General features: G+C 31.4%; 3 protein-coding genes across 3 annotated transcripts in view; 1 reads left to right on the plus strand and 2 right to left on the minus strand.

Annotated features, from left to right (window-relative positions):
- The first annotated feature begins 7,656 nt into the window (after positions 1-7,656).
- Positions 7,657-37,759, plus strand: LOC132743946 (uncharacterized). Its single transcript, XM_060732547.1, has 34 exons — positions 7,657-7,808; positions 10,890-10,945; positions 12,054-12,214; positions 12,569-12,702; positions 14,187-14,319; positions 14,596-14,664; positions 15,092-15,204; positions 15,725-15,806; positions 16,591-16,758; positions 17,849-17,935; positions 18,503-18,597; positions 19,109-19,216; positions 19,466-19,526; positions 19,899-20,009; positions 20,371-20,441; positions 21,003-21,074; positions 21,552-21,721; positions 22,382-22,498; positions 28,607-28,743; positions 29,201-29,331; positions 29,604-29,739; positions 30,002-30,070; positions 30,417-30,529; positions 31,432-31,513; positions 32,254-32,427; positions 32,940-33,059; positions 33,321-33,415; positions 33,784-33,891; positions 34,537-34,597; positions 35,172-35,276; positions 35,850-35,914; positions 36,337-36,408; positions 36,802-36,971; positions 37,273-37,759. Exons 5-34 carry the CDS (start codon positions 14,293-14,295, stop codon positions 37,497-37,499), a joined length of 3,216 nt encoding a protein of 1,071 aa, XP_060588530.1. The 5' UTR covers positions 7,657-7,808; positions 10,890-10,945; positions 12,054-12,214; positions 12,569-12,702; positions 14,187-14,292; the 3' UTR covers positions 37,500-37,759.
- Positions 37,760-39,070: 1,311 nt separating this feature from the next.
- Positions 39,071-58,830, minus strand: LOC132743947 (uncharacterized). Its single transcript, XM_060732548.1, has 32 exons — positions 58,516-58,830; positions 57,834-57,953; positions 57,307-57,375; positions 57,040-57,091; positions 56,352-56,419; positions 55,491-55,571; positions 55,165-55,238; positions 54,725-54,862; positions 54,098-54,233; positions 53,559-53,647; positions 52,842-52,954; positions 52,383-52,540; positions 51,817-52,055; positions 51,085-51,185; positions 50,631-50,761; positions 49,733-50,127; positions 47,904-48,138; positions 47,423-47,542; positions 46,850-46,918; positions 46,542-46,593; positions 45,926-45,993; positions 45,431-45,511; positions 44,854-44,927; positions 44,388-44,525; positions 43,565-43,700; positions 43,321-43,409; positions 42,483-42,595; positions 41,995-42,152; positions 41,482-41,720; positions 40,806-40,906; positions 40,096-40,226; positions 39,071-39,588 (listed from the first exon to the last, which is right to left on the minus strand). Exons 1-32 carry the CDS (start codon positions 58,738-58,740, stop codon positions 39,166-39,168), a joined length of 4,416 nt encoding a protein of 1,471 aa, XP_060588531.1. The 5' UTR covers positions 58,741-58,830; the 3' UTR covers positions 39,071-39,165.
- Positions 58,831-61,992: 3,162 nt separating this feature from the next.
- The window catches only part of LOC132743948 (sodium-dependent multivitamin transporter-like), a gene marked incomplete at its 5' end in the record, with an annotated part of 12,756 nt that continues 2,659 nt past the window's right edge, over positions 61,993-72,089 (minus strand). Inside the window, 10 exons of the mRNA XM_060732549.1 lie at positions 61,993-62,397; positions 62,994-63,115; positions 63,866-63,966; positions 65,535-65,803; positions 66,018-66,104; positions 66,249-66,319; positions 69,737-69,849; positions 70,342-70,430; positions 71,205-71,340; positions 71,933-72,070. Coding sequence (XP_060588532.1) covers positions 61,993-62,397; positions 62,994-63,115; positions 63,866-63,966; positions 65,535-65,803; positions 66,018-66,104; positions 66,249-66,319; positions 69,737-69,849; positions 70,342-70,430; positions 71,205-71,340; positions 71,933-72,070 — 1,531 coding nt within the window. The remainder of the gene's footprint in view (positions 62,398-62,993; positions 63,116-63,865; positions 63,967-65,534; positions 65,804-66,017; positions 66,105-66,248; positions 66,320-69,736; positions 69,850-70,341; positions 70,431-71,204; positions 71,341-71,932; positions 72,071-72,089) is intronic.

The raw sequence follows: 72,089 nt of genomic DNA on the forward strand, positions 1-72,089 counted from the left end.
TATATATCATTGTTTTAAATTGATAAATGTGCCGCCAAAGGTTTACATAACCTCAATTTATTCAGAAACTGTAAACATTTTAAAACACTTTAAACTATAGAAGAAACTGTAAACATTTTAAAACACTCGAAATTGATAATATATGGTTGAAAAAAAATCATCGTTTCTCTTCAAATTGCAAATATATATTGTACAAATTCTTGATTGTTCAGACAATATTAAAAAGATCGTTTTAACTTCTGAGAATAAACGAACGAATTAATTGTATTTCACTTTAAAAATTGAAGGCTTATTTTATATGTTTTGGCCACTTAAAATGCCTATAGCCTTATGTAGGTCAAGGGAACAACTGGTCTAATATAGGAAAAACACATATGACAACCTTATTTTCTCAAACCAAAATGCCTGAAGCTTGCATAGTTTGCATGTGGTTATGCCGTGTGGACCATAACAAAATGTACATGTATCAAAATCATGTCCCTTGGGTAAAAATGTTCAACGCCCCAAAGGGGGGTCATGGTTTATATTAACCTGCATAGGGAAATATGTTAAAGTCTTATGAAACTTCAATGCCTTGAGCATAAATGTTGGATATGAAGCATTGCTTTATCAATTTAAACAAAACAAATGTTAATCATGACCCAAGAGTCAACATTCACTCAAACCCAAGGGTATTTAATTTATATAGACTTTTATGGGACTTGTGTTTATTGTCACTCATTCCAGTACTTATTAATCTAAAACAATTAAACTTCATATGTGGTCACACCTTGATGATTTCTAGCTACCACACACATTTTCAGGTCTGAAAGTCAAGGTCAATGGGAACTTGTTTAGCAAGCAATTCAACGGGCCATAAAGTGAAATTGCATAGCGAGGATTGGGCGCAAAACTACAGTATTTTATATGACAATAAGAAGGACTTACAACAGTTTTGCGATCAACCCTCGATATATATACATGTACGTAGCCACACCAACTGAAAAAGGCCTTCATGAAATACATTTACCAGCCACAGAATAAAATGTATCAAACAGTAAAATGCAATCTAATATGCATGTGATTATACTGATATGTAGACAATATCAAAATATCCTTTATCCCTCATGTAATGAAACCAAGCTAAAGTAGGTCTCGTACAAGGAAGTGATCGTTCAGGCTTAATTCACTCAGATACCTGCATAATCTTAAACATATAATAACAATGCAATTGATAAACTGAAAACAAGTAAAATCTCACCTTATTCTTGGAAAATTGTACGCTTGTTGAAAACCTCTATCTTCGTCTTGCAAAAATAATGTATGCAGATATATTCATGCGCGATACTGCTGAACTCTCAATTCTCACTTCTTCACGACAAATACTTAATAAACATTTGTAAAATTAAGTAAAATACATAGAAATTATTGACATATATTTATTTGTAAAAGTTAAGCCTAAAACAAATGAAGAAAAAACACTGGCACTTTTTAAAACCTAATCACACGAAACTGCGAAAAAACTATTTTTGTCCGGAATTCGACCCAGCCCATTGTAGAAAGTAGTTCTTTTAAATTTTGAAATGGCCTATTTCAAGTTATCACAATTAATACTGGTTATATTTTAAGTATATCTTTAGTAATTGTGTACATGAAGTTTCATTTCTGAGTACTTTAAAGGTTGTTTTTAATGTATTTTTGCAGGATTTCATTTCTTGGTGGAAGGTTTCAGGAGGTACTATGCACAAGAATACACATCAGTTACTATTTGGAATATTCTATAGTGATTACAGAAATTAAAAGCTGCAGAAAAACTCCAAGGGCTAATGTATTATTTCTTTGTGCTAAATTTACTTGGACTGCGTTGGTGTTTAAAGAAATGGCCATGAAGTTCCTGTACCGGATATGCTTTGTCCAGAATTTAGCCTTAAATGTTATGGACTTACTATAGGATATATAATACGAAAATTCAGTGGGCCGTCTCCGATTGTTCACAAACTTCGTGCAGTGATCTCCCCTTAATTATTCGGCGTAGACTGTACTGATAAAGGGAAGTTTGGATTGTTCACGGAATTAGCGAAGTAACATCGGGCGGACTTATTCAAGCATATGTTTATATTTTCAAAAATGTTTATTCTCACAATCTCATTCGAGTAATCAAAATCACATAAAATTACATTATATAATGGCCCAGCACATGAAAAATCTTCAAACCATTGGTAATTGTTTGTTACATTTTGAGAACTACTTTGTACTGCGCAGCAGCAAATAAGAGTTAGTAATTTGGCTGTTTTCGCTCAAAATGACACATTCATTACGGACAAGTATTGATTTATAACCTACTTACAGTTGCCCATGATCACACTTGCATGAGGCTCCAACCCACCAACGAACCTATTTACTCGGTATAACGAATATTATGGGTGGCAATTTATTTGTTTTTGATCTTGTTTTTTTGGAATTCTTACACAAAGTATAAATAGATAATATAACTTTATACATAGATAACAAATATATATTTGGACAGTAAAGGTATCCAATTAGCTAATTTTACACCTAACCAAAATCAAAGACAAAAAATGGAGAACTGAAGATGCTTCGTCCTTTTGTTGTTGTTGTTTTTTTTTTATTTGTTGTTGTGTTTGTTGTTGTTGTTTTTTGTGGTCAACTTTGGTCGTCCTCTTTGAAATTTCTGGTCTGATTTACTTCCAGTTTGATGATTAACATCTTTGTGACAGTCGGAATGCAATTCATTTTTAGCTCGACTATTCGAAGTATACGAGAGCTATTGTAGTCGTCCCGGCGTCAGAGTCCGCGTCGGCGTCTGCGTTGGTTAAATTTTTTTGTTAATTCAAATATCTCAATTATTGCTTGAGATATTCAATTGAAACTTACAATACTTATTTATAGTTACAATGAACATCAGATCGGCAAGTTGGATAACTCTGCCTACAATATTGACAGAACTATGCCCCTTTATAACTTAGAAATTTTGGTTAAAGTTTTTTGTAAAGTCAAATATCTCAATTATTGCTTTAGATATTCAATTGAAACTTACAATACTTATTTATAGTAACAATGTACATCAGATTGACAAGTTGGATAACTCTGCCTACAATATTTATAGAATTATGCCCCTTTTTAACTTAGAAATTTTGGTTAAAGTTTTTTTGTAAAGTCAAATATCTCAATTATTGCTTGAGATATTCAATTGAAACTTACAATACTTATTTATAGTAACAATGTACATCAGATTGACAAGTTGGATAACTCTGCCTATAATATTTACAGAATTATGCCCCTTTATAACTTAGAAATTTTGGTTAAAGTTTTTTTTGTAAAGTCATATATCTCAATTATTGCTTGAGATATTCAATTGAAATTTACAATACTTTTTTATAGTAACAATGTACATCAGTTTGCAAAATTGCATAACTCTGCCTGCAATAGTTGCAGAATTATTTGCCCCTTTGAAACTTAGAAAATTTGGTTAAAGGTTAAAGGTCTTCAAAGATATTTACTTGAAACTTTACACATGTACTTAGAGTAATAATTGGAGAGTCATAATTGTATTTTACTGACCAAGTTCCATAACTCTACTTGCATTTAGGCTGATTCATCTCCCCGTTTCTTCTTAGTCTCTTGGTTAATGTTTACATGCAAGTTTTACATATCTCAATAACTATTAAAGATATTTATCTAAAACTTCACATATGCATTTAGAATCATAATTGTAGGTCACTGACCAAGATCCATAATTCTATCTTGCATTAAGGCTGATTTTTCTCCCCCTTTTCAACTTAGAAATTCATGGTAAAGTTTTGATTGTAAGCTGTTATCTCCATAACAACTGAAGAGTTTGTGCCTTTTTTGCGACATTTTTATGCATTCATAATAATAAAACAGTTATTTACTTGATAAAACATCTTAATAACAAGCCTTTGTATATTTTCGGTCAATTTTATGTACGTATAGGTAATTAGCATTATTATACTTAATAAAACACCCATGTGAAAATTTTTTTAATAGTCGAGCCAATACTGTCCTCCGACAGTTCTTGTTGTTATACCTATTATTCACATTTAGGAGTCACCAAAACTATTGAGGACAGTTAAATGCGAAAAAACTGTCGGAATTATTTTCAGATTTAGGCGTTATCATAGTACAAACAAGTAGGACAAAAAATAAATCAGTTAAACCCTTGGAATTTTATAAGCATGTATAAACAGACATAATCAATAATGTGATTTTTTTAAAAAAGAAATACAAAAGAGCGTCGATCAGTTTGCCTCAGTCACTTTTAAGATAATAACAAAACACAAATCATTTCTGTAAACTCTAAACGTGCAAACATCGTAAGTTGATAATGACTAATAAGCATGTGATAAAACATTGTATAAATGTATCTCAAGTCCACTCTAAAATCTACGGAAGCACATTTGAGTCATCATTTATAGATACTTGTACCGAGTATGATGCAAAGCAAAGCTACATTAAAACAGGGGAAAAAATATGATTAATTATGTACGCAAAGGTTCATTCAAAACATGAATTATGTACACAAAGCTACATTAAAACATTAAAAACATAAATATGAACGCAAAGTTAAATTTTCTAAAAAAAAAATAATAAAAAAAATTTAAAGAACATTAATCATGTTCATGAAGCTACATTTATAGAACCAATGAAATATGTACTCAAAGCCACACAAAAACACAAGCTACATCAAAAAGTGAATGCAAAGCTACAGTTTTTGTGCCCCCACTTTAGTTGCGGGCATTTAGATTAACCCTTGTACGTCCGTCCGTCCGTTCTCTTTTGTGTCGCACGTAACTCAAAAAGTATTTGACCTAGAGTCATGAAACTTAACAGGAATGTTGATCAGCATGTGCAGTTGTGCACCTGGGTATTTTCGTGTGGATTTATTTAGTATATTTAGAGTTATTGCCCTTGACTTAGTAAAAATTTGCAATTTTCAACTTGTGTCGCACGTAACTTAAAAAGTATTTGACATAGAGTCATGAAACTTTACAGGAATGTTCATCAGCATGTGTAGTTGTGCACCTGGGTATTTTCGTCTGGATTTATTTAGTATTTTTTTAGTTATTGCCCTTGACTTAGTAAAAACCGTTTCATTATGTTGTGTTATTTGTTCCTTGAGTGCTTTAGTTAGTATCAACCAACTTTAGAATCAACCAACTTTACAGAAATAATGATCAACATCACTGAATTACAAGAATAATGATCAACATCACTGTAAAGCTATGCACCTGGGACTTTGCATGTGGATTTTTTTCAGTTTTGTTAGAGTTATTGCCCTTGACTTACAGTAGTATAAATTTGCACTTTTCAACTTGTCCATGCATAGCTCAAAAAGTAGTTGAATTGTAGGCCTGAAAGTTTACAAGAATGTTGGTCAGCATGTGTACTTATGCACCTTGGGGTTTGCTTGTGGATTTATTCAGTATTTGTAAAGTTCTTGCCCTTTACTTAGTAAAATATTTTTAGTTTTCAACTTGTGGCACATGTTGTCCAACAAATATTTGACCTAGAGTCATAAGATTGACAGAACAGTGGCGTTAGGGGGCACATGGCACTATGGACACATTTCTAGTTTCTTTCTTTTTTTCTCTCTCTCTTTATGGAAACTATATAACAGGATGTAAAAAAAGCTTTAGATAAATAAAAGTAAAAGCATTTCTTGGTCATAATGATCTAAAGAAAATATAAATTACATATACGTGCGCAAATCTCCATTATAAAAAATATTATGTATTATATACGCTGGATTTCAAGACTTATGATTTCCCGTTTTAACTATTTGAGCCGCGTCACGACAAAACCAACATAATGCGTTTGCGACCATCATGGATCCAGACCAGCCTGCGCATCCGCGCAGTCGGATCAGGATCCATGCTGTTCGCTTACAAACCCTATAACAAGTAAAGAAACTGATAACAAACTGCATGGATCCTGATCAGACTGCACGGAATTGCAGGCTGGTCTGGATCCATGCTGGTCGCAAACGCATTACGTTGGTTTTGTCGTGACGCGGCTCATTTGTGTCGATTACTATATATCTAGTTATTGTTTTACAAGTAACCTTTGCATATTTTAGCATTATCTTCTGTTCTCTTATCTATATGGTAACGTTTGTAATGTAGATCATTGAATAAATTAATTGAAAAATGTTATCATAATTACCGGCAATATTTAAGTTCATGCTTATTGTTATACAAGCACTAAATCAAGTTCGGACGGGCGTAAAGTCACTTTACAACGCATGTCAGTGAATAAATGTCGATTCAATTTTATCTGTTTTAAACGACTATATACTTCTTTGTTTGAAACTGATAAATATGCCGCCAAAGATTTACATAACATCAATTTATTCGTCCTTACTGACATATTTGATAACAAGAAGCAAAATTTAAAGGGTTCAAATTTAATTGGACAGGCTTTAGAAAAACATGGCATACAATAAGCAGAAAATACAATACAAACGTCGACACACATAATTGCGTTTAAAAATCACTTCAAATTGAAAATATGCTATATCGTATGGTTCAGACATCTTGATTGGTCAGACATGACAAAAACGATCGTTTTAATTTTCGAGTATTATAATTATTCACTTTTTTTTATTCATTCCTTTATTTCTTTTTACTTCATTCCTCTATATTTTTTTTCAATATTAAATTTTGTTCTTACTTTCTTATATATAAATATTTATTTATTTATTAAATTGATAGATAAATGAATTAATTAATTGTATTTCATTCTAGAAATTGAAGGCTTACGTTTATATATTTTGGCCACTTAAAATTGCTAAAGCTGTTTTAGGCTAAATGGCTATAGCGGTTTTAGGCTAAATATGCTAGCTTTTAAAAATTGCTGTAAGTATTTTTTTTTCACAGTGAAATGATTCCTCGGAAATGCAAATAGACATGCGATCTTTGATATTAGACCATATATGAGCCGCGTCACGACAAAACCAACATAATGGGTTTGCGACCGGCATGGATCCAGACCAGTCTGCGCATCCGCGCAATATACAACGTCATTTTAGCGCATTTTATGAATGAACCGAGTTTAAATGACGTCATTTTAGAAGAGGAGGACATCATTTCACCGTTGTTATTAAAGTTGTAAATTCATACGCTAGTGTAAGAAAATAGTTATGGATGAAATGACATGTATTTCCATGAACAAATATCTAATTGAGGTTAACCATTTTAAATATGAAATAATATGGCAGAATATGCGAGAAAAAATATATAACATACATGTATGTTTGCGGTTCGGATCGGAATATCCGTCCCTCGGGAACCCGCCCATGGTTCCCTCGGGACGGATATTCCGATCTGAACAGCAACATTATGACATATATTATTAATCTGTATTAATTCCCAAAACGCAAAAGAAGTAAAAGATGACACAACTGTATGGTCAATGTGGTATTTCATGGAATCTGTAATATTATAACGGCTTTAGAAAATAAAAAGATTAACACTTTTGGGTTAAATTGACCTTAAATTTTAGTTCATCAAATTCGTGCATTAAGTTTGCATGACCTTCCATTTTATATAGGACAGCTTGCGATACAATGTTTTAAAACATTGGCTTCACCTGTACACCGTATTTAAACCAATGGTGATTTACAAGTGTGTCAATGTACCCTTTAGAAATTGTTATCTGTAACTGTTAAAAACTGTTCACTTCCCTTGGAATCAAAGGTATTTAAAGCGTTTTGGATTAGGTAAAAGTCATACTGCCTATTTGATAGTGGCTTTGACAATTTTTTAGGATATCTCGTAATTTTTTAATAGGTAAGAATATATTTGTTGCAGTAAAGAAACAACATAATTTATATTTTTTTGTAAAGATATATTATGCTTTAACTTAAATATATTTAAGAATACCTATATTAATTGCTATCTAGACTTTCTATTTTTAGATTTGAAATAAATATGTTTTGATTATACACAGAGGGTAAAAAAAGTAAAAAAAAGATGAAACGATCATGTAATATGTTAATTTTGGTACAGGAAACTAAGGTTAAATTAGGAACTTGACCTTTTAATGATTCTAGTGACACCAAAGAGATTCTGATAATAAGAAAAAAATAGCCATATAAGAATGTAATTTTCGATAAAAAATCTCGAGGAAATTTGTATAATAACCAAAAGACCAGTTGTCCTCAGGAATGTTTGACAGTTATCTTGGATGGCAGTTTGTTTTAGCAAACAGACAATTAAAAATTCGTCTGTATGTCCCTTTTTTGTGGGGGGGGATTCTTTGTTTGTTTTGTGGGTATTTTGGTTTTTTTTTATTTTAATCAAAATGAAAAAGAACAAACCTGTTCTTTTTTTTTACATAATGAAACTTGAAATATTTTCTACTCATAAAATGTCAAAATGTTTTAAAGACTGAAATTATTATTCAATTTTTGTTGTTCTTAAGTGGTAAAAAAATGTTTTGTAATGTTTGATAACGTATTTAAAGCATATTTACATGCTAATCGGTGTAAGTCAGTAGCGCTGAATGTCAAATATCATGTACGAAAGAACGGTAAGGACATTTCAACTTCACAAATTCTCGATTTCATCTTTGTGAATTCACAATTTTAACTTCGTGAATTCACGTTTTCAACATACGAAATCATGACCCCACCGGTCTTTCGTAAACATGACATAAAGGTTGCTTATTGTAAACAGAGTAATATTTTGACTTATTACATACTAAATTACTAAAACTGCTTCAACTGCCAAAAGCAAAAGAAGTAAAACCTTTATGGTCAAACAGTGATTTTAAGGAAATTGCAAAAGGACACAAAAATGAAAAGTTTTTCAGAAATAAATACACCGTCAGTTGCTTTTGGAGGCTTTATGCGTCTTTAAATGTGAGCATAAGTCATGTGAATATAGGTGCTTTGTACTTCCGTAAGCCTGATTTACATTCAACAAGAGTAACAATGTTATCCCATGCTTAGATATAATAAATTCAACTCGAAACTTAATCATATTTACCTGTATGTGCAGTTTAAATGTAAACTTGAAGTACTTGACTACGTGAAATGAAACAAACTTATCTTTTTATGATAGAGAAGCAATGTTGATAGTTTTCTGATAAGCCGTACTTTATTGGCTCATGAATATTTGAATTTAAAGATTGTGCAGGCACTTCAAATCTTAACGTTTTATACATATCTTTAATTATTCATCAATTATCTTATATGGAAATGAAATTGCAAAACGTATAAGTTAGCCATATATCCATTATAAAATAATTATGATATACACACTGTGATATACGTGTTACAAATTTTACTTTACTTTCGGGTTTAGCACTAAATGTTAAAGGCGAGCATGCCATATCTATGTTCTTTTTAAAATATAATAATGTTCATCCGTTATCTAAGAGTTTAAAGCGAGTTTAAAACCCAACGAAGCGTGATTATTCTCTGATGTATTTGTGCCGTTCTTTTTCGAACTAAAATGTTCGATACATGTACAAACCCAACACAGGACTAAATCAAAATAGGAAATAAAAGGTCATGTCGAACTTTCGATTTTTTGTTGATAAACATTTTTTCCGTAACTTGAATATCGCAAAAGAAACTCATTAAAACCTGAATATTCAAGGCTATAATGCACATAATTTATACGGAACCAAATCTGTGACCACACGTAAAGGTGTGATAAGGTAAACTTTATAGAAGAACAACAGTGTGGTTAAAAACTGTGTAAATCTAAATTTAACTCTGATACTGATTAGCATGTATTCATTTGCTGCACATATTCCTCCTTTTGATTCAAAAGTTATTAATAATCGAAATGATATAGATTTATTTCAGCTGATTGAAATAGGCATTGAAAAATATTGCATTTAATGTAAAGTCTTTGTAATTGGCGACTTAAACTCTAGAACATCTAAATAATCTGATTTTATAGTAAATGATAGATTTATAGATGATAATACTGATCTTATAGATAATGATTATAATATTTCAATAAGAGAAAACAAAAAACAAAATCAGTATTAGATAAATATAGTAAGCGATTGATACAAATGTGTAAAACAACAAATTTATTAACATGTAACGGGCAATTTCATAGCGACTTTACTTTTATCGGTAATAATGGATCTTCAACAGTTAATTATTTATTAACTTATGGGATAAACTTTGATATAATATCCCACTTTGATATTATGAAACCGTCCGAATTTTCAGACTATAACGCTATACATATTCATTTGCGTCGCAAAATACGATTTAGTTCGAAGCGCGATAACGTAGTACTTGTCGTAGATAGAATGGGATAGCGCGCCTGTTGATTTATTTACTAGGAATTGTGTGACGGAGAGAATTTGTTCAAACTGTAATTCTAATACAATCGAAAATGAATATCATGTTTTGCTTAATCGTCCAAAATTTAGAGAACTTCGTAGAAGATGTTTAAAACGTTATTATTATACCTGGCTTAATTGGCATATCTTACAAAATTAAAAACAAAAACTTTTAAACTGAAACTAATCGGAAAACTGTTCAAAATCTATGTAAATTTATATATCATGCTAATCTACTGAGAAACTAATAACCATTCTTCAATGTTTAAGACTCTTCAAAATACCTTTGTCAATTACTGTTGTATAAGCATAAGTAAAATCTATGCATTTTCATTGTTTTTTCATGTATTGTTTTCATGTATTGTTTGCAATAAATGTATTACATGTTTTATGCAATAAAGATATTGAACAGCCAACGTTTGGTTTTTCTAAGCCATTCCGCTAACACACGTTTTTGTTCAGAATAATCGTGTCAAACAGTATGTTGAGCCACCAGCTGAGATACAGGTAGTTTACACTGAATTTCTTTAGAATGATTTATTACTTCGTTACATTAACAGGAGCTGCCACTGTTGTTAAATGGATTACACTGTGCTTCTAGTTATTCTAAGCGCAGGTGAGTAAATTTTTTTTTGTAGTATATTGTTAGTCTATTATATCTGTAATTGTACTACATAATTATTGTAATATAATAAATGTTTAGACATTGTATCTTTATTATGATTCTAAAGAACGTGATGATATATATCGAAAAAGGTAGATTATTAAATTTGGTTCCTTTTTAAATGTGTGTTTCTTCATTCCTATTTTTTCAAAATTTGGCAAGAGGGTGAAGTTTTTAGGTTGTAAGAAATAAGTTCTAAATTCTGAATAACGATGAATATTTCTCAGTCTATTCGTAATGGCTTTTTAAATACTACATATTTACTTATTAACTAAATCGACTATTGTATCAAGGAATGTTTTAGATGTAAATCTTCTTACCAAATGCTTTATGTGTTACAGTTTTAATGTAACCTTCAATAAGAGTCATTAATGACACATTCCATCAGAATATATTATTTTCTTAAATATAAATGCACCAGTTAATTGAAACTTCGGTCCCACCGAAGCCAGTAAGCTAGATGAATATGCGAAATTTGTACCTGACATTATGTCCCCCGCCTACCGGTTTACTTTGTTTGTTTGTTTCATTTTACGCCTTTTTCCAACAGTATTTCAGTCATATAGGCGGGTAGTTTCCTAACCATCGTTCCTGGAGAGTTACACCAGTACTAAACTACCTTCCTCCGCGCTTAACTACCAAAGCATCTCCCGGGGATCGAACCAACGCCAGAGAGGTAACTGGATTAGAAGTAAACGACTCTAACCCCTCGATCACGGAGGCGGTTGGTTCACCTTGGTCTGTGTGTTGTCTCAAACATGTAGATAATGGTATTGGGGGCATGTAGCGGATTTTTTTCAGTCTCTTGGTGTTCCCACGCTATGGTGCCTTTACCAGGACCCTGACAATCCCTATAGCCAGGACTCCCGTTGATCAAAAGGAGTTTGGATGAGGTAGCAATTGACTTTTGCCAACAGTAAAGTAGAAGCGGTTAGTACTTTACACGATGCGAAACAAAAGTATTTACTGTTGATTAAGATTTACAAACTTACAACACTTATGATAATAACACATTTCAAATGGTTCAAGGTTTTGGGTTCTTCATTCAATTTTATTTCAGTCAGTATTCAAGGTACCCCAGATGACGATTTTAAGGTATTTGCTGAAAGGTATTGGCGATGGCGCCTAGAAGATGTACCGGAACTCGCCTCTAGTATTGACGTGCACGATTTCGATGACCGAGTGGAACAGTTCACCCTTGATATATTAGATACTAGGAAGGTTGTTGAATTTCCATTTCTTTAGGAGATCGATAATAACACACGAATATTTTTGAATAAGTACTAACTGAGCATATATGAATGACTTGTTAAGATATACATTCATTGTCTTTTATATGTATGGTCACTCAATACCTTCTCAATAGAGTAAAAATAACTCAACATGATCCCTACACAATGTCACAAGCGGCAATATATAATTGCAAAATTGCTAAATGTTGCTGAGACTCTGCTTCATTGATATATGTATTCTTGAATAGTAGTGGTAAATACAAACGACAAAAGTCAGCCGAACATAACTTATTTCTTATCAATAAATTATTACACAGTGTACAGCTGTACTTATTTTCAACAGGACAAAGTGTCGAGTTTCTTAAAAGAGCTCGGCAGCACCATCGACAGAAATGGTCTAAGTCCAGCAAGGAAAATAAGTTATGACGTCCTTAAAGACACGCTTGAAACGTACCTCGCTGGATATAAATGGAAAAGGTATGTTCAATTGTTTGTATATTACTTGCATTTTATTATTTTAGTTAGATTTTACGTCCAACCGACACAGTGCTGGTAAAAGGGCGTTTTTCGATATTAAAAAGTTCCCAGGTTCTCCTCCGTCTATTATTTATGGCACAAACGTGCACATGAGTAGAAACACTGACATTCCTTAAGTTAGTTTGATAGCTTCCTTTCATGAATAATCCAAAATCCATGGCGGATTCGAACTACTAGCGTTTTTTAAATGTCCAAAACCTTCAATTATAATACAAGTAAAGGACATATTTGACAACGATCATCATGCAAACACATTAAACAACAAATATGAATGTAAATATACAAATCTGTCATGTAAGACGAACACTTAGCACATCTTACAAGCAAATGATTAAGTTATAATTGCTCTTACTAGAATTTTACCACAATAGCAACAGTAACGCAATCGCAATCGCTGCTCTATAGTATATTTATAAGCTTTTGCTAGTCATTAAAATGGTATGACCTGGCCTTGCATACACATTTTGACTATAGATCATTTGTTTCTCATTGAAGCAATACTCTAGAGACACGTCAAATGAAAAACTGTTAATTTATACTGAAAATAATTATTTTTAGGTATGTAATAAAAAGTATTGTATTCATGATAGGTTTATTAGATTCTACTAGATTAATTAAACTCGTTGAATAAAATAGTATCATACAATATAATTTTATTCAACTCGTTCAAAAGTTTCAGTATCGAACCTTAGGACGGTTTTATTATTTGCTTTATTTATTTTATTTCCATTTGCTTTAAAATAACAACTGTAATTACTAAAATCTCTATGCAGACATATGTTCAACATGTGAAAAGAATTTGTGATTGTTAGTTTTGTATTATATTTCGCCAATCATCTGTAAGTTTATAAGTTCTAGCATTAAAATTCTTTCAAAGTTATATGTCTTTTGAATCCAAAACCTAGATATAAGGCGATCTCCAAAGTAATGAGCATCTTTATTGCACGTCATCATTTTAGTTTTCTTAGTCATGGTTTAAACGTAATATTTTAGAATACACGAAAGTAATTTATAGTTACATAATGGAACTCCAAGTTGTTGAAGCTACAAAATGTTTGCGGATTTGTTACGCAAATATAAACATTCGCGTCCACCGCGAAAAGCGCGAAATAAGTTTTAGGAATACAGTTGCTATTATATACGGAAGACAATTTGCAAGTAAATGCTATGTCTGTTTCAATGTATTTTTGTATATGACCAAATTGGAATGGATAACTTATTGACTTATTGATAGTAATTTTGTGTTCAACCAAATTTTATTGTATATAGAAATCATAGTGATGTTTTTTTGTTTTCTTATTTTGTTTCGTTTTTTTTTTTTTTTTTTTTTTTTTTTTTTTTTTTTTTTTCATTTTTATGGGCCAAAGTGTATATATAGAAATCGTATATGTAGTACTTTTTTTGTTTGATTAATTTTTTTGTAGTTATGGGCCAATGAACCCTGTCAACTTTTCTTGAAGGACTTTGGACGGATCCGCGTCTGCTGCGCCGACCAACCCGAAGACATATGATGAGTTTTACAACTACATTATGAGGATATATGGCTGGGGTGATCAGGTGAAAAACGTTTAATTCGAATACTAGTTCAACTTAATATACGTTGATTTATACAGTTAAATAATGTGTTAATAACTCCAGTATAGGTGTTAAGAAATTTACATTATTATTTCTTTATGGTCATGTCAACAATGTTTTATGCATACCTCTTGGTTGGATAACATACATCATATCTTTTCAGTTCAAATCAGTTTCAAATTTAACTAGTTTGTCTGACAAGATTATATTAGAGCTAGTAATTTTGATAATTCAATAATGATATACATTGTCTTTCAGGCATTAAACTATATAAAGCGCATGCGCATAGCCATTGATAACGGAACAACCAATCACTGGGTATCAATGGTAAGTATCATTTGAAAAGAAGGCAATCGAAATCATGTGTGTTTTGCTGATCGAGTTTCTTGTAATCTATTGTATTTGTTTACAGAACTGTCACACCGGTTGCATCAAATTAGCAACGGCTTTTTTAAAATAATCATCCGACATCCTTCTTTTAAAAATAAAAACAAGTTTTGAATATTAATTTCTGATAGTAAAACTATTTTATATGCAAGTATTAAAGGTTGATATATATACGATTATTTTTTACAGACTACAAGCCTTTATATCGAAATATTAGAAGAATTATAAACTTTTTTTTTATTAAATCTTATTCAAACAATTGAAGAGAAAACTTTTGATAACTCAAGATTTTGTTTAATGTCCGTATGACACATAGTATTGCATCATGTTCATTTGTTCCTTTGCGTTTTTTTTTATATCTTGACAGGACGGTACTCTTAATTCAATAGATAAGCTTGTAGGCTCAAGTGTCATGGACAGTCCAATGTATGAACCATTGAATGAAACTCTGGAAAATACAAACCTTCCAGAAGCTAACAAGTATGTATCAGATATGAACCCTTTTAATTTGATTAAAAAACTTACTTCCCTGCGTACTGAATCCATCGGTAGGCCAATGCAAAGAGTTGTTTGACTGCACCCCTTCAGTAAATACAGCTATAACGCTAAAATATCTTCGATTCCAACTTTCAAATTAATTACAATTCGATTACAATGGCTGGTTCTCTTTAAGTGATCAACACAACCCAATGTATGATGTATTTATTTCACTTGCAGTTTCAATATAATACCTTTTTGATTACTGCTGAAGTTGTAATACATGCCAAAAATAATTATATGTGAAGTTAATATCACATTGCATTGACATTTCTGTCCATTAAACGTTATGTACTACTAGGCTTTTATCGTTTGATACCACGATTGCGAAATGTCTTACAGTTTGTTTAGATTATGTCTTTTTTGGCTCATTCATACATTGAATACGCCTATAGATAATCAAACAATAAGTTATAATTCATACCAGTATCTAAATGTTGGTAAAATGGCTATATATTTTCAGGACCGCTCTTAAACAAACTGCTAATTTAACCATGCCGTCATTCCGTGAAAGTTTTAAAACACTACACAGATTTATTTTAGAGGTAAGTATTTTAGAAGTAAAACATTTGTAAGCGAAATAATGAGCTTATATTGAATACTTTTTGCTGAAACTATATGTTACGGTTTTCTACAACGTGTCATTGCTATGTATGCATTGAAAAGGAAAATAATATATTAGAGTAAATGCATTTAATTTCCAAACCTTGCGATTTGCCAGTGTTGGTAGATACGCAAACTGTATGCTGAATGAGGTACTATCAGTGATGTACATACAGATAATGATAATCGGCGCATTTGGATGGATCTATAAAAGGTTTCATGCTAAATGAAATTGATCTACGATTGACGATAAATGGTTCTGATAATGTTGGTAGTAATGATGACTATTATGATTAATATTAATCATGGTGATGTTGATCATGATGTTAATTAATCATGATAATGATTATGATAATAGCGTTAAAGGAGATGATGTTGATGATATTGATGACATTGACGATGATAACAGTAGTAATGGTGATGGTGATGATGAATTACTATCGTTGTTCTTTTTTAAAACGAACACTGAAACAAACTAAATCGCATTTAAAGGGAGTGATTGCGTAGTGGTAAAGGTGTCTGCCTCTCAACCCAGGGTTCACGGGTTCGAGCCCTAATCGGGTCACGACCATGTTTTCTCACATGACAACAGTACTGGTTGGTTCCAGGAAGCGGACTCGAAAGTGATTTAGTTGCAAGAATATTTTTCGCAGTCGAGCTTAAATAAATATGTTTAAGCCAAACCACTAAAATCAACTATAACTGAAAATATCTTCTTTTTTTCAGGAGTACAAGAATGCGACAAGGAATGGGTATGGTGTTAATTCCTTGCCTAACGGAGTAGAGTATTATAAGGCATGTTTAAAATGGCATCTCTCTATAGACATCAGCCCCGAAGAAATACACCAGAAAGGACTTCAGGAGGTGGCACGAATCAACAAAGAGATGCAGCAGGTAATAGTGTGCTGACGTATCTTGTTTTTATTATATTCATAATCCGTTGCTGGGCATTAAATTAAATGCTGTACAATCATTTTCATTGGCTGTATTGCTATGAAAAAAGTTTTGAAAGTGCAGAATTTGGTCAAGTAGAGTTGTGTTTAGTAAATTTTTATATTTTTCCCGGTCCTTCGAAAAGCAAATTTAAATTTCCCTTTGTATATCGCTTAAGGCCGGGTGCAAAGGGGCGGGGAGGGGAATTTTTTCACTTTTTTTAAAATTTCCCCGGGGTACAAATTTTAAAAGGGTTTGAGATAAAAGTTTTAAACCAAAACCCACAAATTTGAGGGTAAAATAAAGTAAGTGATTCAGATTTAGGTACAGGTTAAGGTACAGGTTTTGCATAATAAGTTATTGTTTTCCACTTGTAGAAGGTTGTTTATTATCTTAATGTTTGTTCATTCCTTTTTTAACATGTCTTATATATCAGCTGTTTTGTATGATATAAAAAGTCAAATTTGCATTTCATAATGTTTATGACACTGTTTTGGTGAATAAATCCTGAATCGATTCAAACTTCAATATAGCAGTTTAAAATATATATTATGATCAAATTTGATATTTGAATATATTGATTATGGCTACACTTTTTTCTGTAAATATGAAATAAATAATGTTTCCACTTAACACAAAGTAGATATGTTATGCTTTTATCCCTACACACTGCGCGTTTAAATCGACACACTATGAATATATATGTCTAGTGTCATTAAAAAAGCAGTTTTTTTTATTGAACGGACAAGCTTTACTTGACCCGTAATATGGAATTCAGATTTCCATACAGAGTCTGTACCTTCTTTTATTTTAAAAAGAAGACAGAAAATTGTTTATACTTTTCAATAAATTTCTGCAATAAAACTATTTTACTCAAAGATGAGCATAGTATATCTTTAATATAAACATGATAATAATTTTAGATTTGTGTGCCTTAACCGGACAAATGGACCCTCGTTACACATATACTACATACATAACGCATTTTAGTGTGTACCTGAATCTTATCATTTCTTTGCAGACATAAAATTGTCTTAATTTACATTATTAGGTTATGACTGGTCTCAATTATACTGGCAGCATCAAAGGGTTTTTCGAGAAGTTGAGCAATGACTCTAGATTTATCATTGATTCACCGGTAAGTTGTCTTGTACCACATCCATGCTCCATTTTACGCTTAATCTAGTCATTGCATAGTTTGAGAGCATTCAAATCTCATTCGAGTAGATTTGAAAGATCTTGCAGTGTCAGTATTATAATTAGTAAATGTTTATTACTTAAGTTTTTTTTCACATATTTGAAAGTAGTTTTTGTAATCACAATAAACAATCAAAAGACGTTTGGAATTGTGACATTATCATTTTCTTAAGGAATCTTAAAATTATATTTGGTATCTGAATAAATAATATGATAAGGGTCAGATGAGACAAAATAAAATTTAATAATTTTTTTCTGTTTACATTACATTTCTTAGTCGGAAAGTAGGCAAAGAAGTTTTTAACAAAAATGCAATTATAAGAGTCTCTATTACATAATCATTTATTTATTTTAATTATATATAATTTATTTTTATTACATATTTTTTATTTATTTATTACATATTATATATTCATTCATTACATATTATTTAATTTTTTTTTTATTTACTTATTGCATATTTTGAATTCATTACATACGATTAATGTATGTGTTTTTCTACTTCCAGGACGAGACCCTGAAACGATTTACATTTATCATCAACGATAGAATAAAACCTAAACTTCCTTTACTCTTTAAGAATATTCCGGATAGTCCGATTGTGTAAGTATACTGTTTTATCCGTACTTACTGTAAGGAACTATTATATTACCTTTGAAGGGATGTGTATGGTCTTTTAAACCTACTTCTCAATAAATACCTTTTAGAGTTTTTAACTAATTTGGCAATTAACTAGGAATAAGAATTTGTTTAAAGATCCAGACGCACAAATTTTTATGGTCTTATATCACAAATACGTATAATGCTCAAATGAAGATTTATTAATATTGTAAGTTCCAAAAAGCATTATTTGTAAAGATATTACCGAATTTACATTTCAATAAAGGGAGGTAATTAGAAATTTATTGTCTATAATCTAAGTCAAATTTTCAATAAAAAATGAATGCATATATATTAATGATTACATATAATGTGGAAAAATATTTGCTGTACATATTTCACATATTCTTCGATGTTTATAAAAAAAAATTTAGAAGCATAATTCTGTACATAATATAATATTTGACGTAAGCATTTGAAAACGTTCTTGTCATTACTACTTGATGTGTTGTAGTGTGAAAGAAATGCCATACGATGGTCCAGGAGGAACGTATTCATTTGGCTCACCAGATGGTTCCAGACCTGGAGTATTTTATGCTAATGTACGACGACCAAAAGATAAGTACGTTTAGACGTTTAAGCACTTTACATTTAAGATTAATAGCATCAACTAGTTTCTTGTTGTCTTCAACAATAAGTGTTTCCAGAATGCCTACATGCACATTAAGTGTTTTATATTAATAAATTAATCATTATATTTGCTTTGACAATAATAAAACAATGCTATATCATAAGAACTCCAATTAAAAAGAAAAACAACAAATATTTATCATAAGATTGTAAAGCTTTATCATGTAGACTTTATTTACAGCCCAACTTACAACATGGTGGCATTAGCTTTGCACGAAGCAGATCCTGGTCATCATTTACAGGTTTCTATTTCTGTTTTTTATGCTCTTGTTACCTTGTAATGCAATATATAAAGCATGCTAGTCCGGGAGAGCTCGGTATTCTGTTAATTAAACTGTCTGATTACAAAACCAAGGATCCCGCGTTTGACCTCAAATATTTGTTAAGCTTCACTATGTTTGTTGCAATTCGTCCTCTATAACTCTAAAAGGGAGGTTTGGATCACATTTACGTTAAATTACTTTTTCTGATTCGCCGTTTTTCAATTGTATCACTTCTTGACACTAAGGTACTGCTACCACAAAGCGACTCTTTAAGAAAATCAAAACTCGGTACAGAACAAATTTAGTCATCATTCATTCATGTTGTTCAAATCATATGCATCGTCATTTCAGGATATATATGCCCAGCATTCTGTCGGGACACCTACTTTTCAGAAAGTGATCGACTACACCAAGTATTTCTCTGTTCCCTACCATTTTCCCTTTTACACATCGTTCACTGAGGTAAATGCTTCACATATACATAAACTTTGTTAAAAATTGTGCAAAATTGACTTTGTTGGCGTTTTTTATCCTTTTCCTCACGTTGACTTATTTTCAACTTTAAAATTATTTCTGAAATAAATTCTCAATTATGTAATGTCGATGGAGGTAATTTTTGTTCTTTCTGTGTAAATAATATTATTTCGCTATCTATAATAGGATAGGAAATCTGTTATTTGGTCCTGTTTTGGTAATAATGCCTATGGTTACGGTCTATTAAGATTTCTTCTGTTTTTCTTACTTTCTTTTTTGAGCCGTTCTTATATATTCAGAAATTTTAACGACTGAATAGCTTGTGAATGATAGTTTACATTTTACATAGGGCTGGGGATTATATGCAGAGTCTTTGGGAGAAAAAGATCAGCTTGACATTTACAAAGATGATTATGAAATGTAAGAATTTTTTTCATATTCTATATGTTCAAACAAGCAGCTGGTGTCCCGCCCAGTAACATCTATTTGTCTCACACCGCCGATTCTGAAATTATATAAATTCAGTATCCGGCCATTTAATGAGAAATCAATAACTGCTAGTTTGTTACCCGGGAAAGCATGTTACGTGGATGTGACAAAACAATGTGTTGAATCGTCTTAAAAACAAAAAAGCAAACAAAATCTTTCCAACTTAGCCTACTTTTGGTCATTGTGACTGCTGCTTTCTATAGTTTAGACAGTGGGGATTGATCAGTTTAAGACGTTACCTGAGCTGGTATGAGAAATATAGTGACTTCACAGCTTTACCGGTGACCTAAATATGAGTGGGCATCCGAGTACAACCGTATACCTTCCATTTAAAGTTACATAATTCAAAGTCCTTTGTGAGATTTAAGGCCATAGCAATAACCAATAGCCAATAAAAAAACATTCTGTAAAAAGATAGTAACGTTTATTATTTCCATTTTGCCTTAATTTATATTGATATATTTATTTTCATTATAATGTTGCTTTTGTCAGGATGGGACGCTACAGTTTTGAGATTTTCCGGGCGTGTCGTCTAGTAGTAGACACAGGGCTCCATTACTATAAGTAAGTCTGGGTTTTTAACAAATAATGAATTATCTATGCCCTATCCTCTACCAATGCTCGTTTAAGTTTCTGAACATCGAAATAGTAAATCATGGTTTCATCCTCTCTTCTATAAATGCAGTATCCAGATATTATCAATTGTATCACATTACACAGCAACTTTATACAGAAATAGGGTTTCTGCCACTATTAAATTTTACATAAATGTCCTCTGTATCATCAAAATAAAAGAACTATTCTAATAAAATTGATACAATGCCCTTACTGTATTAATTGTACTCGAACAGTATAGATTATCACTGAATACTGATACTTCAAACTATTACACCTTAATAACGTTTCTCTTCAAGTTTGACCACTTGTTTGGGCTCCTTGCCACAGGTTCTTGTGGCTGGTTAGTGTAGGGGTGCGTTCATTGAACGCCGCCTTTCCTTGTTGATCTTGTTTATAATATTTTGTGCATTGTTTACTGTTTAGCTGGAGCAGGGACAGAGCTATAGAGTACATGTTGAATTACACGTCATTTTCCCGCTCCTCAATAGAGATAGAAATTAACCGTTATATAACATGGCCTGGTCAAGCAACAGCCTACAAGATCGGAGAACTGAAAATTAAAGAATTGAGACAAAAAGCGATGGATGCATTAGGTAACTTCAGTTTGGCTTTTATTTGTAGCTTTATATCACTTTTAAGTTTTAACTAAAGCAGTTAGAAACATCAAGACAAAAAATTTATTTATATTTTATTACATCTGATAAAGTCTATATAACATAGTAAAAGGACAAAAGTTGCACGAAACTAGAAATGGCAGATTTTTCCTGAACAAAACTGGAATATCTGATATATGATTTCAAAAGGTGAATATTTAATAGATTTATTAGGAAATAAACAAAGACACTGAAATTGTCACCAAATAATGCCCGTCAAGGTGTATATGGTCAGCGAACAGATAAAAATCAAATTAACTTGACATTTTGCCATAATTGTGTTCATCTTTTTTATATGAAACGAAAATGAAAAATCCACGTAACCAACAGAAATTTCTATAAAATTAATTCTTAATTTATCGGCAAGTAGTGACTGTACAATTCTTTTAACAAGTGGAGCAGTCCTTTTATAATTTAGGTCGTTGTGATATTTTATCATAAAATAATTTCTTTATCAACCATTTGTCAATCACTATTAGATTAGTCAATCTTTAGAAATATATTACTCATTTAACTAAACTTGTCAACGAAAAAAAATGAATATACTGTCATTTTAAGATAAGGCAATAATATAATAGATATTTTCTGTTTTCTTTCCAGGACCAAAATTTGATATAAGAGACTTTCATTCTGTGGTCTTAGACAATGGTGCTATTCCTTTGTCTGTTCTTGAGCGTCTAATTGATGAATGGATTGTTGAAGTAAACACAGAAGCTGGTAAAACAAAAATCTTACGTCATCTATTTCATCCCATGATATCCTTTTTGTATTTTGTTCCTTTCTATATATCGACAAAACAGCATTATCATAAAACATTTTTTGCGTAATCAACTGACTGTTCTTTGAATGATTTGTGCCATTTTAACAATAACGTAATGTAAAGCAAAGGCTTTGTTTTTTTATGCCACCGCAGCATCTGCGATGCGGTGGCATATAGCGATTCACCTATGTGTTTGTGTGTGTGTGTGTGTGTGTGTGTGTGCGTGCGTGCGTGCGTGCGTGCGTGTGTGTGTGTGTGTGTGTGTGTGTGTGTGTGTGTGTGTGTGTGTGTGTGTGTGTGTGTGTGTGTGTGTGTTATATAGATTATATAGTGAACTTAAAAAATCTTCTTGTGAAAAACTACTAGTCCAATTTCAACCAAACTTGGCAGGATTGTTTCTTGGGTGAAGGGCCTGCGAAGTTTTTTCAAAGAATTTGATTTCATGCAGAAATCTGATTGCCAAAAGGAATTACAAAAATGAATTTAAAACATCTTCTTGAAAGACCCACTAGGCCTAGAGCATAGATATTTTGCAAAAGGCTTTTTTGTAGTAGACCTCTAACAAGATTGTTCAAATTATAGCCCTGGGGTCAAAATTGGCCCCGCCCCGGGGGTCATTGATTTTCACTATGTACATATAGTAAAAACTTTAAATACCTTCTTGTAAAAACCCAAAAGGCCTAGAGCTTAGATATTTTGCATAAGGCATTGTCTGGTAGACCTCTAACAAGATTGTTCAAATTATAGCCCTGGGGTCAAAATTGGCCCCGCCCCGGGGGTCATTGATTTTCACTATGTACATATAGTAAAAACTTTAAATACCTTCTTGTAAAAACCCAAAAGGCCTAGAGCTTAGATATTTTGCATAAGGCATCATCTGGTAGACCCTTACCAAGATTGTTCAAATTATAGCCCTTGGGTCAAAATCGGTCCCGCCCTGGGGTCATTGATTTTCACTATATGTACATATAGTAAAAACTTCAAACACCTTCTTGTAAAGACCCAAAAGGCCTAGAGCTTAGATATTTTGCATAAGGCATTGTCTGGTAGACCTCTACCCAGATTGTTCAAATTATAGCCCTGGGGTCAAAATCGGCCCCGCCCCAGGTGTCATTGGTTTTCCTTATATGTATATAGTAAAAACTTAAAAAAATTCTTCTAGCAATTGACAAATGCTAGAGGTTAGATATTTTGCATAAAACATTGTGTTGTAAACCTCTAGCAAGATTGTTCAAATTATAGCCCTGGGGTCAAAATTGCCCCCGCCCTGGGGGTCATTGATTTCAATATATACATATAGTAAAAAATAAAAAAATCTTATTGTCTGAAGGTACAAGGCTTAGAGCTTTAATATTTGTTAAATAATATCATCTAAAGGTACTCTACCAAAGTTGTTCAAATTTTGCCTCTTGTGTCAAAATTAGCCCCGCCCCTGGGAGCCATAGGTTTATCTTATATGTATATAGTTAAAACTTAAAAAATCATCTTCTCTAAATTTACAAAGGATAGAGTTAAGATATTTTGCATGAAACATTGTGTAGTGAACCTCTAGCAAGATTGTTCAATTTATAGCCCTGGGGTCAAAATTGGTTCCGCCCCGGGGGCCATTGATTTTCATTATGTACATATAGTGAAAAAAAAATATATTTTTGTCTGAAGGTTCAAGGCATTGAGCTTTGATGTTTGATATATAATATCATCTATAGGTCCTCTACCAAAGTTGTTCAAATGTCAAAAATTGGCCCTGCCCGGGGGCGGTGATTCTCATTATGTACACGTATTAAAGACAGAAAATAAAACAAATGTTTTCTGAATGGGAGAAAGCTATAGCTTACATATTTGACTTGAAATGTTGTTTGTTGGACCTGTATCAAGATTGTTATTAAACCCTTGGGTCAAAATTATGCCTTGTCCAAGGAGACAGTGACCTACTTTCTTGTCCTTTGATGTACAGCAATGACATTTTGACCATGTGCACAGTTTTAGTTGTAAAATTGAACTTTGACCTAGATTTTGAGGATGTGACCTACTTTCTTGTCCTTTGATGTACAGCTATGAAATTTGAACCATGCGGTGGCATAGCATTTTTCTCAAATGCAATCTTGTTTTAATTGTTATAGTATCAGAGATATGGGCCATTTATTTCAAATTCGTGTCCAAAATTCATGTGGAGGGATATGCATTTCATTTTTTGCAGTAATAAAACAATATGAAATATCAAAATATACACTCAAAAAAATAAATTTTAATATACAGGGTGATTTCTTAAAATTTTAGTGCCATCTTGGATTTCCTGTGATTGTAAAAGAGGATATTTTTTTAAGAAATGGATTTTTGAAATCTATAGAAACTTTGCTTTCAAATGAATCTAATTATTCTTTTAGACACGCATTTGAAATAAATGGTCCCTATCTCTGGTACTATTAGCAATAACTCTAAATATACTGATGATTCCACGTTGCATAAATGTGGAGATGACAAATCAGTTATAGAGGAAAAACTACAATATAGCCTTAATATGATTATTAAGTGGTGTTGGTTTAAACATATTTATTTAAGCTCGATTGCGAAACAAGTTCTTGCAACTTATATTAATCACTTTCGAGTCCGCTTCCTGGAACCAACCAGTACTGGTGTCATATGGAGAAACATGGTCGTGACCCGAGTAGGGCTCGAACCCATGATCTCTTAGTTGAGAGGCAGACACCTTAACCACTAGGCCACCGCTTCCCTTTAAGTGGTGTTAAATTGAATAATATGCTTTTGCACTCTAAACAATCTTAAAGTATGCTAGTAGGTAGAAGACAAAAGCTAAAAATTGCAAAAGCATTAAATTTGAAAATTAAGGACTCAACTCTTGACAATGTATCACAAAAACTGCTTGGTATTTATGTTGAAGATACACTCAATTGGCATTGTCAGGTAAATGATGTGTGTAAAAAAAAATTGAACTCTAAAGTTAATTTGTTTTGGCGTATAAAGTACTTTTTAAATAAGGAATCTCGCATGCTTTTTATAATGAATATCTTCTTCCTATTTTTGATTTTTGTTGTAATATATGGGGAAAGAAAACAAAAAATATAAAGTATTGAGAAAATATAAGATTGAGTTTGAAGATTTATTTGAAACTGAATTAAGTGATAATGAAGAGGAGGAAAGTGATGAGGCAGAAAGTGAAGAAGAAAATGCAGTAGACTTTACCCTGTGACTAATCTTCATTTTTACTTTGGACACTTATCAGTAAACATGGCTCCGTGGCAGGAATATTTAAAGACATATTATGAACCTAAGTATGCTGTGGGTTTTGCTGGACCACAGAAACTGTATAAAGTGGAGAGAAAATTAACATCGGTATGCATAAAATACGAAAATTCAAGAACCCCCTACAGCCTACATAAACCAGTGAGAAGACGGTTTCAAAGAAATCAAGTGATAAACACCGGTAAAGACGATTTATGGATGGCTGATTTAATTGATATGAACGATTTCGCCGACTGGAAGTAAGATTACAAGTACATCCTTCTGGTCATAGATACATCCTCATTGATGTGTGGTTGCAGCCATTACAAAATAAAACTGGCGAAGAGGTGGCAAAAGCTTTCCAGAAAATATTCGACACTACAAACCGATTACCTGCTAAAGTGATTACTGATAAAAGGTATGTTGATGGAGTTCCTTTAAATAAGTTGTTATTTTACTGTTTAGTTTTTGTATTTTTTCTGTAATTAAATGTTCGGTCTATTAGTCCTAATATATACTACACCAACAATTTTATTTCCAGGTCAGGGGTTTAGAGCCAGAGAAGTGCAAACCCTCATGAAGAAAGAGGAAATCCATTACTTTCCCACCCAAATTAAAGGCTTCAACATCTGAGAAGGCCATTTTAACTATAAAGGCCCGACTTATGCGTTATTTATCGTACAAGGATACAGACTCTTTTTTACCGGTTTTACAAAGAGATCGCTGACAATCATAACCACACGTACCATAGAATTATCGGAATGAGACCCGCTGATGTCAAAGAAATCAATCAGGAGGAAGTGAGATTAGCCACATATTTGGCGCAAAACTCTAAATATGGAAAGGCGAACTTAAACCGTTTAAATTCAAAATTGGCGACTACGTTCGAATCAGTCACCTGAAAGACGTGTTTACTCGAGCGTACAACCAAACATACTCCGGCGAAGTGTTTAAAGTAAACAAACGCTATCACCGAGGCACACTGCCTGTCTATAGAATTCGAGATATACAAGACGAGAACGTTAAAGGAACTTTCTATCAAATTGAACTCCGAAACATTAATGCTGATCAAAAGTGGAATGTGGAGAAAGTTTTAAAAAGCTGTCGCAAAGGACGTAATAAACAATATTTTGTGAAATGGAAATATTATCCGCTTACATTAAACTGCTGGATTAATGCTAGTGATATGGGTTAATTGTGCTGTTTACTTAATAAATGTTGTCTTATATGAACATAAAGTGTAGCGTGTTGTTAAGCTATATCGTAATTTGTAAAATAATGTTAATATAGACACAGGCTTGTTTTAATTCTTAAACTCAATCACCTTATCGTCTGCTGTTTAAACTTAAACCCATTGAAAGTACAGTAGGTTAATGTTCCACTCCAGCTGCCAGTGTAGTATTTATTATTAATGTTGACTATCCTGAAAAATGAATCCAATAAACAGTACTGTCTGATTTGGCAATAAATAGTTGATCAGTGTAAAAATTGTGAAATGGTTTACCTTTTCAATACAAGCAGACTTTCTTTGTTAAAACTTAATCGTTTTATCGGTATTAAAATACAGTATAATAATAGTGTACCGATGTGTATCTTTCGATGTCGACAGCTCAAGTGATGTAATAAGGTTAAATATCTCAAAATGTAAAACGGGTTTAAACTTGCTTGCTTATTCAATGATTGGAAATATTATTTTAGCGGACTATCAGAGTAAAACGACGACTCCTTCAATATACTGTCGGTGTTAAAATCTAATTAAAGTAATATCGTCTAATACGCTTTTTAAACATACCAGTAAAGCGTTTGGCGAAAACAATAGATGACGGTTAATCAAAATAAATCAAATCGTCAACTGTCGCGAAGACCCTCACTGCTGACCTGTTAACAATGGTGGTAAAAAACGCTAAAATTGTCGTCTGCAAGACAATGTGGCGACGCCCTGTAAGCTAAAAATGGCGGACCACCAATAATATTAACCATTGACTGTCGTCTGCTAGCGCATTAAATCGTTACGCTCCATAGTGCTCATAAAGCGATTCATTAAAATTGCAATGAGTGTAAAATCATATTTATTATCTTTTGTGTATAATGCTTGTAAAATTCATTCAAAAATATCTTTTTCATCTGATACATTCAGTATTTACAAGTGTACATGTCAAATGCACAATCCTTTGATTGTGTTTATTGGTATATGTTTTCAACTGTGAAGATGACAGTGCCTTCAACAGAACCGCAGGTTACTTCTCAAGAATGAGCGCATTTAACGGGCGTAATTACCAAAAAATGCAATATGGTTGACTTGTCTTACCTGTTTACCTAGAATTTGAGCCCCAAAAACTACTTCCACTATTTTTGTTCTTTTTCATTTTGTAAAACATTTTCTCAAAAGTCTTTGTTGTTCTTTTAATGAATATTTATCAAGAATTAATTCATCGACAACAAGTTTATATACTGCGTTTTATTTTAAAATAAGATCTTCTAGTGTAATGAGCAGAAATTTTATGATAATAACGCTCTCATCAAAATCAACGGGACCGATTTGATTCTAACCAAGAACGAGGCAAATGCCTGTGAGCAAAAGTAAATGCATCCATTTTCCTTCTTTGTAACTTCAACCAGGTGTCGAAGGGTACCTGGAGGGCAGTGTGATTTTCTTAGGCCATAAAGTAGGCTGCGCTGTCGGACTGAGATACTTTCCTTCTATATAGATCAATATTGGAATTATAGTACCCGTATTTTCATGACCAGTGGCACAGATTTAGCGTCGGATAACGTGCCAACGACATAACTCTTGTGCTATTAAATGCAATTTATTTTTGTTTCAGATAGCTTAGAAAAGATAATGAGTGAGTTTTGGAGTTGGCGGATGAAAAATTCACCGGAATTTTCAACAACATTACAAATGTATAAGTACAACGATCAGCTTAATTCCTACGCGTATGATAAATTTGAAACTGACAGGGTAATATATTTTTTACTTTTGTGTATTTCAATTTTGGATTTGAATTAGTTTTGCCTATTGTTAACGAAGACGATAAGACATACAATAGACTTAACAATATACTGATGTTTTGGCAAAATTCTAGCTTTATCTGTCTTTCATTTTTTAGATTGATTTTTACTGACCGGTTTTATTACTGTATGAAACAATTAATTTATGTGTGTAAGCAACATGCATTGCAAATAATTAAAGTCAATTTCCAAGTTCTTGTAAATATATTGTACTTAAATTGAAGAATATACTATATATACATTTATTTCAAGGTGTTCGTCTGACGAATTTCGTGTACGGTCATTTCTAGTACCAATAGCATTAATTTTGAATATTGATAAGTTTTAAACTTCGGTAAATGCTTAAAATCTGAATTTTGATTTACAATTGGTATCATTTAGTTTTCACTTTGGAATAACTATTTAAGGTAGGTGCACAGGGTTTTCTTGACCGTCTATCGAACATTGATAAATCAACACTACAAGATGACAAAAAGATATCCTATGATATACTGAAAGACATGCTTGATGTTTTCCTGGCTGGATACAAATGGAAAGAGTTAGTAGCTCTATAAATGTTTTCTTCCACATAATTATATATTTTTAACATCCATCTTCATCATTTTGAATTTTTATACATGTAGTACGTTCACATTTTACCTATTTATTTGTTCTCTCCCACCTTATCAAAATAGATAAATATAGGTATGTTTAATTTTAATTTTAAATATATAAAAAAATATAAAGACATTGACATTGTTCCAGTCAATAAAGGAGGAGTAACTTAAAACATAATGTGTTCATTTCTTTAAGCTTTTATTTTTTTTACAGCTATGAGCCATTAAACCCCTTTAACTTTTTGGAGGGTTGGACTGTAGGGTTTGATTTGTTTTTGTCTGGAACGCCGTTCGATACACAAGGCGATTTTGTGAATTATGCAAGACGATTGGAGCTTGCACCTAAACAAGTAATGTCTACATCTATTTAAATGTTTTTATATTTTGTTTATGTTATTATATTTCAAACAGTTTAAATAATTAATTTTGATATGTATCACCAAGAACTAGAACACAGTTATATTGCAAATGCCACTTTTCTGTTTAACTATCAAAATGATTTTGAAGCATACATATTTTTAAGGTAATTTAATGTTCTTTTAAGCGAAACAAAGTTATAATTATATGTCATTTTTGGTTGACTTGCATACTTATTATCATTATCTTACCTAGTTAGAGGAGATGATGAACCTTACAAGAATGGCAATTGCTAATGGTCATACAAGTCACAATGCTTCAATTGTAAGTAACTATCCAGGGGTTTATATTTTGCTCTTATAATCTAAAGCATTAAATCTGCTTTCAGAAAAAGTCGCAATCTATAAATAATGGAACAGATTTTCATGAAAATTTGCAAAGTAAGCATAGTTAAAACACCCACAACTTCAAAAGCTCTCTCAGCTCGTGTTCATATTACAACATGAGCACGTTTGTTGCTTCCTTACCATTTTAATATCAACAGTACATCTTAATATAATTATATGAAATCGATCCTATAAATGTCCGATAAAATTATCTTTAATACAATGTTATCGAAAGTCTGTATTTCATTTTGTATATACACGTATTATTTACATTCTAAATATAGTCCAGGGTTCCAAAACAGCTTGCAAACATGATACAGACAGATCCAGTACAATCAGAGCTCTATAAACCAGTGAATAAATCTATTTCAAAGGTCTTCCCCGACACAAAATATAGGTAAGAATAAAATGATATAATTTGTTTTTTGATACAAGAAACCCTTATAATATGTCACAGTGAATTATATACTTTATGACAGAACATATGAGTTCATGAATTTTTATGAAATCAAGTTTCAACTTACACTAGGACAAAGTATCGTAGTTATCTATCATTTCAACATATTAAGCGTTATTTTAGCCAAAAGTTTGATATATAAAAAAGTTTAAGTTTTATTTTGTTATATATGTTTTAATTTTCGCATGTTAGTATGTACTATCTGTAATCTCAATATGTAAAAAACGAGGTCACATACATTGTATGACTTGTTTTAATAACAAGAATTACATCCCCTTTCAAGTGAAATTTCAAACTTTTTCTACTCGCGCACTAACATCATTTATTCTCCAATTTATTACGCTAAAAAATCAGCTGAAATACAAAAATAGATAATGGAAACGGTTCATGTTACACATGTTTTACCAATTTCACAAAGAAAGGGATACAATCCTTTTTAATCATGAATATAAACGAAGGCAGGGGCAATTACTCGGTCAATCATCAATGTTCTCCTCATATCTTATGACAATGGTGGTATTATGTACAACAAGTTGTATGGATAGAGGATATTAAATGAGTGTAAGTTTAATACTGAATTAATTAAACGAGTTCAATAAATTTATATTATGCGTGTCTCTGGCGAGCATAATATTAATTTATTGAACGAGTTCAATAAATTAAGTATTAAACTTACACGGATTTAATATTCTATTTATCACATTCCAAAAATAATTATTGTTGTTGAAAGAAATAAACCACACAAGCACGAAGAGGCATAACTTTTAAAGAAAGTGGAAATAAACCTTTTCATATATCCTCTCCTTTTTTAAGAATGTCTACTTCTTCTATGTTTTGGACAGGTCTATTGCAGAAGAAAGAATAAAGGATGCTATTATAGCATTTATGCATAAGTTGACCGAAGTGAAAACATTTATTGAAACTGTAAGTAATAGAATAAAAACTGTGATCTACTTAGTGATATTTCTAAGATATTAAACTATTGTAAATATACACGATATTAATATATATCAAGTGGGTCTTAATGGCTATTTTCTTATTAATTTTAAGAGTGTTCGAAAGATAAACGTATAAGTGAGTAACGCTAATTTGTCGCTATACTATATTAAAAAGGTTTGAGTTATACCAAGATGTAAAGTGGAATTATCATTGAATTAATAATAAATTATATGAAATTCATTATAATCAAGGGGTGGTATGTTTCATATACTAGTTTTTTTTAAATATCTTGTCAGTTAAAACAAATAACTTAATTGTATCGAATCTTACATAACATCTTAGACTAAATGTGTGCCCTTGATTTACTTTAGATAAGTTTTTAAAACACCTTTCGCGTTTTTATGTTTACGTAATTATGTATTTGAACCTTTACCCTTCATCCTGCCCTACCACCAGTATACGGCCAGGCCGTCTGCATATCCATGCAGTCTGACCGAGCTCTATACTGATGGCTTAATAATTAAAAACTTTGATCTTATTATCCCGAAAACTGATAATGGAGAATTCAGAAAATTGATCCTGGACAATCCGGTGTATGAAAAACCAGCAGGGTAAATGTTAAAGAATACGAAGTTCAATAAGGAATTCCATACCATACATAAGCACAATTGTACTAATCAGAGCATACTATCATTACTTATAATCATCACTTTTTTCATTATTAGGAATATATGCCTAAAACAAGACGCGGACTTGGTATTGGGTCATTACCAAACGGAAAAGACAATTACAAAGCATGCTTACTATTTCATACGTCAATAGATATCAGCCCAGAAGATGTTCATAACAAAGGTCTATCTGAGGTCGCTAGAATAGAAAAGCTTGTTCAGGAAAAAACGGTACAAGTATTAAGTTTAATAATGTTGTAAATAGAAAAAAAGGCAAACTGTGTTTTTTATTAGTACTATTAGGTAATGTATTTTATATGCATAGGATTTAAATATTTAAAACCCCAAAAAGGAGAATGTTTAGTAGCAAGCGAATAGCACATGTAATCAAAACAAAATAACATCAACATGTCAGATTGGGTTTGATTAAGTCTCTACATAAGGGATTATTAAAAAGCTTAACATCCGCCAAGCCCCCTAGAAACGGCTTGAGCAGACAAATTTTCAACACTTGTTGGAATCACCACTGATACCGAATGACCAGAACACTAAAGACATGTTCTACTATACGATATTGCTCTTAATACTTATGCATTTGTTGTAAACTATTATCGACAAGTTTTTTGACCTTTTGAAGTATAAATCTATATCAATGATAAAGGCAGCAGTCTTACACTTGTATTATACCAAATACAATAATTACTCTTCTAGAAAATAATTTACACTTTCGAAAATTAATTTGATTTAATACTTTCGCCGTTGTTTTTCAGAGAATGAATAATATTGGATTCCCAAGCACAACAACTATTCCAGAAATGTACCAAAATATTACTAAAGATACGAGATTTCTGTTGAATACATCTGTATGTATACCCCAGATTCTTCTATAGAGATCGAGCCATCTAAATTTGTCTGTCTTTATATTACAATCAATGATAGTATTGCAATATTGCATACCCGATACAATCTTAACATTACATAAGAATGTACATTTTATATTAACTTAATTTTTCACTTCTCACATCTATTTAAAGTATTTATGTAATGCAACACATTAAAAGAAGTTTTAATCCAGCTATACAGTAATGGAATATGCAAGTAATCTTTTGCTTTTCGTTTTTCAGGAAGAGACTTTAGCTCGGTTTAAGAGCATCATTTACGACAGAATACAGCCAAAGATTTCAAAATACATAAGCAATCCTCCAAACCTACCACTCGAGTAAATTCTTATTAATTCGTTATTTCTATACAATTTTCCAGTGTAATGAAAAGTTTCATCCATTACCCGGGTTTTCTAATTTGATGTAAAAATAACATTAAATCAAGGAATAAACATTTCTGTACTTTTTCTTTATCTATTTTTATCAGATTATGGACATGTTTATCCAGAAAAGACATAAATTGTCAACAGAACAGAATTAATATAAATTTTAATCTAATTTAATCTCCAAATGCCATAGCATTTAAATTTCTGCTACTTTGGATACTTTTGAAGATCACATTTCAATGATTTGTATACTTTTTCATTTTTTCCATGTTTAACCATTGCTTGAATTGCGTTTGAATGCGTTTGACTATCATTTGTAGAGTCCGAGCATCAGCATCAGATGGTGTAGGAGGTGAATACTGGACTGGTACGGCAGATGGATCCAGACCGGGTATATTCTATGCTAACGTCCATAAACCCGAATATAAGTAAGTTTTTATTCTTCAAGGTTGTTTTATAATATTAAGGTATTACATTATTTCTTTGGCACATGCCTTGGAACAAAAACTTGAAACTTATTGTATCAAAGATCAAGTGTAAGATTGTATATAATTCCATAAAAATCCTTATTATATTTTGTTAATAATATCATGGTATGTAAAATAACGAACGTTTAACAATAAATGATCCATTTAAGTGCTTAAATCATGGCGCACTAAAGTAAAATATAAGAATCTTACACCGACTGCCGGTTCAGACTGGAATATTTAGCTCGGGGATAACTATTAACGGTGGTGACAAGGCTCTTTCGAGTTTTCTCTAAACAGTAACCCTAGAGCTAAATAGTCCTGTCTGTGACGACAGCCGATGTTTGATTCTTTTTTTTTTTTGCACATTACAAATTAATTTTATTACGAAAATAAATTACGGAACAAACTAACTTTTTCATTAATAGCGTATGATTTTTTAAAACAGACAATCAATTTCACTGTCATAAGGTAATGTCTCTTTGATAAGATAAGAATTGTCAAGATCTACTTTTCTTCAATGTTTACAGTAATAAATTCTTATTTGAAAAGGAAAGGATGGTTGATAATATTTTGCTAACACTTACGTTCTTATTTTGATTTCAGCCCTACTTATAAGATGGTTTCGTTAAGTCTACATGAAGCTATACCTGGTCATCACCTTGCAGTAAGTTATCAGGAAGTAAAGTCAGTCGCAGACTAAAGACTAGACATCTTATAACTACATGTATTACGTAATATGTCGCATTATAGATGGAATTTGCGATATTTTGAATAAAAGAACACCAGTTTGATAAGTTATGACTTTCTACTCTTTAAAGACAAGTATATTCAATAATGATTTATAGAACAAAATAAACCTTTATGCGTTGCCCTGAATAGACAGGTGCAATATTTGTCATGCCTACGGTTTAACTATTGCTTGAAAAATTCTTGTTTCATCTGTAGTCACATTCTACACAATAGTTAACACTTTTTTTTTAAATACAGGTGAAATATTTGCGTCAATTGTACCTGTCATTATTTCAAAATGGAAAGATTTTATATATCATTACTAAAATTGGTATTACTCATTTGTATTCCACATTGCATGACACGAAATCTTTTTCCAAACTCCTTTTCAGTATATGTTGAAAAACTGGTCAGGGTCGACAAGTGTTGCTGAGTTAACCAAGAATTATTATAAATTGAGTACTTTAAGATGTAAATTATTTCTGATTGGTGTAACTTTTGATTTTCAGGAAAGTTATGGTATTCTGTCAGACGTACCGGAGTTTAGAAAACATTTTGAATGGATAAGTTATAATGTCCCATATTTCTTCCCATTCTATAATGCGTTTGCTGAGGTACGAGTTTCGAATTATTTTTGTTGTATTAATTTATTTATCGCTTGCACTTGGCAATGTTAATATTGTTAGAAATAAAAAGGACTTTTACATAAAATTGAATGTTACACTATACGCATAAGTTCATCTTAAACAAAAAGATTTATAAATAATTAGGCGTAAATGAATAGAAACTGAATAGAAGAAAGATATTTTTCACAAATTTCTTCTTCTTTTATGGGAATGGTAAGGTTACCTCCTCGTCCAATATAGGTTTACAGCTGTGTACCCGTCCAATATAAATATACGTGTAGTATTGTATTAAAAAATGTGTAATAAAGTCATATTATAGTACCCAATAGGCTTCATTGCCTGTTTTTTTTAAAACTGTCTCCTGACACTTGTATGTGGTATACATTCTTCGTTTCCTCAGATTCCCTGTCTTAATTCAATTCATTTCAACCTATTGTTATTATAAAAAGATGCAAACATCCTATAACAAGGTTTGTTAAGGTATAACAATGTCATAAAGCTAACCTTACCATTCCCATAAATGCCAATAATATACAAAAAGCTTTATCACATTTATTTCAGGGCTGGGCATTATATGCTGAGTTTCTTGGTGAGGAGATGGGGATATATGAAGACGACTACGAAATGTAAGAATTTTACAGCTTTAAGATTTTTTTAGTTTCGGGCTATGGATGATAGTTACGACATTGTTATAACTTTTGTCGGTTTCTTCTATTAGTTTAAACATATTTATTTAAGATCGATTGCGAAACAAGTTCTTGCAACTTATATTAATCACTTTCGAGTCCGCTTCCTGGAACCAACCAGTACTGGTGTCATATGGAGAAACATGGTCGTGACCCGAGTAGGGCTCGAACCCATGATCTCTGGGTTGAGAGGCAGACACCTTAACCACTAGGCCACCGCTCCCCTTTTCTTCTATTAATGGCACCAATTCCGTGAAAGTAAACCAAACAACCTATATATAGCTATCTTCATTAGTAGCAGTCAAAAAATCTTTCCATAAAACTGTTTATAAATCAATATTATTGGTCTAATTTGTTTATAGGCTTGGTAGATATAGTGACGAAATGTTGAGGGCTACAAGACTTGTGATTGATTCTGGGATACACTATTACAAGTGAGTAAAGATTTACGCAATCCAAATAATCATCTGCGTTTTCCTATTATCTTAACATAAAACAGTAAGATACTTACAAGAACCTGTCTTGTACATGTTCGGTTAACAACGTGGCGTCACAAATATTTTGTGACTTTTCTTTTAATTGTCATTGTTGATAAAAAGAAAAAATCAATTATGAAATCGCTTGCATTCAACAGAAGAGCATCTTAACATTTTTAAACTATTCATAAAAAGCGCAGGTACGTTTCAGATATTCGCAATACTGTATTTTCTTCTACTTAATATCAAATATTTGGAGCTTAAGTCGTTTAGAAACTTATTTTTGGATCACAAAGCGAATCATGAATTATTTTGTTAGTACACTCAATCGATTTCTTTATTCTTTTTCAGTTGGACACGGGAAAGGGCAATCAACTACATGCTTAATTATACTGCCGAGACTGCTGACTCGGCTGCTATTGAAATTGATCGGTATGCGACGTGGCCAGGCCAGGCTTGTGGGTATAAAATAGGAGAATTGAAAATAAAAGAGTTAAGAAAGAAAGCATCTGATGCACTAGGTACTGGTTTTGTGAATAAGACTTTTTAAATCACAATTCGTACATGATCTTTATGAATATAAATATTTTTGAATACTCATCGATAATAAGAATATCTCTTGAATTATATTTATTATTTTTTAACTAAAAATAACGTATAGATCTCTGAATTTAATTTAGAATAATTTTACTTTTATAGCCAATGATCGCTTTTGAGAAAGATATTATTCATCACTATGTACACGCTTCTTATTCAGCTAAAATAACGCAATTATTGACAGAACACTAACTAGACGTCATTTCTAACTGTCTTATTTTGCAGGAGATAAGTTCAACCTTGCAGATTTTCATTACACAGTCTTAAGGAATGGTGCAATGCCTCTAGGCATTTTGGAAACTACCGTTGATGAATGGATCAGTACAGTGAAACATGATCAAATTTCTGAGCCACCTAAATGCGAGGACCCTATAACAAGCAAATCAACGGCTATTGTTTGTAATATAATAATATTGCTAATGTGTTTAGGCTTTATAACTTTAATGGTTTAACAATTATGAGGAGACACATTTTCAGCACATTGTATTATATTATATAAACCACTATTACAATCATTAATCTCTATGAACTTATTTCTAATTACATTTCAATTTTATTGAATGTTTGGCTAAAATCTTGTCATTACATTCTTTTCTGCTAAAGCTGAATGTTACAGATAATTTATCAAAATATGAGCGTCTTTAATTTGTAACTGTTTGTATTTAGTTTAATCAGCAGCTATTTTTTTTAATTCCATGTGCCTATGGTTCATTTTTAATTATAGAAGAATAAAAAGTAAAAACATTGTGTTTTTAGGGGCTTTTTTGTTTTATTATTATAACAAGTCGTAGTCGTCGTAGTAGTAGTAGTATTAGTGGTAGTAGTGGCAGTAGCAGCAGCAGCAGCATTAGCAGTAGTAGTATTTGGTTTGACATTATTTATGATTGAAATGGTATATCGAGAGAAAAGATTGTGTCTTAACAGCTAACTACTGAGTATTGAACTTGTGGTATTGTAAATTTAAAAGAGATATGTTGTTCTGACAACAGAATGTATAAAATAAATGAAAACAAGGAATCGTTGCAAATGATCCATGGAAGCAAAGAAATAGTTATTATAGATGTTCTACGTTACAAAGATGCAGAAAATAAACGTTGTTACCCGTATTAAAGTACCGGTCAGTTGAAATTGGATAAAAGAAATTCGCTGTGTTAAAATGGAAAAAAAAACATTGGGTTGACTATTTCACTAAAATAAACGCAATTTTTATGATTTTGATGATATTTTGGAATCTTGGTGCAGTTACCAAAGAGTCACGTGTTGGCCATATAAATAACGTATCCTTTTTTTCTTTATTTACCTTTTGGCAATTGGTATAGTTAAAGTGATTTAGTATGGAAGTCAAAATACGTTTTTGTTTACCAATTGCTACCTTGGCGACACATGACTGCACGTTCAGCGCTACGTTCTTCTATTGTTAAATATCTAAGTTAACATGCTCTAATACTATTACGTTAGCTGTTTGACCTTCCCAAGAATTTAAGCGGTCATTATTCCCATTTGTCAGCCGGCTAACATCATTGTGAATGTTACATTATTTAAAAAAAAAACCTGTCCCTTACTATAATAAAGTAGGAACGCATGCATGTCAGGTAAAGTATAACCTAATAAAATAGTTGAGTATGTTAAACTGTTTACACTAGTTGTTACGCTTTCTTAGTGAAATATTGATATCAATTTGTGCATTGAATAATTTGTATGACTTAATCTTACCCTAACTACCCTAAGGTAAATGTAGATATGTAGAATGAAAAGTGTTCTGTGTTTTTTGTAATTATGGACCCATGAACCTTGTACACATTCTCCGGGGACTTTGGACGGACTCTGCGGCATCCGCACAGATTATCCCCAAGATATATATGAAGAATGTTACAACTTTATTATGAAAATTTATGGTTGTGTGACCAGAAGAAAAACACCAGTATTAAAATCAAATATGAATTAGTTATACTTCTTTTTTATCAATCAATTTATTACATTTTTATAAAATTGTAAAACTGAAATATCACTTTTTTACTTTAATCGTTTGAATATATGCCTATTTACACAAAGTTTATCTCATTAATAAACTGACTATGATTTCATAAGAAAGAAAAAGCACAATATATCTAATGTTAACTACGCATTGTATCCATCAGGCTTGATAACATACTCTAAGCTCTCCGCTTTCAGTTTCAATGTCCGCGTGTTGTCCGTTTTTTCAAAGGTTATATATTCAGAACTGTTGTATCCTTTGAGAAGTTCCATTTCAATATCACAAATGGGCAGTTTATGATAAGATAAATCTTCAGCTGATTTAGCTACAAGGTGGTCATTAATCCTGACCGTTTGCGTTACAACTGGACTTTCATCTTCTGTCTCTAAGACTGCATATTCGTTGCCGTTATTTTTTGGTATATTCGATAAACTTGTATCTACTGTATCATTTCCAAACAATATTTTCCCATTAACGACATGATGTTCATCCTCTTCAGTAGGAAGGACTTCCTTTTCCACGTTGTATAAAGAAGCAATTATCTCCTCCTCCGGTATATTCTCTTTCTGGTATAAATTACATAATATAACGATAAAATGGTGTTTAAAGAATACATTATAATAAAACGTTATATGGTTACTTTTTAGGAATATCTAATACCGTTTATCATTGTTTATTACCATTTATAATTTGCAAAGAAATTGTATCACTTCTGTTGGTCTCACTTATCATTAAGTTTATGTCTCCTCATGAACTTTGTTTGGTATCATTTGCAAGTAAAATATTTTCTTTGCATCCGATTCGTTCAATATGCATAATGCATTTGCAAATAAAATATTTTCTTTGCATCTGAATTCGTTCAATATGCACAACGGGCTGTTTGAAGAATTGCCAAATGAGGTATAACCATTCTATAACTTAACTGATAGACCTAATAAGTCCGACAACATGATGTATGAAATAGGAATAAAAACAATGAATTGTTATATGTAATCATGCAAGTGCAAAAGAAGAGTTGATTGTCAAAAAAAAAGAAAATCAGAAAAAAAGTATAAGTAGGTTATGTCACTTACCTCGTAATCACTCTTTGTATAATCATATCCACATCTTAGGGGTTTACGAATACATTCAGGTAGAAACGGAAACAAACTATCGTAGAATGGAATAAGGTATTTTGGTTTGACTTCACCTGGCTTTTTATATCCTTTGAATAAATTCAATAACAAAATATGTTTAGAAATAGATAATTGTAAGTCTTTGTATGTAAATATATATTATTTAAGACACATTATGCCATCAGAAACGAATATTTTTTCCTTTTAAAAACGGATAAATATGACAATTATAACGTTTAAATAATTGTTTCAAAGCATGTTAAACTTCATGTAATCACCTGAAGAAAAGGGCACTAAATGTGAAAGTATTACATAAAATAGCAAAATGTAAAAGAAGAAGTATTTTGACTTCCATGAAAAATACTAAATCACTATAATTAAATTAATTACCAAAAGGCAACAGAATCAAAATGTGGTTCATATATTTGCGAATTGGTCAATATTTTGAAACAATATCTGGATACTAAAAATTAAGTTAGAAATAAGAATAAAAAAGCAAATGTTAATGGTGATTTGAAAAATATAAATTTATCGACAAGATCATATAGACGTTAAGAAATGGAACGATCATGTTTATGTAATATTGAAAATAAGAAATCGCAGATATTTGGTGTGTTGTAAGTCTTATTTAAGTCAAATAAAAAAGAATGTTTAATATATTTACACACCCGTACAAAATGAAATAATAGACCCAAATATAATTGTCAGCAAAATGCCAACAGCTCCAAACCAGTGAAATGATAAAGTAAAAAGACGTCGAAAACCAGTCCTGAAAAAAAAAACATTTTACTTCATAACCATTTTTGGGACTGTAAAACTGTAAAAGCGTCCACAGTGTTCGTTTGTGTTGTTTGGTGGCACAGCAACAATTTATTGGTTGTCTCAAATACAACATATTTTATGTCAAATTAAAGCGAGTAACAGGTTAATATCCTAGAAATATGCTTATCAAAATGATTAGGTGACCCATCAGATTTTTCAATACAAATTGACTTTGTTTAGGTAATAAATCGCATAAAATGTATCACAAAACATGTGCAATATCATGGCATTAACGAAGGAATTTTTAACATTAAAATATCCAGTGCAATCTTCACGAAACTGAATATTAAATTTACTTTAAAATGTTCCAAACCGTATCGATGAACACCTATTTGCTCATGACGGCTTAGAAGAAAAAAAGTCATGAAGTTTTTTGGAATCGAATAAATTAGTCTGTATACTTCGGTACTGATAACCGTTCCTATAGATTTATGATTTGTTGACTCTGATAAACTCTTAATGTTGTGTAAAGCAGTTTTTTGTTTGTGTGTTTGTTTGTTTTCCTTAAAAAGGAGTACCTACAATTCGGGAATTTCTAAATTTTCAGCAACTGTTGTTCCTAGTCCAATCGTTGAGTTCACCATATACATTTGTGTTGTAACATAGGTCAAGTTGAGATTACTCGAACCACTGAAAGCAAGACATTGATCAATCGGTGCCGGTGGTAGTCTCGTGTTCTTTACCGATCCTTTGGTTGTTACTTGTCCAAAAGATATGATAAACGTCACTATTGATGACAATATTGTTCCCCAAAATGCTCCCTAGACAAACAAAGCGACAAAAAACATTTGTGTTTATAATACTATAATACCGTAAAAGTTGCTTTATTTTTCTCTTTAGTTTAAACTGACTTGGGTCAAATTGGGATTTATTATACAAATTTTACATGTAAAATTTCATCATGTTTAAGTGGTGATCTACGTAAATGGAAACCAACGTAAAATAACGTCACCCCCACAACATGGTATAGGTACATTACCACTGTATTTAATAATATTAATGTATTGTAATGAATCTCATGAACTGATACTCAACCTTTGCATTTCCCCAGGGGCAAAAGGCACCAAATACAAACAAGCCGGTAAGAGGACTCCCAAATGCCGATAATACACTGGCAGCAATCTGGTTAAGTGTACCTTTGACTTTCGCTGTCATAAATGCTACAGCCATTATAAGCCCTCCAAAAAACGCAACTTGAAAAAAAGAAAAAGTGACGTTAATATATTTCCCTTTTACGTTAGAATGTCATCGTACAATGACAGCGTATCAACAAATACTAGGATACAAATAAGGAGTTAAATTGCCAAATACAGTCCTTTACATATATAAATTAGAGTAATCGCTTTTTCAAACGACGCGGCATCAAAGAATATTTCTTTCTTATCATAGAAGACAATTTTCGAAAGAAAATGAATGTAATAACAAAAAAAACTGACGAAAAGGTGCAGTTGCAATGGTGTTAACGAAATGCATATTTGTTTTTATAATTTTTAAGATATCAAGATTATAACAACTGTACAGACCCGAAATTTTTGCTATAACTGTTGCTTTAAACTCCGACACGGGTTTGATGTGTGGTTTGACTAGATCTGTCCAAAACTGTGCAGATAAACTACTGAGTCCACTCGATATTGTACTGTTGTCAAATATATGAAATAAAAATTTGTTACATTAAATTTAAAGTTAAACTGATTAACTAACTATATTGCACTGGAGTACTGTTAAAAACGCCAGTTTAGTGATATGTTTGATTTGATATTTCATGTTTTCTCTAATTTGTTAACTTAGCAACCTAGAGCGATTATAATATATTAAAGGAGATATGAATATAATATAGTCACAGGAGTAATGTTGAATGCCTTCCAACCGAGAAAATGCGTGAGTCTTACTTGGGTCAATACCAAGTTTTGTTTTCTTGTTTGAGACAACGAGAGTAATTACAGATTTGTTCATGTTTTAAATGTTGAATACTGCTCGGTGGTGTGGAGTCGGTAGCTTGAAATTTTCAAATTCTATCCATAAAAACACAATCAATCAAACCGAACCTGCAACATTTTAAATTGTTGACGTTCTGTAAGGATTCTGTATTTTTTTTCTCTCAAGTTTTCTTCAATAATGAGTTAGTAATTATGATGCACATTCATTTCAATAGTCAAATTCGTTGACATACAGATAAAAACGTGTTTCTGCGACAGAAGCCAGGTCAAAATCCATGCATAAATAAATTTATATCCTCGACGAATGTTTCTCAAAACTGACGGAGAGAGTGGTGTGTGTAGGGGTGATTAGACAAAAGTCTTTTTATTACAATTTACGAGTAGATATAAATAACCGGCTGTCATATGCATTCAGCATTTTTACCTTAATGAAGCACTGAATAACGCTGCCATGAAAAGCCCTGGTAAACCAGGTAATCCTTGAAATATGTCCATTACCATAAATGGCATGATCTGCAATACAATGTCATATTTGATATAATAAAAGTTTCGGTGACAACAAAGAATCTGAATAAAATAATAATCTTTTAAATCAGAAGAAAAATTTATTTATTATTTGCAAGTTCGAATAAAATAAGTTGTATTTTAAATGTTAAGATCTGCAATACCTGATTCGGATTCGAAATTTGTTTCGATACAAGCGGATCACATCCAATCGTATCAAAATAACCATACGCAATAACACCCTCAATAATAGCCAGGAAGCCAGTGATGAGGAATCCAGGGGCTACCCAGTACAAGACTCTTAAAGCAAAATTTGAAAAAATGTGGGTGTCTAATAGTAAAGACAGAGATCATGTTATGTTTCTGTAGCTTGAGTAAAGCACACAATAGAAGAGCAGTGAAGATATATATTTCATATAGTTTCTGAAAGTGTTCAAAACCTCAGTTCTGTTTGTACAGTATATATCTAGATCAACATGTCACTTAAGTCTTTTATATTGTTTTAGTTTGAAATTGTCAATAAATTTTCAAAGCTTTACAAACGTACCAAATTTCATAAAAAATAACTTCTGTACTGTCAGTTTTGTATTTGAAAATATCTTGATTTTTTTCTGTCTGCTTTGTTATTTTAAAAGCCGACAGAAGAGAAAAAAATGAATAAAGAAAACTTTGCAGATCATCACTTAAAATATATATTTGAATTTAACAGAAAGTGAAAGCCATGCAAAAAATGATAGTTGCTAAAGTTAAAGCCCCTGTAACGTTCTTTGAAATAATATTAATTACTTTTGTAGGTTTTAATGTCATACTTCTATATTAAAGAAACTGTTTGAGAAATATAAATAGGAAAAGGGCGGACCTCGCAGATTCGCTTTAATTAGCTCCTTTTATCACCGACAAAGAAAAGTATAATGTTTCTCACGCATCTTGCAATGGGTAAGAATAAAAAAAAACAAATTCTAAAGCGTAAACATTGTCTTGACATACTTTCTTGCTGAAGCAACATCGGGTGTAGAGCTGATTCGTTGAATGGAAGATTGGTTAAAGACAAGACCAAATCCTCGAATTAATGTTCCAATTACCAAACTCCAAAATGACTGCCGAAGTGTGGGATCTGGATTAAAACTGAAAATATTTACAAAGTGTTTTATTATGAAAGCATGTATTAATGCCAATTATCTTGACAACTTATGTTACTTTGTGTCAAGAAAAGATGTCATTTTATAGAAAACATTGTAACTCCTGAAATTTTGTTACTTAAAGATCACGCAATGAGTTTTAAAGAACTTTTTAACAAATCTAATTTTATACTTATTCTTCATTTTAAAAGGGTTATTAAAATATACAAATGTATATATCGGCAGGTTTTGAATCATTAGCTAATAACAAGGAAAAATGATAAGAATATCTGCAATCATGGTATCAAATATAAGAAAAGGAATCAACAACATACTCAAAAAAGTTAAGACGTCCATTGTCTCTCGCAATTTCCCAGGTTTTACTTACACCACCGATTTTGATGGTACCCTATAGAAATCAAGTATCTTCAAATATAAATCTATATCAACATAGAATAAAAAACAGAATTCCTAAACACGCCTAAAATAGAGACAATAAGAATCCCTAATGAAAGCCCAAAACGGCAAAATTGAAAATGTTGCAGGCTCGGTTTGGTACTGGAGAGTGCAAGTTACCGTAAGTGCAAGTTACTGTCCATGCCCCTTAGCAACGGCTTAATCTTTTTTGTAAAAAATTATTAGGTCATTATTTCATTTTCTAATCATACGTTTTGTTATTTTTATAAAGAAGTGGTGATAAAAGTGTGCAGTTGACATAGGAACCGTGTGCCAACCATCACATATTAAAGTATTTTTAAACATTCTACCATATGTATTCTTATATTTAGCACACTGGCTAAAATCAGGTCTTAAATGTTTAATATTACCTCGTGTACGTGAATGAGGATTGCAATGATATAATTCGTAGTTATACATTATCTATGTTTTAAGTATCAAAAGTTATAAACTGACCTGAGCCACGACGGCAATAAATCCGGCATACATGATTATAAACTGAAATACGTCTGTCCATATAACAGCCTTTAAACCACCCTGAAATTTAACACTGTTGAATATTGGTTCGTGCATTTGAATATGCATAAACGTTTCAACAGTAATGAACGTATATTTTGTAGTATAGATATGTAAGAACGAAATGTGTGATATGATTTATCATTTCACGCATAGAATGACGTTTTAATGGTTACTTAGCTCCCTGGTAGCAATTGTGTACCAACGGTCATTTTATCAACTTTCTATTTTTTCTATTTCAAAGTAAGATCCGCCAATTAAAGATTAAATTGGTAAACAGATATCAAAGATACTTGAACTTGTTTCTTTAAATAGATTAATATATTAAATATTAAATCATATTAATTACTCTAGCAATATGTAATGCATATATCAAGTAACTTGAAATTTAACATGACAAATACTTACATAAGATAACGTGAAAATAAAACTTACTATTGAAGTGTAAATGACTGCAGCGACGGCTATAGAAGTTATTGAAACCCAATTAGGTAATCCAGTCACTGAAAATCAGAGACATGTTCTACACAATTCTATTATTGACAAATGAAAAGAAATATTTATTAACATAGGTAGTTAAGCATCATTTGTGCAGGTATAGCAGGACTACTGTAGTCTTGTCATTGAAAAAAAGGTGTAAAAACAATAACATACGAGCAAAACTTGATTTAATTAAAACATAGCGTAGAAAACCCTGTCTTACCGACATACCTAACGTGTTTGCTATGTCTGCATTGAATTTACTATCATCACTGCATAATTTTCATTTTAACAATATTTAATGATTCAACTAAAATTGTATTTAATGGTACAAAGTAAAAGAAATATTACAAAGTGAAGGGATGATGCGTTTTCTCTTTAACAATGGTTATATGACGATTTTATTGTTCGTTTATTGCATATGCATTATTATTGACATTAACAATTATTTTGTTAAGATAAAATAGAAACGAAAATATCCAGAATTTTAAATCTATTGCACGAATTTTAAACCTTTTTTACTTTCATCTTAAATATAAATGGAGTGTTTCCTTCTTCAAATTCAACGTACCTGCTTCTAGAGCCGTTGCTGGACCAAACAAAACCACTCCCATATAGCCCGTCTACAAATCAAACAGAAAAAAAAGATTTTAGAGTTATTCGATTGTAATCGGGAAAAGTAAATGCGTGTATATTTTTTCTGTATTTCCAAATACAGAACTAAGTCTCGTAAATTGTTTTCTAATAACACGCTGTTTTTTTATTTCTTTTTATTTCTTTGATTTGTTTTAAGATTGAATGCCATTTCTTGGTGACATCAATGACAACATTGCATGATTAACTTCATTGTTAGAAAACATTGGACAAAGATAAACTTACGTATACAAGCATAGCTAGAATGGTCCCTAGGATTCGGACAGCATGGCTTTCGAACCTTAGCTCTAAATACTGAAATAAAAAGTTTACATATTCCCTAATCTTATCACATTTTAAATCTAAATCATAATGACTACGCCGTTTGACTTTCTAAATTTCGTGTATTTTAGTAACTATTTCCATTAAAACAATAACCTTATATTTTGACCACGCTTACACAAACGCCAATTCAACGCACAACTTTTGCACTGACGGTACTGTGCTTCAAATGATATCATGTGTGCGATTTCCGGAATAACTTGAAATAATCGTGTATCTGGTTCTATTTTTAAGTAATTCCGATAATTTATCCAATATTCTTAAAAGTGTTTGATATTTTTTTGTTGATAGATCTTTATTCGTTGTAACATTAACAATACAATGATACGACAAAATTATGGAGAGAGCATTAGACCAAAATTAGAACAAAAATAATTAAAGTTGATAAATGTTTTATTGGGTTTTTTAACCACTGTTTGTACTGTTTGTCCCTAATATATTTTCGTTACGAATTGCTGATAAAAGCAAGGTACATACCTCGTAAGCACTTGTGATTTTCAACGGGTGCATCAAAGGAACTATAATAATTATGGATAGAATATTGGCGAAGAAAAATCCTACCCCACCCATAAAAGTTTGTATGCCATATACATAAACCTGTGAAATAATAAAGTCATAAATACATATATGCTATTAGAACAGTAAATATATTTAGTAATTGTAGCAAAGTGGTAAACTTTCTAAGAATGTAAAAATATGTTTTCCCTTAACCTTTTCTATGTATCTTTATATCGTGCTAATAATAAACTATTTTTGAAAATCATTTAACATTGAAAACATTTTAGCAACGGAATGTGATGACATATTTAAAAATAAATTCAATAATATAAAGCTTACATACATTTGGCATCTCAAGCTTTAACTAAGGTGCTTTTGCGTGATATAGGGTATTCGTCCGATTAAAAATACCTTAATATTGTTTGAAAGACTTTCAAAATAAATAATGATTAATAAATACCTCAGCGGGATGGCCAAGCATAAGAATCGAGGACTCAAAAGATACTAACAGTGATATTGCAACCGGAAGTATAGCCATCTTTCTATTTCCAACGAAAAATTCCGATGTTGTCCGTTGTTTCCCGCCAGAAAATGCATAATAAATCCCTATTGCAAGCGAGACAAGAACAGTGAATCCAAAAACACAATAATCTGCAATATGAAAACCAACTCCTGGCTTCCACATGTTTGTGATTTACTTTTTATCCCTTATTTCAACGAACTGTACTGTTGTCTTTGCCTCCTGACTGTTTCCCGTATACAAACTTTCATAAATTACATTAAGAACATGTCAAAAATATTAAACGATGGACAGTAGTCTTCTGAAGGCGAATAAAACATCAAACAAATGCACTGAGATATATGCAAAAAACTAATTTTACCTGCTATATAGATGGCAAAAAGCTCATGATATTGAATAATAATTTTCATTATTTCGTCATAAAGAAGAATACATAGCATAATAAATTATGTAATCACGTGTGACTTAGACCCATATTAGAATACTTAGTATTCGTACATCATGATATATGTTCATGACATTTTAACATTGTTATTCACCAGCCATTTGTAGTAGTTTATGCAGATTCCGTTTTTAATTGTGTATTATTCCAGACGGCATTTAATCTAACATGGTTTTATTTATATACACTTTTACTACTCATCACTGTAGTATATTTGCTATTTCCTTTCTTCCTTATCATCATCATGCATATCATTAACATCTATATAAGCATGTAGTATGTAACATCAATATTAACATTATGAAAGTCGTCTTCCTTTTCAGCACAGCGGCATCACCAGCCGCAGTTACCACAACTTCACAATCATCAAGAAATGCCATCACCAATTTCATCATCGCCGACACAATAAGCCTTATAACTATCTCCATCTTTTTTAAAAAAAATGATGTACATGAACGCAAGTTTGAATTTACTCACCTATCTCTTGTAATCAACCGATTAAGGCTTATCACACCTGGAAGTACCATAAGTTTACAAAGGGTTGCCATCTTAAATAAAAGAATAAGTTCTATCTGCCTTTCTCAACTGATCTTTAACTTTAAGTAACTGTTTTAAGCCTTTTAAACAATAAAAAGATGTTTATATTTTTCTCTTCTTATTATCATCATTTCATTTCCTTTTGTTTGTACTTATAAATGGACAGGGATATGACATCAAGCAATTAAATAGCATTACATTGAATTATTCATCCTATATGCAGCAACACCCAGGATCACACACGCACTCGCGCGCGCGCGTACACACACATAACTAAGTCTTCATTCTATTTGGTCACTCAAATTATAAAAAGTCGTTTAACTTGAAGAAATATCTTTGATTTTCCATCAGCATGATTTGATCTACAACATACAACTTACGGTGGTGAACGACTGACCTGGTTTTGAACAACATGTTGTTAATAAAATACGTTATATAGTTAAATAAATGTAAACCATGTAGGAAATTGTTTTGTGCTCTTCAAAGTAATGAGCTTCTAAGTACTGTTTAAACATAGTTCGAGCTGATGTTAATACATTATTCATGACCTTTATTGTCATCTTTTCTACTGTTAACAAAAGTATTAAGCTCTTCTATTCTATGCATACATAACTGTTTTCTAAAATTAATGCTTTCCATAAATTAAACAACAATCACCGTTTCTCTTTCGTTTATCTTGTTTATTAAATATATGTAAATTAAAGCAAATATATATAAATGACAGTCGAAATATGATAATAAAATAGCAAAAAATAAATATCTGTTCTATTGATCAGGCTTGATAACATACTCTAAGCTCCCAGCTTTTACTTTCAGTATCTGTGTGTTGTCCGTTTTCTCCAAAGTAATAAATTCAGAGCTTTTGTAACCTTTTAGAACTTCCATTTCAATTTCGCCAGTTTGTGGTCTATGATAAGATAAATCTCCAGTTGATTTAACTACAAGATTGTCATTTCGTATATCCGTTTCCGTTACAACTTGACTTTCATCATCCGTCTCTAGCATTACATATCCATTGCTGCTCTTTTTCGGTAATACAGATAAATTTGTATCAATTTCATCGGTGCCAAAGATTGCTTTTCCATTGACGACATGATGTTCATTTGCATCCTGTTCCGAAGGAATGATTTCCTGTTCCACGTTGTATAAAGAAGCAATTATTTCCTCCTCGGGTAAATTCTCCTTCTAGTAAAAATAATGATAGAATATATTAATTATTCTCTTTCTGATAAAAGTAATGACTTTATGTAACAATAAAATGGTAAAACTACGTATCTAGAAAACTATTTATAAAGGTTCATAACATTTTATGAAACCTTACATTATAAATGTTATTATAAATCTTTACAAACATCTGATACAATTTATTACTAGTTATAACTATTTATAATTTGCTAGGAAATTGTAGGACTGCTGTTCGTGTGTTTCATTATCTAAATTTGTATCTTCTCTTTATAAGTTACAAATAAAATAGTTTTGCCGTCGATTAGCTCAAAATAAAGGATTGCCGAATGAAGTATCAACATTTTATAGTAACTTTATTGATATAACATAATAAGTTCGACAAGCATAAAATAGAAATGAAAACAATGAATTATTGCATGTAAACATTGCAAAACAACACAAACGAGGATGCTTTTCATTAAAAATCAAAATTCAGAAAATAACGGTCTAAATTCGCTACCTACCTCGTAATCAGTCCTTGTATAATCATATCCACATCTAAGAGGTTTACGAATACATTCAGGTAGAAACGGAAACAAGCTATCGTAAAATGGAATAAGATACTTTGGGTTGACTTCACCTGGCTTTTTATATCCTTCAAATAACAACAAAATACATGCTACTGGTACTAATGTAATCAGTTGTACAAATACATATTTCACTTGATTAAAAAGAAAGCATGTGATTACCGATTTATGTAAATGTATCTTCAATCGTTACGCCTATGCAAAATAATGTATCATTTAAATGCTATTGGTAATTCTGATCGTATGTTAAAGATGAATTTCCTGGTACGATGACTTACGTTTTAAGAAATGAAACATTCATGTTCATGTACCGGTTATCATTAAATGATGAAAATGTAAACAGACGAAATTTATGAAGACAAACCAAAGAAAAATAAGCATATTTACACACCAGTACAAAATGAAATAAAAGATCCAAATATAATCGTCAGCAATATTCCGACAACTCCAAACCAGTGAAATGATAATGTAAAAATACGCCGGAAACCAGTCCTGAAAGAAAAACAACTTCAACTACAAAACTGTTCCTTTGAGGTTTAAAGGTGTCTACAGTTTCTTGTAGTTTTTTTTCTTATCAACGAGTTATATACGTACACATTTATATGCCTATATCCCAAATTCCATAAATATGAAGCTTAAATGCGTAGGTAAAAGCCTTTAATAAAGTTTAAAATTTTAATTTATTTTTTCTCTAATTTGACAAAGTCTCAATCAGCGTTACTGAATAGTTAAGGCAAAGAAATCTCTTTAGGAAATTACTCTATAGAAATCATCTCGAACCTGTGCAAGATCATGGCATCAAAGACAAAAATAAAGTTTTGACAGAAGTCATATTCATTGTATAGTGCACAAAATGGAGCATCATATTTAGTTAATTGTTTAAATTTGTAACTGCTGTTCTTCAAATTCGACATCAATGAAGAGCTAGCTACATGATCACGGCGGCTTTGCAGGGAAGGAAATATCATAAAACTTGTGAAATTGAATAATGTACATTATATATACCTTGGTTCTAATAACCATTCCGATAGAACTTCTTAATTAAGAATAGTGTTCGAAATGACTTTCATTACGGTTTTTAAAATGAGCATGTTTATTTTGTTACTTTACAAAAAATACTTACAATTCAGGAATTTCTAAATTTTCCGCAACTGTTGTTCCAAACTCCATCGTTGAGCTAAACATATACATTTCTGTTGTAACATCGGACATGTTGAGATTACTCAAAATACTTGAAGTAAAACATTGATCAACCGGTGCCGGTGAAAGCCTCGTGTTCCTTACAGATCCTTTGGTTGTAACTTGTCCAAAAGATATGACAAAGGTCACAATTGATGACATTATTGTTCCCCATAAAGCTCCCTAGACAAACAAAGGAACAAAAACATGTTTGTTTATAATACCTAACAGATGCATGACTTGCAGTTAACTTAACGGTCATCATATCTTAACATATAATATAAAGGTAAGGAAATGTAAAACCTGTATGCAATTTTATATATTGTCCATCAGGTGTTGTAAGCAAATCTTTGGGAACAATAATTTTAATAATAAGTGCAATGACCTTTTGAGTCTTTCTGAAAGTGGAAATGAATGCCATCACAAAACACAATTGCATAACTAAATTCAGTACCAGAGTATTCCATTCTATTTATGTGAAACAATGACTGTTATGAACCAATACTTCACCTTAGCATTCCCCCATGGACAAAAAGCACCAAATACAAATAAGCCGGTAAGGGGACTCCCGAATGCCGATAATAAACTGGCAGATATCTGGTTAAGAGTTCCACTGACTCTCGCAGTCATAAATGCTACAGCCATTATAAGTCCTCCAAAGAACACAACTGAAGAAGAAGGTTATAAACATATTGATATTTTTATTACGTTATTTGTACATTTTACCACACAATGTTTAATCAAATATATCTAATTAACAGCCACGGTAGTAACCAAGTGCGCCTTAAAATAGTGACACCTGTTTTAGTTTCCTCAAACAACACAAGATAAGAAAGGGTTTGTACTTTATGACCAACTCTTAAAAAGTAATGTACTACTAAAATATAAGATATAACAGACATCGAAAGATTAAGCCAGCAGTAGCTATTTGTATTAAAGCACGATAATTACTATAAGTAATGTACATACCAGAGAATTTTGCTATAACTGTTGCTTTAAACTCCGACACAGGTTTGATGTGTGGTTTGACTAGATCAGTCCAGAACTGTGCAGATAAGCTACTGAGTCCACTCGATATTGTACTGTTGTCAAATATATCAAATAAAAATTTGTGACCACCATAGATAAACTTTAAAAAGCAAAATTGTATTTATTGCTAATTAACTCACATCAAACTGGGGCATTGTAACAAATCATTTGTTTTATTTTTAATTAATGTGAAAACGTATAAGAGAAAAAAATTCATTTAATATGATATAACAAAGAGGAATACATATTATGTTATGTAATACATGGAGATTTTGACCCTATGACTAAAATCAATTGCTACTTCACTAGGGTCAAGACTTATTTTCTCATATGACGTCATTTCTTGCGAACTCAAACGGTTTTCAGCTTTCTCCAATAGATTCATTCAGAAACATTCGTTCATATAAATTGTAGTTATTCTTTGAATCATAATTATATTAATATCTTATTCCTAAACCATTGTGACAATTTCGGCCATTTTGTAACCTCTTCATATTTCTCAGTTTCCAGTGTTCACATTTATGATTCAGCTTAGCTACTGCAATTGTCTTTGGGAGCATTTTTAAATGCAGATGGATTTAGAGGGATCAATTTAATATCTTCAACTTAATAGTAACGATTAGCATTAAACGGGGAAAAAATGAAACCGTTATATACCTTAAAGAAGCACTGAATAACGCTGCCATAAAAAGCCCTGGTAAACCGGGTAATCCTTGAAATATATCCATTACCATAAACGGCATGATCTGGAAAAGTGTAACATAACAATTTATTTATAAATGAAAGCAACAATCTAATTACGTTTTGAATGACTTGGAAACGCTTCATAAAACACGATCATGTGTTATCATATCTTTTATTTGTCCCTATTGTGCAACAAAGATGTACGATAAATTAGTATGTATAATAGGACGATGTGACACAGCCCGGCATTTGTTTTTATAATTTGTATGTAGAAATTATCTGGTTCTGAGAAATCATAGTTTGTTGGGAAAAAGGAAAGGTGACTTTTCAGAACATATCAATGGTTTTAATATACCCCAAAACCGATATCAATGACAATCTTATCAATACTCTAAATAATTTATTTTCTTTATATATAAAGCGTTTTTGTAAATCACATGTTAAACTTTCTGAAAAGTTTTTACCTGAATAGAATTAAAAGTAGTTTTACACTCATCCATTAATCTATTTACCTGGTTTGGATTCGAAATTTGTTTTGAAACCAGTGGGTCACACCCAATTGTGTCAAAATAACCATACGCTATAACACCCTCTATTATTGCCAGGAAGCCAGTGATTAAGAATCCAGGGGCTACCCAATATAGGACTCTGAAAAAAATGATTACTGAATCAGTATTTATTGGTGTAAAATAATAAAAATAAAGATGCTATCATATAAATATTAAATTGCATGCAAGTAAATGTTTTCATACATTTATTTACTATAATAAAAATATAAAACCACAATATATAAGTGTGCTATATTTAAAGTATCTTCCAATCACGTAATATATATTATGAACATATAAAAACGTACTCGCTTCCGTTTAAAATTATGGTACAAATTTAAAAGGGATTGTCAATAAATGCAAAATATTGAAAATGTCCAAGTTTAACTTATAAAATAATGAAGAAATTATCCCACTGGTTCCAGCTTAGAATGAATCTTATGTCAGAGGCAGCGATTGACTTAAAATAATATATTTTTTTTATAAATATATCAAGGCCCACAAATCTACACCAACTGGTGCTATTGTATGTCATCGGGACTATTACAGGTTGGTACATGTATGAGAGAGTCAAATGAAAACTCGGCATACTTTCTTGCTGAAGCAACATTGGGTGTAGAGCTGATTCGTTGAATGGAAGATTGGTTAAAGACAAGACCAAACCCTCGAATTAATGTTCCAATTACCAAACTCCAAAATGACTGTCGCAGTGTGGGATCTGGATCAAAACTGAAAATAATCACACATTAATTTGAAATCAGATCATTTATGCGAGAGCCATGATTTCTTGACGACTTCATACTGATAAATGCTGTTACGAAAATATTGCGTTTTATCGACAACTTGTAATAATTGATCCTAAAATATTGCCACAAAAAGAAGATGCCATCGGTTTAAATGTGATTATTTTCTTATACTGGATATTCTGTGTGCGTTCTAAAAATAGTTTGCCTACAACATTTCATGAACTATAACAAATAAGAATAGCTGTCGTAATCTTTTACAAATATAAGAAAAAATATACATCATACTCGAAAAAATTAAGACGTCCCTTTTCTTTCGCGATCTCCCAGGTTTTACTTACACCACCAATTTTAAGAGTGCCCTATAAATAAAATAAAAATATATTGGGATAGGAATGTATTTTTGAAATCATTATGTTTTTCTGAATAATGTGTAATATATTAAGTATCAAACAAATCATTTATTAATTATTAGCAATAAAGCGAACAAAATAATATACATATATTATTCATATGATAATATAATTTTTTCTGTGTGTGCTAATATTTTTTCAATTGCACATGATTATGCTTTAGTCTAAATCTGTGTTCTAAATGACAAAGGTGAATCTGACCTGAGCGACAACAGCAAAGAAGCCAGCGTACATGATTATAAACTGAAACACATCTGTCCATATAACAGCCTTTAATCCACCCTGGAATGTTACAATTTATCGTAAGTGTTTCGTGCATATGAATATAAATCCGGTTTTGTGATAACTCACGTATATTTCAAAAGGTAATGGTATTTTAATTTTAATGATGCCTTAATTATTCCTTAAACTGAAAAAATGCCCATCCAAAGGAATATAGTGAGAGAAAGGTGAAAGTAAGATAGCCATAGTTTATTTCAATTTTATAATTCCCTTCGCATAAATGACCAATAACTCACCTGGCCCAAGGAATTTTTGTAAATATCCATCAGAATTTACTTGTAACTTTCCATTTATAAAAAAAGAGTAAGGCAATCTTTCTACATTTTAGGCAGATGTGTATTTTAGCCTAAACATTACCGATATCAACTTTTGGTCAATCACCATCGTAGAAGTCAATCTATTGAAATATATAGTCAGTTCAGATCAACTTGACAATGACACAATGAGCATGATGTCTCTTTAATTGCGTGATATCAAATAAAATAACTGCCGAATGTCAAGTAATCTTGTTTTTTAGTTTAATTTAAGATAGCTGTTTTTTTAAATACAAAATTTATAAAATCATTTGTATTAAGGTATTTTACACCAATATTTTTAAACATGATCAACAAGGTCCACGTTCCCTTACGTGTTAATCATTTCTAAAAATTGATGTGAACATCAAGGCATTTCTAAGTAACAATATGGTATGCTCATTTTAAGAAACCGAACATTTAAATATCATACGCTGTATAATACACAATTGCTACATTCCTGTATTAAAATATCAATCAAACTTACTATTGACGTGTAAATGACTGCAGCGACGGCTATAGAAGTTATTGAAACCCAATTAGGTAGCCCGGTGACTGTAAATTTAAAAAAGAAGAATTTCTGTAAAACGTATCACTAACAAATAAAATTATATAAACATTAGTACAAAGGTAGTTATTCTAGCATATCATCTATAATACAGAATATGCAACGATATCATGGCATTCTTGTCATGGAATTAGACGTCTGCCTCTCAACCTAGAGATCATGGGTTAGAGCCCTATCCGGGTCACGGCCATGTTTTTTCATATGACACCAGTACTGGTTGGTTCCAGGAAGCGGACTCGAAAGTGATTAATGTAAGTTGTATGAACTTGTTTGGCAATCGAACTAAAATAAATATGTTTAAACCAGTCAAAATGTAAACAAAATATGACTTAATGAAAAGATTTAATAAATGTATCATGATATCGATTTAACGAGGGCGAAGTTGATGATCACGCGTTGGTCTTCTTGAAACCATTACATTCCTGATGATATTATTGTTCGTATACATTATATGAATTGTAATTTTCGTTAACGGTTTTATTGTGAATTTTGGTGAAAGTTAGAAACATTAAAAAGTAAGTAGTTGTAAAGTTTAAAGGAAAACTTATTTATTTTCATTTCAAAAAACATCTCAAAAAAGATGACCAGTATTCTTTGTCTTACATACCTGCTTCAAGAGCCGTTGCTGGACCAAACAGTACAACTCCCATATAGCCGGTCTGCAAAAGTCCAATAAAATATTTAATTATGTTTAAAGTAAAAAAAATACCGAAATAATATAAACTGTTTTGTTTTACAACTCAAAGTGTAGTTTCAATATGAACAGTGTTTTACAATACATTTGATCATAAAGTTAATTTCATTTTCCTTTACAATTATTGAAGTTCTGTGTGTTTAACAATGTAAGCAATTAACAAACACAAATAAAACTTACGTATCCAAGCATTGCTAGAATTGTACCTAGGATTCTGACAGCATGACTTTCGAACCTTAGTTCTAAATACTGAAATTATAAATTAAAAAAAAACACACTTGGTATAAATATTCTGGGGAATCAAATAAAATGATGATAAAGATCAACAAGGTAAGGCGACGTTCACAGAATGAAACTCCTGTACCATTCAGCCACACCAGCAGGGCATCCAGAAGGCACAGAACTAATTTCAAATGACCAGTGCTGTCTTTCGATGGCAATTATTTTCAGTAACTATTTGCTTTATAAACTTTAAAATAAAAGTCAACCACCCTCTTAAACCTATTCTGACTCGATTATACTGAAATAACGGTTTTAATTTTCTTTTGTATAACTAAATGTTATTATTCCCATCAATTATACTACTATTGAACAACAGTTTAAAAATATAAATCATGAAAATGACTAGATAAAAAGTAATAACTTATATTTATTATAGTCTCATGTTTCATTATAAATTATAATGATAAAAGTTTTAAAGAACATACCTCGTAAGCGCTTGTGATTTTCAACGGGTGCATTAAAGGAACTATAATAATTATGGACAGAATATTGGCTAGGAAAAATCCAAACCCACCCATAATTGTTTGTATACCATACACGTAGACCTGTAAACATAGCAAAGTAATTTAAATGAATAAAACAAAAGCTGCTATAACAGACATATAAGCATGATCAAAATATGTAATTAATGTGCATTCAAGTGAACGTAAAACACATATTTATTTTAGGTTATTGTAGAAAATTGAGAGCATTAAAGAAAGTAAAAAAAGACATATATTAAGCATTTTTTCCTTATAAAATTATTACAATTTGTCATGATCGGAAAATATAAATGGTGCAAAAAATAGAAGTTATATATTTAAAAATTTATTTTAATCCAAATTTGATAAATGTTCTTGTAAAATGAATTGATATTCTATTTTTTATAATTATTTTCAACTAAAATTTCTTAAGAAAAACTTGTTTTTATAAAAGCACCAGGCTTTTAGGAATTCCAAATGATTCATTTGGCAATAGGACTTTACATTATATACAATTAGTTGCAGTGAAATGATAAAATAGTTTTGGTGTGCTCTCTTTCTCGATAAAATTGCCACTGGCCAATAATAAGTTACCAGATATAGCGCAAATGCTTGACAAATAAGATTTTTACAATAATAAATGTACCTCTGCAGGTTGGCCTAGCATAAGAATCGAAGACTCAAACGATACTAACAGTGATATTGCAACCGGAAGTATGGCCATCTTTCTATTTCCAACGAAAAATTCCGACGTTGTCCGTTGTTTCCCGCCAGAAAATGCATGATATATTCCAATTGCAAGTGAGACAAGAACAGTGAATCCAAAGACACAATAATCTGCAATATGAAAACCTACACCTGGCTTCCACATGTTTGTGATTTGGGTACTATCTCAATTTGTTACTTGTACTATCAATGTTTTGTGTAAATAATCAAAAGAATTTCATTTGAACCAGCTTACTATATAATTATCCTTTTATTAAGATGAATAAGATATGTAGCTCATACACTTGGGGGTTTAGTCATAAATGGCTGTACTTTTATATATGCAATTCATACGTGATATTGAATATTAATACAATTAATCGTGGAAGTTAAATTTAATGCTTGTGAAGTGGTTGACTTTAAATTTCTACAATTTTATTATTACATCATTATGTAATAAAGTGTTAAGTTGACCCATCTTTTAACTTAATTGATATTCGTAGATCATGATTCGAGCATGGTTATACATACAATATTGTAGTACATGTATAACAATTGAAAGGTTTCTTTCTACATAGTTTGTTTTATCATATTTATAATTCTGAATTGATCAAACATGTTATATATTCGATCCTTTAAGATCGTTCAGCAGGATATAATTGTTGTGTGTATGTTTGTGATACTATTAGTTCCTTGTATTTTAACTCTTTCTTGTTGTGTTATTTAAGTATTCCTACTTGAACACTGTATAATCACCTTTGGGTATTTTGCATGCTCTTTACATTTGACGCCTAATCTGTGATATGCAGGTTTCATAAGCTCTGATCCCTATCGCAATTTCATAATAATAATGTTAGTCCTGCCAATTGCTTCCTCGTTTAGGGCAAGCGCACTCTTTATCTTGGGGACCATAAGCCTATTTTGAGGATAGGGCGCTAACGCATGCTTGCAATTACTAATAACCTTCATTTACTGAATAAATCATGCCGAGTATGCAACATTTTTAATTAAGCCGTTTGAGTGTTCTACAGGGATTCCTTTTTTCTATTTTATTTTTCACACAGTTTTTAATCAAACTTGTTTTGTTTTATTAAAACACACAGATATATATCAAATTTTACTTAACTGTAAAAATAATTATCGCCATATTGTTGTTATGTTTTCTTCTATATAATCATCAACATAATTATTATTAGCCAAAGCAGGACAATCATCGTCATCTGCAGCACCAGCATCATCGCAATGACCAAACTTATTTTCTTTAGCATTAACAATAGCTTTATGATCGGTAGTATCAGCAGCTTCATCACCAATACAAACCACCATCAGTATCACCAACACAGTCATCATATTAAGCATCATTACTTTTATTTGTAGTTTTATCAAAAGAAATGTTTAAAGTATAGTGCCGTCGAGTATCGTATGGCAAGTCTTACTACAGGCTAATATCTTTACTCTGTTTATTAAATATTTAATTCACATGAGGACATTACAAATATTTATTATTGATGATATTGTACAGTTTTCAAAATGATTATCATTGGCCTTGGTCCTACCGCTAAACCACATTTTTCTACTTTTATTTGTTGTCATTAGTAATGTATTACATGTAGTATTTTAATGTTTTGTAGTATTATCATGTTAATAATACCTATTGAACAACTGTGTCATTATGTAAGAGGTATGGTTTTGACAGGACAAAAACTTTAAGTAGCTTTAATCTTCATTGAAGTATATGATGGCAATTTACTTGTCTAGGATTTTTTTTCTGCGTTTGTCCGTGCATATACATGTAAGGAAAATTATAATATTTCTGTACATGTTTAACACTTACCAAATACGGTCTGAATATCGTTAAGAAATAGACTGATTAATGCTTTACAAATGGTCCTTGTAAGACAAATGTCAGTAATCTTCTACAGCCATTTTAGACGGGAAAGAAAGAACGTTTGTCTGATAATATGACAACGTCTTACATGTACTTGATAATGTTTTCAATGACGGTTTGTTACAATACCAAGCTTTTAAAAATCTAATTATTAATAAAGAAAATATAGGAAACATTCTACGAAAATCTTGACCATGCATTAAAAATCTGAAATCATGCTTACTTTGCTTGACTTTTGTACTCTTTCTTGTAAACTCTTATCAGCTTATCAGCTTTAGGCAAACTATTCACCCTTAAAGTGACATTATACTCATTTCTTTCTATCGTCATGTTGAGCTCAATTGATTATATACTATGTTTTTAAAAGATTGACTGTTAAAATGGTGCATGCAAAATGTTTAGGATGAAGTATAAATCTGCTTAAAAAGATAACAAAGACAACCCACTCTTTTTTAAATTGAATATTAAAGGTAATTTCCGATGGATGTTTATAGAAGTTTCATTGGTCAACGTGCATAATTCATCGTTCGTGTGAAGTATAAAAAAATTGAAAGGAATTACGGCAATTTAACATGTTTACTCACTTTAAACATTTGGATGATGGACATAATGTCACTTTAAGCGTTGGGAATATTGGGAACCAAATGGCAGTTCTTCTTTGTAATTCTTTTATTTATTAATTCGGTAAATATACATTTCAAGACACGATTGCAATGATATCAACATATATAACATATCATTGAATGACAAGTGCCAGTACCAAGAATGACACAAAAAGATACCGAAAATAATACCAATGAATATGTGTTAATTAAGTCAATTATCTAGTCAAAGAAATTAAAAATGGTAATACACTATTTTGTATTTTATTTCTATCCTCAAAATGTATTATTAACCTAACATAATTATATATGTCTGCCGCATGCAGCTGGCACACATTTAGTTTCAATTTTGAAAAAGAATTATAGATAGAAATGTGTTGATATAGTTCCTAAGAGCAATAGTGCATGCTCAAGATCCTTTTTTGAAATTAAAACAGCAGGATTACATGTTGTTCTGGGACTTTTTATTCTGCTATCGTACAACAGTCTGCTTACACACAATATCCATGTATGTTAAGTAACAATATCATTATTTTTTACGACATTTTGACAATCAAACACAAGATAATGGAAACAACATTATTTTACCATTTGTCTTACATATTTTGTTTACCCTTTATTTACTAGATTTATTTTAGATAGACATTGTCACATAAAAGACAACACATACACAAATCCAGGCTTATGACATCACAATGGTGTTGGACAACTCAATACGATGTCAAAGAATCGTTTCCAAAACAAAACAAAAACAAAAATATGTCGTTCGTCACATCTATTTATTTCCTAACTTTTTACAATCATTGTTAATCAACTTTTTTAGAAGAAGATTTGTCAACAATTATAAATTCTGTATTTATAAATTATATTTTAAATTCAGTCATTGTTTTGAAATCAGTTATATACTAGGAGCTGAGTTATTCAAACATTAAAAATCAACATTTGGAGTGTCGTGTTTTATATCAAACTCCATGCTTTTCGTTCTCACGTTGTTTTGAATTCTCCCGTCATCCATATTGTCCATGACAACATACTCGGAACTTACTCCACCCTTCATAATACTCAGTTCCATATCTTTGACAGGTATTGTTCGCGGAGATAATACCTCAACCGAATGAATTACCGTTCCGTCTGTTGTATTTGGTGACGAGGACTCATCTTTTAGCCGATGTACGAGATCAACTCCCCCATTCTGATGAGCGATATGGTTATCACTATTGGGTTGCTTGTCGACCACACCTGTGTTGTTTCCAACAATCAAATCGACATTGTATATATTAACATCTTTATCACCAATCTTATCGTAAACGACCTGGGGAACCTTGTCATCGTCCTTTAAAAGGATATAATATATTATACTTCATTGCAAAAGTTTACTGTGCATACAGAACAGTTAAAAGGGTTCAATGTTTGACTGCTGAATTGCTTTAAATCAATGGATTAGTCCATCTTCCATTTGCATCTGTCCATAATTAATATATGGGAATATCAAAATGAAAATTTTAAGTTGATCTGATTACAGTTTCCTTTCTGATCAGACTACACGGACTTGAAAGCTGGCCGTGCTCTCTACTGGTGACAAAGGCGGATCACTTTAAGTTCCGACAGGGTAAAGGTCAAGATCCAAACTTATTGATTTGAGTGAAACTTCAAAGATGTGATATCCTTTTCCATCTTTACAAATTACTTGATTGTACTTTGTTTGCTTAGAACAAAGTTATTTGTTAACACATATACATATTCATTGTTGTTCTATTACTTCTAAAATATTCATTAAATCTACTTATTACAATCTTAAGGGTTAAAATCACTTGACAAACGAAACATTTCCATGAGGAAATGTATTTAATGTCATTCTGGATGATTTTACAAACTACCTGTTTCCATCATAATTATTCAATTACTAAATATTATAATTATTTAAAATACCTCTTCCTCAAAGTGATAACCACACCTCATAGGTTTTCGGATGTATTCTGGTAAGAACGGGAATAAACTGTCAGCAAATGGAATAACATACTTGCGTTTGATCTCACCCGGTTTCTTGTACCCTGAAATGGCAATTAAAAAGATACTTTTTACGAAGCAGTAAGCAAAAATTAGTTGACAAATTTTCAAAATAACCATTAAACTTAAAGAAACACGACTGATATTTTGCATGATGGGACAGAAAAAAGTGTTTATCTTATCGCTATTTATTTGTCATTTGATGTAGTTCTAAATCATAAACTAAATACGAAATTTCAGATCATTCGCTCACTTCGGTTATTCAGAACAAAGTTACATATTTGTTATAATATCTTTTAAATTAATTGTTCAAGCTTTTGGACCACAGTGGAGTTTCTTTTAAAGGACTCGTAATAGTTAATGAAATGTATACTTATTCCTTATCCATGAAACTTAATATTGAATGTTTTTGACAAAATGTGTAAGAATTTATATTTTGTTACAAAATAGAACAATCTCTTTTCGTAGAAAGATGCATCAATTTCAAATTTGTTTCATGTTTTTTTTCCAGAACGTAACGAAATCATAGAAAGTATACAGTATGTGATTAACGTGAAATCATTAACGATATGCTCTTCTTCAACGAATATGTGTGTAGCAATGCAGGACAAGCCTGGCAATCTTCTGTTTATTGAAAGGTGAACACAATATTGATAGTGCCTGTTTGGTACCTTGTTTGAAATATAAAAATCGACAAATTATCCGACGATGATGAAAGAAAGAAGTATAATGCCTTCCATATGAAAACAACTTACAATTTGTAATTCTCACAGTCTTGAAACTAAGAAACATACCTGTACACAGTGAAATGATAGATCCATATATGATGGTCTGTACCACACCAAAAGGTCCAAACCATTTGTACGACAACATAAACATTCGCCGAATTCCTGTACTGAAAATTAAGGTGTAAAATATATTGATAATTTGACACTTGCATAAAAAATGACATAGAGGATATTTGTTTAGTTCAGTGTAAGATCGGAATATATTTCACCGAGTGAGCACCAAAAGGTATATTTCGAGTGAAATATGAACTTTTGGTGTTCACAAGGTGAAATATATTTCGATCTTACACTAAACTAAACAAATTTTCTTTTTATTATATGCAAAGAAACGTTTTAAAAAGACATTAAACTTAATACTGAATGAAAAGCGCGCCAAATAATAATACAACGTGACGTCATTTACGACGTCACGTCATTCAGTTGGTACCCAGTACTGTGCACGCTGGTATTTCACTGAAACAACGTTAGGGGCTTAAATTCAAAACAGTGAAATTACCAATGTGGTAATTTCACTGTTTCAAACAGTGAAATTACCAGTTTTATTTCACTGATATATTTCTATAAACCACCGAAAAGCATGTAAAAAATATTGTTACTGTTTGAGCACTGCTAGAAACAGGTGTGTTGAACATATTAAGTATTTTGTTAGATATAAATAATGATTTATCACCTATTTATAGCCTGTTTCAGTTTCATATAAAAGTGTTGCTTCATATTTAGTACGAGGAGGGTATGTTTTTTTTTTTGTTTTCTATAAGCATATAAAAATAAAGTAGTAACAGATAATGATATATAAAGATTATAGTGGATGAGAGGTTGCCTTTTCGAGTTGGGGCATCCGTATTGAAGCCACCGCTTAACCCTGTGTGATCGTAAAAGGCGATTTAATGGGTTCGAATTATTGAAATCTATGCATCTCTTAGCTAAGCAGGTGAGATGGTTTTGACCCCTAGTGTTGCTTAAAGATTGTAACACCGGAGGCCAAAATCATTTTTCTTGTTTCGGCGCCATTTGATCTAAAATGTGTTGGTGCGCTGACCAAAATTAACATTTTATTGTATATGACAGCTTGCAAAACGCTATGTCTTTTAAAGTACTTCTGTGTGGTAGTATGGCGTTAGTAAAACTCGAATCTACGAGTATATGTAAGTAATTGGAGTATTTGCATTTCGTAAGACAAAAAGTAGGTATATCTGATGAAATGATGTTTATTAAATTGTTATACAGTAATACTATATTGTTTCTGTAACCTTATGATTGATTATCTAAATGATTTGTTGAATGTCCCTGTTATGTAACACACATGAAGTTTCTTCGTAAACTAAATAAAATGTTCCGGAACAAAATATTGTTTTGATATTTCAAACAGAAAAGGATTTTAACCGTTTAGCAATGACTTTGTGACTGCAACATGCACTCTTAAGTACACTAGCAAAGAAATTTCCTTCATACGGATATATTGGAAGTTTTTTTTATATTTTTGTTTTTTTTGTTTTCAAAATTAAGATCATAATTTTGGCAGTTGATATAGATTTATACACTTTTAAGGTCGATTGGCAAATAATAAAGTCATTTTTAAAAACATTATTGTGAAACTTAGGAGCAAATACACTCGATAAAGAAACAAATGTTAGCGAGATGTGTTTGCTCTGATCGAGAACACAAATGTACATACGGTTCTGGATAGTCGTATGGATTTATCTCTATTCCGCCGATTGAACTAGTCAGATTTGACATCGATGACGTCATATTCGTGAAGTATGAATCAGACGTCATATTAGTGAGCGTCATATTTGCCAATAAACTGAAGACTTCAACAGCTGGACATGAGTCAACTGGTGCCGAGGGCAGTCTTGTATTCTTCACAGAACCTTTTGTTGTCATTTGTCCGAGTGCAAAGGTGAATGTAACAATGGCAGATAGAATTGTTCCCCAGAAACCTCCCTGTAACAAAAATACGTGTTTCTCGTACCATACGAGTCCAAAGTATTTAAATTGAATTGTCATATAGATAAAATACAACTCAATTTCCTAAAAGCTTGTTACAGCATTTAGATAAAAAAAAACTGCATTCTTTTTTTTCCAAGAATCTTCCTGATTTGATGAAAGTGTATGAAGTTAGTAACATTTCATATAAATAGTTTATACATTGAGTTACCTTAGCATTACCCCATGGACAGAACGCTCCAAACATAAATAAGCCGCTGAGAGGTGCACCAAATGCCGACAGAATACTTCCAGTGATCTGTAAAATGTTACAAGCAATTACTTGTCTGAAATTATCAACTTAAATGCGAATCTGATTTTATTCTATTATCTAATAAATGTTAAATTCAGTAGTAGGGATGAGGATAACAATAGACTGATGAAATATAACACATAAATATACCTGAACTAAGGTACCCCCAACTAACGCGATCATAAATGCTACAAATACTGCCAATCCACCAAATACAAACACTGGAAAATAAAAATACTGATACAGAAGGAAAAATATTAGTATATAATTACAATTAATGTTTAAAATTAATACCCAAATAGAAAGAAAATGAATCCCTAAAGATATCGTCGCCCTAATTCCAGAGTGTCGTAACTCCAATTTTGAAAAAAATGAGTGTTTGGTATCAAAATGTTCGTAATTTTTTGCTCTATCTAATGGTAAGAACAACATTACTCTGGTTCATGCCTGTAACAATATATTGAATGGGTCAGAGTGCTGTAAGTCCAAAAATTGTGATAAAAATAAAGTCCATAATATCGTAACTTCTGAACCAATAGTTTGTTAAGATTCTAGTCATGTGATGCTGTATTGACAAAATGGCAGATTTTTCAAGGTATCGGGAATGACATTTTACGTTTTATATTTCTTGATAACATGTAAGTGTTTTGCTTTAGATGTTATCTAATTATCTATAGCTTAATATTTTAATGAACTGTTTCAAACCTTAAAAATAAATAATAACTACTCTTAACACTTTAGCTAAATTCAAAGCACCATGCTGTGTTATGAAATTCGGATAGCATGGAAATCGGATAAAATGATACAAACTTTCAATATTCACAAGTATCAGCTGTTCATAACTTGATATGTGAATGATTATATGATTGATTGATCAATGCTATAACTTGTACATATTCAGATTAAATACGTACAATTAGGTTTTGCATTAGATTGTTTATACTTTTAACTTACAAACAAAACTTATCAAATGGGAAACATACTACTGCCATTGTTACATTTTGTCTTTAACTATATAAGACAAATTACCGTACTGGTGCTAAGTGATTCGAATAAAATTTACACATATAACTTAACAACTCATAACTGATGTTAAATTAGGTGGTGTTTACTTCATGATTATTTCATAACTCATAATTCCATTATTTTCATAATTTCAAAATAATGCACTTTCATATAACGATCACAAAAATATGAAAAGTTTTGCTGTCCAAGGCATTATGAAATCTAGACTGGTTAACAATACCCACTATCATATAGAAAGAAAGACAAAACACTTTTAAAATGTTCAGTCCTACGTCACTCGTTTGTGTTCCTAAAACAGTACATCCAAACGTCAAAGGCTATATGGTGGGTTAAAGTTGACAATATCCCTATAACAAAAGTTTAAAAGCTGAGAGGTGTCTCAGATGCACCATTTAGCGTTGAATAAGAGACGTCATTTGCACAACAAATACTTATTAAACAAAATGCCACCTCCTCAGCTATTTTGCATAAATCAACAGGGTGTCAGTCTATACCTTTTTGTCAACATAATCATGTTCAATCTTATGCTGAAATTTATTATGTAATTGGAACATGCAAAGCAAAATTAATCTAAGTTGAAAATAATTCTTGTACATCTACTTCCAACTCGTAAGGTAATACTACCTGTAATTATCAAGTGATTTGAACCATTGAACTGAAAATTATCCATTACAAAAACTATTTTTTAAAAAGAAAAAAATGTGTGGTTAAAAATTTTCATTCGATTGAAACGTAAAAAAGAATGATTTTGTGAAGAAATGTTACAAAGTCTTAAGACCATAATATAAAACATTAAGAACTCTTTAATTTTTTTATATTGTCATATTTGTTTCATCAAACGTTTGTTGAGGTAAAATAGAATTAATATTTGTCTGAAACTCTTAGATATTGAGCATTGTTTTTATACGAATGAGTTATTGATGTTAACAGTTCAGATAAAAACATTAAAAGCAAACGTATACTTAATTGTTATTGTATGTAAAGAAGTTGTATGCCACTTTATATATAAATACATGTAGTAATTGAAGTACAGTAGTTCATTGAAACACCGTATCCAGATCTGTAGCATCTTTGAACATTTGTGAGCTTTGAGTTGTGTTTCATATTTTTCATTTTTTTTTAAAACAAAACATCAAGTAATGCTGTTCTTAGAAAAGTAAAATACATAGGTTTATTCTTTTTATGTTACAGAGAAAGGAACTCATTGTTGATGTTGTTTTTCAAAGCTTAAGCAGTTACATCTTTCAAACATTTTTGTGTGTTTTGTAAGTCAAATTATGTTCAACATGCTGTTTGTCTGCAAGCTACAGGTATTCAGAATTGAATTTGGAATGAATTAATGATATAATAAACGAAACCAAAAGTAAATCTGAATTCCAAATATTTTATATTGTACAGTCTTATTGTAAAAATAGCATATCATATGATAAAAAGTTTGCTATTTTATGTGGTAAATATCAATACAAGGACGATGTTTCTAAATTTTGTTTTCGTTTTGTTTACTTCAATGTGATACATTTACAAAATCAGTAACATCTTATTTTTTTTGTTCATTTGCAAGGCTCACTATTTCATGTAAATGGTGATAAGATAATGAAGCCCGAGATCTATTTCAACCTTAAAATGCCTGTTCGTGGCTATTCACACTTCACCGCATTGTTTGGATTTCTAATATTGACTTTTAAGACTAAATTTACTGTTTTGATCCTGATCACATTCCATGCTCTGTGGTGCCTGAATAAATGTGGATTCAGACTATTCGTTAAAGAATTCAATTTCTAGTTACCTCTAAATTTAATATAATTTCAGTATAAAACAGTTCAAAAGTCGTTATTTCACACTGTTGTAACTCCTAAATGTAATGATATTTTAGGGTCACATTGCTGTAACTGAATACAGCATTCTGGTTCTTGTATTTTGTCAATAAAATTTATTTTTCAGTGATTTTTCATTTTTTTTATTTTGATTTTTAAAAAAACTATCTACAGGAACTTCTTCGTAATTAAAAGTGTAACAGTTAAAATAATTCTGCATACTATGATATATTTTATATTAAAATGTGTTGAGTAAGTGTGAAGATATAGCCTGTTAAAACTTTGAAGTCGATTTTCTCAAAATGGTAAAATACGACTTACATCATTGTGGAATTAGGGCGACGATATGTAAAATTCATAATTAATAAGGATCGGTTTGATTGAAGATTGTCATGGATGGTAGTTGAAGTGCAAGCTACTGTTGATGTGATCATATGGCGCTGATAACACAAAGACTCAAAATCGAGTATGTTGGAGCATATTTGTTTGGAGCACGAATTGCAAAACTAAATAATAGCAATGATAATCATAGTGATTATTATGCTGTCAACATCAAATTTACATTTTGCTACCCTAATGACGAATTCTTTCACATTCAGTACTATTTTCTTCAAGTAATAAGGATCTTAGATGTTCGCAATCAAGTATTACAACATTTTAAAGCACGTTTTTGTTCTTTCTAAGGAAGGAAAAAGTTATAATTCATTTCTGAGGCATAATGTGTCTTTTAAGTTAACATGTTTTACTATATAATAGACTTGTTGAAATGATTAAAATGATAATTATGATGTATAGTACCAGATAATTTGGAGATCAGTGTTGCTCTGAATTCAGACATGGGTTTCACGTGTGGTTTGATCAGATCTGTCCAGAATAGGGCTGATAAACCACTTAGTCCAGATGATAACGTGCTGTAAAATACAATTTTCAATTCATTTAAAACTAATATGCAATTATATGCCTTAGGTAGCATTTACTTAATGTATATCATATAATACATGTAATATACTTTCTGAGTACATAATGGTAACTTGAAACTGGCACACTCGAGGAAAACAAAGTGTGACGTGCTTCGAGCATCGGACGAAGTCAACATTCAAATATAAACATTTTATATTACTGTATTATTGTTGCAAACGAGACGATGTTCCTTGAAGTTTAAAAGAAACTATTACTTCGTAGCGGATTGCCTTTTGAATCCATTCAAAGTTAATTTAAAAGATAAAAACCTTACTAATGTATTGCAATGACTATTTATATTATACTGCGAAATTAAATCTTAGACAAAATTAAAGTATGTCCATTATTATTTATGTTATTATGTAGTTCTTATTAGATCGTTAGAATATATAAACACGTCAAATAGTTGTATAACCTATAGACTGTTTAGATAAGATATTTACCTGAGAGATGCACTAAAGAGGGAAGCCATGAACAGTCCCGGCATACCAGGAAGGTTTCTAAATATGTCCATCACCATATAAGGAATTATCTATATCAATATTGAAAACACAGCTGATGAACGCAAGATATAGCAAAAACATCACTGACGATACAACAAAAAATTCAAATCATTTTTTAAAATTTTGAACAAGACATTGGTTTTAAAAAGGCAAAAGTGTATGGAGCGTAGATCAATCTACCACCAATTTTATACATCCCACCTGTTTATGCACCCATAATGATGTGTATAGATTGTAATGGTATAACAAAGAAAGGTTATCATTAGATAGTGAAAAAAAGAATCCCGAAATAAAGTACAAAACAACAAAAAAGAAAATGTTGCAGGCTCGGTTTGATTGATACTGAAATACAAACGTCTTTACAAAGATGTATGAGCAAAACAACGATTGCACTTGGTTTGAAAGGGCTGAAGTAATTGAACTCTTACTTTACTCATTTGATACTAGTCTTGATTGAAATTAAAGGAGTCGGCTCAAATGGGTAAGGGACATACTCCAACATGTATTCGTTGATAGCTAGACAATTAAAATATTATAGGACTACTGTTAAAAGTCCTCTCAATCCCACCACCCACCTTTCCACATTCAAGCTCAGTATTTGTTTTCATTTTATTTCTTGTGCTGAATCATCCATATATCTTAATGAATCTTATCTACTTAGTTTGATATTGGCATCTCGTAATATAATGTAATTCAAGCCGCTTGAAATAATGTAATTTTCATCGCGTCCAATAATATAACTGGTATCGCCTGAAGTAATATAATTGACACCACCCGCGTGAATATATTAAATGGTAATTTACCTGATTTGGGTTTTTTATTTGCTTCGACTTGAGGGGATCACATCCTAGCGTATCATAGTACGCGTATGCAACAATACCTTCAATACCAGCCAATGTCAAGGTTATAAAGAAACCCGGAGCTACAAGCATTAGTACCCTGTAAAGTATATCTTGTATATGAATCAAAAACAATTGCTGTGTCACATTTATAATATAGCATTCATTTAAGTACAGGCAAACAAATGAAGATTGAAAATCTAAAAATTAACAGAAAAATAATCAACCGACAGTTTTTATCTCTTATAAATAATCTTGAAGCCATGCCTTTTCACAGTGTCTTCATGGGTCAGACTATCAGACCCATTCCAATTAGCATTTTTTCCCTATTTTTAAAGACAAATCCCAAGCGAACTGAAATTCCCGATATCAAAACTGACAAATTTACTAGGGTTCATTCCATTATGATATTAGACAGATGTTTCCACACATTTCCTTGTCAAATTTTAATGTATTTTGTATGTTTTGCCTGATATTTGCATTGGATGGAATAAACAATTTTGCACAACTAATATACTTTGCCAAAAGTACATGCAGGAGGCTTCAAAAGGTACAAATATTTTTTCCAATTAAACACTTCTATGACGCAAACTTTCCCAAAACTGGCTTAGGAACATTTTTCCAAAATGTCTTCAAAAAGGCCTGAAAGTATCATGAATAATATAAATGGTAATTTCATCTGGTATTTTTACTTTCTAGCTGCTCCGACTGTTGGCGTAGAGCTGATCCTCTGTATAGAAGCCTGGTTGAAGACAAGACCAAAACCTCGCATGATACTGCCAACAAACAAGTTCCAGAAAGTGTGTCTCACAGTTGGATCAGGGTCGAAACTGGAAATAAATTTTGAAA

The sequence above is a fragment of the Ruditapes philippinarum genome, unplaced genomic scaffold (assembly GCF_026571515.1).
Source record: "Ruditapes philippinarum isolate M1 unplaced genomic scaffold, ASM2657151v2 ctg3954_1_1_1_1, whole genome shotgun sequence".
NCBI classification, from domain to species: domain Eukaryota; kingdom Metazoa; phylum Mollusca; class Bivalvia; order Venerida; family Veneridae; genus Ruditapes; species Ruditapes philippinarum.

Bases quoted from the DNA above. Each gene is read 5' to 3' on its own strand.
- LOC132743946 (XM_060732547.1), top strand. From the start codon at position 14,293: ATGAGGATATATGGCTGGGGTGATCAG. The intron at 19,217-19,465 runs GTACGTTTAGAC...CTTTATTTACAG, and splicing joins GTACGACGACCAAAAGATAA to CCCAACTTACAACATGGTGG. The intron at 29,740-30,001 runs GTAATGTCTACA...TATCTTACCTAG, and splicing joins TGGAGCTTGCACCTAAACAA to TTAGAGGAGATGATGAACCT.
- LOC132743947 (XM_060732548.1), bottom strand. From the start codon at position 58,740: ATGTGGAAGCCAGGTGTAGGTTTTCATATTGCAGATTATTGTGTCTTT. The intron at 55,572-56,351 runs GTAAGTTTGATT...GTAACATTCCAG, and splicing joins CAGTCATTTACACGTCAATA to GGTGGATTAAAGGCTGTTAT. The intron at 40,227-40,805 runs GTGTGTAAATAT...ATTTATTCAAAG, and splicing joins TATTATTTCATTTTGTACGG to GATATAAAAAGCCAGGTGAA.